Raw genomic sequence first — 72,089 nt, 5'->3', positions numbered from 1 at the left:
TTTCTCTTATTAAAACTCGAAATTTTATTGCCTCTTATTCAAAAGATCTAATATTTTATTCATGTTTGCTGATGATGAGAAAAATAAACTATAGATTAATTGGAGATAAAATCAAAATAGATGCTAATTACTACTATATGACTCCTAAGGTAGACTTCTATAAGGACACTATCACAGAATTAAGGTAGAAATTGGAAATTAATAACCTTTATTCTGGGAGAACGGGGGTTCCTCTGATCTTTGGGGTGCTTGGTCCTGCAAGAGATAACTTCTGGCGCTTCAAGTCCCTTAAGTCACGCCCTTGCTCCTCTTGTTCTTTAAACATATAGGTAAGAATTTGACTGTGTTCCTTTTGTTCTTTTGTGATTTGTTCCATAGCTTCCCGTATCTTGATAACAGACGTCTCAAGATACTCCCAATATTCAGATTGAGGGATTTCTGGGAGGAATTCCTGCGTTTTCTTTTTGATGGGATCATCCTGTGCTTGTTGTTTTTCCATTGATGCCTTGGTAATTGGCTTCTCAACTGAGATGTACTCAGTTATTCCCATCCTTACTCCAGCATCCTTGCAGAGCAGCGATATCACGCTTGGATAAGCCAACCTGGCCTCTTTAGAATTTTTGTTAGTAATTTTGTAGAGTTCAGCTGAGATCAGCTGATGGACTTCCACTTCTTTTCCCATCATGATGCAATGGATCATCACTGCCCTTTTAATAGTGACTTCAGAACGGTTGCTAGTAGGCAACAGAGAATGCCCAATGAAGTCCAGCCATCCTCTGGCGACTGGTTTGAGATCTTCTCTCTTGAGTTGATTTGGGACACCCTTTGTGTTGGTGGTCCACCTGGCTCCAGGGATACATATGTCCTCTAGAATCTTATCCAGACCCTTGTCTGTTCTCATCATTCTCCTGTTGAAGGAATCTGGATCATCTTTCAGCTGAGGTAGCTTTAAGATCTCTCTGATCTTGTCAGGGGTGGTATGAACAATCTTTCCTCTGACCATGGTCCGATATTCATAGAAAGCAGTTCCAGATAGTTTTTGCTTGTCAGTCTGCCACATATTAGCATAGAACTCCTGGATCATATTCCTTCCCACCTTCGTTTCAGGATTAGCTAGGACTTCCCAGTTCCTGATTCGAATTTGCTCCTGGATCTCTGGATATTCATCTTCTTTCAGATCGAATCTAACTTCCGGGATCACTGATCTCAGACCCATTATTTTGTTATAATGGTCTGAATGTTCTTTAGATAAGAACTTCCCTTGATTCCAAAGTGGTTTTGGAACGCTCTCTTTCTTGCCTCTTGGAGTGGGTTGTTTTCCTTTAGGAGTCATGATCTTAGTGATCTCGGATAAACACACCAAACTTAGAGGTTTGCTTGTCCTCAAGCAAAAGAAAAGAAAGGAGAGGGATGGAAGGAGAGCTAGGTGCAATTGTTGATGGAGGAGGAGGGAGGCCGAACCCAAATTTAAAGGGAGGGAGGGTGGGTTTTCGAAAAAAGAGATAAAGATATGATAAAAAGATTGATTTGGAAAAGATAAGATAGAAGATATGATAAGAGAGGATATAGTTTAAAATTGAAAAGATATGAAAAATTTTTGAAAAAGATAAATCTAGATTTTGAAAAAGATAATGTGGAGATTTGAAAAAGATATTAGTTGGAAAAAATTAGATTTGTTTTGAAAATAGGATTTGAAAAGAGTTGGATTGAATTTGCAAAGAGGCTTGGTGCTTATGGATTAAGATACATTTGATATTTTTAAAGTAGGATTTTTAGAAATTAGGGATTTTAGAAATCAGGGTTCTTAACATGTTTATGCAAGAAATCATGAATTGAGGTATGAAAATCAAGATTAGAATGAAAAAATATGAAGAAAAATGAGTTTGCCTCCTCCCTGCCATCCTGGCGTTTGAACGCCCAAACACTGCCTGTTTTGGGCATTCAACGCCCAAATGCTGCTCTCCTGGGTGTTCAACGCCCAACTACTGCCATTACTGGCGTTCAATGCCCAGTGGGTGCCCATTTCTGGCGTTGAACGCCCAGATTGCTACTATTACTGGCGTTTTCTTGCCAGTTAGCTCTTTTTCTCTGTTTTGTGCGCCGAGTCCTTCTGTAACTCTGTGGACATATACAAATGATTCCTCATCTTAGTGTCAGTGAACTTTATATAAACAAATAAAAATAAAAATAGGGCAAAATGCTTAGAGGATTGATGCCCCATGGCTGGGTTGCCTCCCAGCAAGCACTTCTTTATTGTCTTTAGATGGACCTTGCTGAGCTTTTAGTCTAGCTTCAGCCTTGAGCACTCTTGCTCAACGTTGCCTTCAAGATAGTGCTTGATTCTCTGTCCATTGACAATGAACCTCTTATCAGAATCAATATCTTGAAGCTCCACATAACCATATGGTGATACACTTATAATCACGTATGGTCCCCTCCACCGGGATTTCAATTTCCCGGGGAATAGCCTGAGTCTAGAGTTGAACAGCAGAACTTTCTGTCCTGGCTCAAAGATTCTAGATGACAGCTTTTTATCATGCTATTTTTTTTATTTCTCTTTATAAAGCTTGGCATTTTTGAAAGCTGTGAATCTGAATTCCTCTAGCTCATTTAGCTGGAGCAATCTTTTTTCTCCTGCTAATTTGGCATCAAAGTTTAGGAATCTGGTTGCCCAGTAGGCTTTATGTTCCAGTTCCACAGGCAGGTGACATGCCTTACCATACACAAGTTGGTATGGAGAGGTCCCTATAGGGGTCTTGAATGCTGTTCTGTAAGCCCAGAGAACATCATCCAAGCTCCGTGCCCAATCCTTTCTACGGGTACTTATTGTCCATTCTAGGATTCTCTTTAATTCTCTGTTAGAGACTTCAGCTTGCCCATTAGTTTGTGGATGATATGGAGTAGCCACCTTATGGCGAATTCCATACCGAACCATGGCAGAGTAAAGCTGTTTATTGCAGAAGTGAGTGCCCCCATCACTGATGAGTACTCTAGGGACACCAAACCTGCTAAAGATATGTTTTTGGAGGAACTTCAGCACTGTTTTAGTATCATTGGTGGGTGTGGCAATGGCCTCAACCCATTTTGATACATAGTCAACTGCCACCAGAATATAAGTGTTTGAGTATGATGGTGGGAAAGGTCCCATGAAGTCAATTCCCCATACGTCAAACAACTCAATCTCCAAGATTCCTTGTTGAGGCATGGCGTAACCATGAGGCAGATTGCCAGCTCTTTGGCAGCTGTCACAGTTACGTACAAACTCTCGGGAATCCTTATAGAGTGTGGGCCAATAGAAGCCACATTGGAGGACCTTGGTGGCTGTTCGCTCACCTCCGAAATGGCCTCCATATTGTGATCCATGGCAGTGCCATAGGATCCTATGTGCTTCTTCTCTAGGCACACACCTACGGATTATTCCGTCTGCACATCTCTTAAAGAGATAGGGTTCATCCCACAAATAGTACTTTGCATCAGTAATTAATTTCTTCTTTTGTATCCTGTTGTACTCCTTGGCTATGAATCTTGCAGCTTTATAGTTTGCAATATCGGCAAACCATGGTGTTTCCTGAATGGCAAATAAATGCTCATCCGGAAAAGTCTCGGAGATCTCAAGAGAGGGGAAGGGCGTCCCTTCTACTGGCTCTATCCGGGACAGATGATCAGCTACTTGGTTCTCTGTCCCTTTTCTGTCTCTTATTTCTATATCAAACTCTTGCAGAAGCAACACCCATCTGATGAGCCTGGGTTTTGAATCCTGCTTTGTGAGTGAATATTTAAGAGCAGCATGATCAGTATACACAATCACTTTTAATCCTACTAAGTATGATCTGAACTTGTCAATGGCGTAAACCACTGCAAGTAATTCTTTTTCTGTGGTTGTGTAATTTTTCTGGGCATCATTTAAAACGCGACTAGCATAATAAATGACATGCAGAAGCTTGTCATGCCTCTGTCCTAATACTGCACCAATGGCGTGATCACTGGCATCACACATTAGCTCAAATGGTAACGTCTAGTCTGGTGCAGAAATGACTGGTGCTGTGCCCAGCTTAGCTTTCAGCGTTTCGAACGCCTGTAGGCACTCTGTGTCAAACACAAATGGCGTGTCCGCAGCTAACAGATTGCTTAGAGGTTTTGCGATTTTTGAAAAATCCTTTATAAACCTCCTATAGAATCCTGTGTGCCCCAGAAAGCTTCTGATTGCCTTAACGTTGGCAGGTGGTGGTAATTTTTCAATTACCTCTATTTTTACTTGATCCACCTCTATTCCCTTGTTTGAAATTTTATGCCCAAGAACAATCCCTTCAGTCACCATGAAGTGACATTTTTCCCAGTTTAAAACTAGGTTGGTTTCTTGGCATCTTTTCAGAACAAGTTTCAGGTGATCAAGACAGGAGCTGAATGAGTCTCCATATACTGAGAAGTCATCCATGAAGACTTCCAGAAATTTTTCCACCATATCAGAGAAAATAGAGAGCATGCATCTCTGGAAGGTTGCAGGCGCATTACATAGCCCAAATGGCATCCTTCTATAAGCAAACACTCCAGATGGACATGTGAATGCTGTTTTCTCTTGATCCTGGGGATCTACTGCAATCTGGTTATAGCCTGAGTAGCCATCCAAAAAGCAGTAATACTCATGACCTGCCAGTTTTTCTAGCATCTGGTCTATGAATGGTAAAGGAAAATGATCCTTTCTGGTGGCTGTATTGAGCCTTCTGTAGTCAATACACATGCGCCCCCCTGTAACTGTTCTTGTAGGAACCAGTTCATTTTTTTCATTATGAATCACTGTCATGCCTCCCTTTTTTGGGACGACTTGGACAGGGCTCACCCAGGGGCTATCAGAAATAGGATAAATAATCCCAGCCTCTAGTAATTTGGTGACCTCTCTCTGCACCACTTCTTTCATGGCTGGATTTAGCCGCCTTTGTGGTTGAACCACTGGTTTAGCATTATCCTCCAATAAGATTTTGTGCATGCATCTAGCTGGGCTTATGCCCTTAAGGTCACCTATGGACCACCCAAGAGCTGTCTTGTGTGTCCTTAGCACTTGAATAAGTGCTTCCTCTTCCTGTGAATTTAAAGCAGAGCTTATGATCACTGGAAAAGTGTCACCTTCTCCCAGAAATGCATATTTCAAGGATGGTGGTAATGGCTTGAGCTCGGGTTTAGGAGGTTTTTCCTCTTTCAGAAGAAATTTCAGAGGCTCTTTCATGTCCTCTGAATCCTCCGAATCAGGCTGAACATCTTTAAAGATATTTTCCAACTCTGATTCGAGACTCTCAGCCATGTTGATCTCTTCTACCAACGAGTCAATAAGATCAACTTTCATGCAGTCTATTGATGTATCTGGATGCTGCATGGCTTTGACAGCGTTCAACTTAAACTCATCATCATTGACTCTCAGGGTTATTTCCCCCTGTTGGACGTCAATGAGGGATCGTCCAGCTGCTAGGAAGGGTCTTTCTAGAATGAGAGTAGCACTCTTGTGCTCCTCCATTTCCAGCACAACAAAGTCAGTGGGAAAGGCGAATGGCCCAACTCTGACAATCATGTCTTCAATCACGCCTGATGGGTATTTAGTGGAGCCATCAGCAAGTTGGAGACATATCCGGGTCGGTTTAACTTCGTCAGTTAAGCCAAGCTTTCTGATAGTGGATGCAGGTATTAGGTTGATGCTTGCCCCAAGATCGCATAAAGCTGTCTTGGTGCAATTACCTTCTAATATGCATGGTATCAGAAAACTCCCATGGTCTTTAAGCTTTTCCAGAAAGCTCTACAGAATGACTGCACTGCATTCTTCAGTGAGGAGAACTCTTTCTGTTTCTCTCCAATCCTTTTTATGACTCAAGATCTCTTTCATGAACTTGGCATAAGAAGGTATTTGCTCAAGTGCTTCTGCAAATGGAATCTTTATTTCAAGAGTCCTGAGATAATCTGCAAAGCGAGCAAATTGCTTATCCTGCTCCTCTTTCCGGAGTTTTTGAGGATAAGGTATCTTGGCTTTATATTCTTCAACCTTAGTTGTTGCAGGTTTAATGCCTACAGAAGTGGTTGAAGAAGCCTTTTTAGAGGGGTTGTTATCAGCATTTGTATGTGTCTGATCCCACACTGGCAATTGAGTTTCAGAGTTAGAAGCTGGAGTGACGTTAGACGCCAGCTCCTTGTCTATTCCTGGCGTCTGAACGCCAGAAATGTGCCCATTTTGGGCGTTCAGCGCCGGATCCTGCTCATTTTGGGCGTTCAACGCCAGATCCTTGCCCATTTCTGGCGTTGAACGCCAATCCTGCCTTGTTTCTGGTGTTGAACGCCAGTTTTGGGCATGGTCTGGGCGTTCAGCGCCAGCCTTCCACCAATTTTCTGGCGTTTTAGTGCCAGAATTATTTTTCCCTGGGCTCTTACTGTCCTCAGGTGAATTTTGGGTAGTTTGCTCATTCCTTAGCTTTTTGCTCCCTTGAGGTGGGGTATTTAATGTTTTCCCACTTCTTAATTGAACTGCTTGGCATTCTTCTGTTATTTGTCTTGATAGCTGCTGCTTTGTTTGCCTAAACTGTTCTTCCATATGTATGTTAGCCATTCTTGTCTCTTGTAGCCTATTTTTAAATTCGGCTAGCTGCCTTGTTAGAAAGTCCAATTGCTGATTGAATTCAGCAGCTTGTTTTACAGGACTGAGTTCAGCAGTTACTGTTTTAACCTCTTCTTTCATGGAAGGGTCACTGCTTAGATACAGATGCTGATTCCTGGCAACTGTATCAATGAGCTCTTGAGCCTCTTCAATTGTCTTTCTCATGTGGATAGATCCACCAGCTGAGTAATCTAAAGACATCTGAGCTCCTTCTGCAAGCCCATAGTAGAAGATGTCTAACTGAACCCACTCTGAAAACATTTCAGAGGGCCATTTTTGTAGCATCTCTCTGTATCTCTCCCAGGCATCATAAAGAGATTCATTATCTCCTTGTTTAAAGCCTTGGATGTCCAACCTAAGCTGTGTCATCCGTTTTGGGGGAAAGTATTGATTCAGAAATTTTTCTGTCAGCTGTTTCTATGTCCTTATGCTAGCTTTAGGTTGGTTATTTAACCACCTCTTAGCTTGATCTTTTACAGCAAATGGAAACAGTAATAGTCTGTAGACATCCTGATCTATTTCCTTATCATGTACTGTGTCAGCAATCTGTAGAAACTGTGCCAGAAACTCTGTAGGTTCTTCCTGTGAAAGACCGGAATACTGGCAACTTTACTACACCATGATAATGAGCTGAGGATTCAACTCAAAGCTACTGACTCCAATGGAAGGTATGCAGATGCTACTCCCATATGAAGCAGTAGAGGGGTTAGAATATGACCCCAAAGTCCTCCTGGACTGTTCATTTCCGCTTAGGTCCATGATGGAGAAAGGAAAATGATGTAAAATAGAAAAAATATTTTTATTTATTTAATTATTTATTTATTCGGAAATAAAATAATAATAAATAAAAATGAGTGAGAATTTTCGAAAAATTGAGGAGAGAGAAGTTGGTTAGGAAGTTTTGAAAAAAAATCTGAATTTTTAAAATTGATTTTCGAAAAAGATGCTTTAAAAATAGAGGGAAAATATATTTTTGGATGTTTAAGGGAAAAGGGAGAAACAAAAAGATAGCACAGGATTTAAAATTTTTAGATCTAATGCTCCTTATTTTCCAAAATTTTTGGAGGGAAAACACCAAGGAACACCAAACTTAAAAATTTTAAGACCAAGACACAAGAAAAACTCAAGAACACTTTGAAGACTCACAAGAACACAAGAACATGAAGGAAGAACACCAAACTTAAAATTTTTAGAAAATCAAACTAAAATTTTCAAAAAACACAGAAAAATCAACAAGAAGACACCAAACTTAAAGTTTGGCACAGGATTTAATAGAAAAATTATTTATTATTTTTTTTAAAAGATTTTAATAAGAAAATAAGGAGTCTAAAGTTTTAACACGACAAAAATACGAGACTCTAAACAAAAAGAGAAATTTTTCCTAATCTAAGCAACAAAATAAACCGTTAGTTGTCCAAACACGAACAATCCCCGGCAACGACGTCAAAAACTTGGTGCACGAATTGTGAGTCCCACTTTTCACAACTCGTACCACTAACCAGCAAGTGCACTGGGTCGTCCAAGTAATACCTTACGTGAGTAAGGGTCGAATCCCACGGAGATTGTTGGTTTGAAGCAATCTATGGTTATCTTGCAATTCTTAGTCAGGAAGTCAATTATATTTATCAGTTGAATTGTGAATGAACAAGAGAGCATGGGTTAAAAGTTACTTGTTATGCAGTAATGGAGAATATGTTAGAGTTTTGGAGATGCTTTGTCTTCTGAATCTCTGCTTTCCTCTGTTCTCTGATTCACGCACGCACGTCCTTCTATGGCAAGCTGTGTGTTGGGGCATCACCGTTGTCAATGGTTACATCCCCTCCTCTTGTGAAAATGGTCCAAATGCTCTGTCACAGCACGGCTAATCATCTGAGGTTCCCGATCATGCTGGAATAGGATTCACCCTCCTTTTGCGTCTGTCACTACGCCCAGCACTCGCGAGTTTGAAGCTCGTCACAGTCATTCAATCCCTGAATCCTACTCGGAATATCACAGACAAGGTTTAGACTTTCCGGATTCTCATGAATGCCGCCATCAATCTAGCTTATACCACGGAGATTCTGATTAAGGAATCTAAGAGTTATTCATTCAATCTGATGTAGAACGGAAGTGATTGTCAGACACACATTCATGGATTGAGGAAGGTGATGAGTGTCACTGATCATCACCTTCTCCACAGTTAGGCGCGAATGGATATCTTAGATAGGAGCACGCATGTTTGAATGGAAAACAGAAATACTTGCATTAATTCATTGAGACACAGCAGAGCTCCTCACCCCCAACAATGGAGTTTAGAGACTCATGCCGTCAAAGAGTACAAAGTTCAGATCTAAAAATGTCATGAGATACAAAATAAGTCTCTAAAAGTTGTTTAAATACTAAACTAGTAGCCTAGGTTTACAGAAATTGAGTAAACTATAACAGATGGTATAGAGATCCACTTCTGGGGCCCACTTGGTGTGTGCTGGGGCTGAGACTTAACCAATTCACGTGCATAAGGCCATTTTGGGCGTTCAACGCCAGGTTTGGATCCATTTCTGGCATTGAACTCCAACTTTTAATCCTTTTCTGGCGCTGGACGCCAGAATTGGGCAGAAAACTGGCGTTGAACGCCAGTTTACGTCATCTATCCTTGAGCAAAGTATAAACTATTATATATTTCTGGAAAGCCCTGGATGTCTACTTTCCAACGCAATTAAAAGCACGCCATTTTGAGTTCTATAGCTCCATAAAATCCACTTTGAGTGCAGGGAGGTCAGAATCCAACAGCATCAGCAGTCCTTTTTCAGCCAGAATCAGATTTTTGCTCAACTCCCTCAATTTCAGCCAGAAAAATACCTGAAATTATATAAAAACACACAACTCATAGTAAAGTCCAGAAATATGAATTTTTCCTAGAAACTAATGAAAATAAACTAAAAACTAACTAAAACATACTAAAAACTATATGAAATTAACCCCAAAAAGCGTATAAAATATCCGCTCATCACTAACCACGATGCAAGAGTAGAAGATCATCCCCAACAAGAGCCAGAAGGAGACCTAGAGAAGGTACAAGTAGGTGACATGAAGGAAAAGTGTACTTCCCTAGACCAAAACCTACCTTATAAGCTCAAAGGACCACTTTTGACCCTCCTAAGAGAAAATGAAGACTTATTTGCGTGGACCCCTACTGACATGCCGAGGCTGGACCCAAAATTCATGCCCCACAGACTATCCATAAAGTCAGGAGCCAAACCAGTGGCTTAAAAGAGGCAGAGGATGTCCCCTGACTGAGAAGTCCGAGGTCAAGAGACAGAACACCAACTTACTGCAAGTTGAGTTCATTCGAGAGCTCACCTACTTGACCTAGTTGTCAAATGTTGTCCTCGTCAAGAAACCCAATGAAAAATGCAGGATGTACGTAAACTATTTAGACCTCAACAAAGCTTGTCTAAAAGACTCTTTGCCCGCTACCTAGCATCATCAACTTAGACGAATCAGCTTCCGAATAAAAATACTTAAGCTTCATGGACGCCTATTCCGGGTACAACCAGATTCCGATGCATTATCCTGATAAGGAAAAAATGGCATTTATCATCCCTGACAACATCTATTGCTATATGCTCATGCCATTTAGCCTGAAAAATGCCAGAGCCACTTACCAATGGCACATGATGAAGATCTTCCGAGATTAAATCGGCAAGACGATAGAAGTATACATTGATGATATGCACATCAAAACCACCAGGGCATCTCTGTTAGCCGATTTGCAGCTAGCATTTAAATCCCTCCATGAGCATGAGATACAACTGAACCCAGCTAAATGCGCTTTTGTCCTGGAGGCCGGAAAATTTCTTGGTTTCATGATAACCCAGCGATGAGTCGAAGCAAACCCGAATAAGTGTGATGCGGTCATTTGGATGATCAGTCCTGGTTCTGTCAAAGACGTCCAAGGATTGACGGAGAGCCTCACTACCTTCTCTTGATTTTTAGGAACCCATCTCAAAAGGCTTTGCCTTTTTTTCAACTTGATGAAGAAGGAAATTAGTTCCAATGGACAGAAGAATGCGAGGAAGCTTTCCTCCACTTTAAAAAACTCATGTCGGAACTTCCGGTCTTGGCCAAGCTGGTAGAAAGAGAACCTTTGTTTTTTTTATCTGACCATTACTGATGAAGCCATGGGAGTGACCCTCATTAGAGAGGAAGATAAGCAGTAGTTTCCGATATACTTCATCAGCAAGGTCTTCCAAAATGAAGAGGTATGATATTCATGGCTCAAAAAAATGGCATTTGCTTTATTCATCTCCTCAAGATAACTAATGCAGTACTTTCAGAGCCACCAAATCGTGGTCTGCACAGAGCAACCCATCAAGCAAGTTCTCTAAAAGCCTGACCTGGAGGGAAGAATGATGACATGGGGCCCGTGGAACTCTCACGGTTTGACATTTCATACTAGCCAAGGCACACCATCAAGGCCCAACCCATGGAAGACTTCCTGGCTAAAATAGCCCATCAAGACCCCGTTTTCTCAATCCAATGGTGGAAGCTCTATTTAGACAGAGCATCAAACCAAACGTCTGGGGTACGGTAGTGATCCTAGAAAACTTGGAAGGCCTTCTATATGAGCAATCCATCAAATATGCTCCAACAACTAGGCAGAATATGAGGCTAATCATAGATGGGCTCTCTCTAGCGAGAGAACTCGGGGTCCGAAGTCTGGAAGACAATAGCGATTCATAAGTTAATGAATCAGCTAGGGTGGTCCTATAGCATAAGTCTTTGAAAAGATATAATGGCTCGGATTTTAAAAACTTTAGTTGAATTAAACAAAGGAAAGAATAGTTCAATAATAGTAAGAAGTAATGATAATGAAGCCTCCAGTTCATCATCAGAACTACAAGTAGTAAAGTTAGAAGAAAAATTTTATAATTGGTATGTACCCCTTATAAATGAAAACGAAGTCTATAAAAGACAAATATTTTAGAAACAAAAAGATAATAAATACATATGTTAGAATATAGCTAACCAAGAACTAGTAATAACCATATTATAAACATTCTAGAAGAAGAAAAACTAAAAAAACACTAAAAAAATGTTATAATTTTATTCATATAGGACCTATCCAAGTAGCCACCAAGCCTAACTTTAGGTTAGGAATCAATATCCCTATTTTAATGGTTTTACGAGATACAAGATTCAAAAAAATTTAGAGATTCACTAATTACTACACTAGAAAGTAATTGTCATGATGGTCCAGTATTTTTTAAATGTTATCCAAATTTTTTTATAAGTCTTAAAAATGAATATACCTCTGAAACTCTTAAATTATATATTAAGACACCCAAAGATATTATAGATGAAAAATATTATCTTTTTGAAGTGATTTATAGAATATATTATAAAATTACAAGAGTAAATTATAATTTTAGAGTTAGAAGAGAATCATCAAAAGATGAAACTATTATTATTCATGTTAATTTAAGAAGATCTTTTGTTTAAACACCTAAAAAATTTCAACATGAAAAACTGATGCAGAATATTCCTAAAGAATGAATTCTTGAGGATGTAGTAGAAGAAGAAAAAAAGAGAATACTAAAATCAGAGAAATCATTAGAGAAGGCTAGAACATTAGGTTAAAAATGAATAGATTACAATATGTTAGAATAATAGATTACCCAAACAACGAAGAAATCACTTCTAGGCACTCCATAAATAATTTTATAGCTAAAAAAGTCATAGGAATAAACAACGTTAGACCAAATATAGCAACAGTTGTATACGGGACAGAAATTAACTACTCTCCAGCTGTCTCTCAAATCTTAGGAGTTATAATAAAAAAGTCCTTTTAAAATTGATAAGAGTTGGATCAGTAAAGATTTTTATGTAGAATATAATAAGAAATTAAGAAATTGGTATTTTACTAGATACTTTGAAAAAGAAACTATAGAAATAAAAAAAGAATTTTATGATTATTTAATAAAAGTTAAAATTAATTTATATTTCTTTACCTTGTTCAATAATTAATTTCAAGATTCTAAAAAAGAGTTTTGTCCTTTAACAAAAACAACCAATATTTAAAAAACTAGTACATGATAACTGGTAAAGTCTCAATATCCACCTAAAGAAACCATAAAATTACAAGTGATCCAAAATTTAGAACAAGAAGCCACCCCTTATAAAGACAACGGAATAGAAAGAAATATAAACAAAAGATATTAGAAAAGTTCATCAGCAGCTTAACTATACTAATACAGTCTTAAATGTTATGAAGAATTAGTTAAAAAGAATTGAACATAAACAAGAACAAAACAAACCTATAAAAAATACCTATATATAAGTTCCGCAGCCTAAAGATAATTAAACTAAGAACAAATGTGGAAGCCGATATAGATGAACTAAAAGAAAAACTTAAATCTATAAGTCAAGGAAAGACAGTCGTTAATACCATAGAAGTTAACAAGATGACACATAAGAATCAATACTATTCAAAACTGATAAATTACTGTCCAAGACCAACCCTAGCCAATGTAAGTCTTGAAGAAATAACCCAGTTAGTACAAAACAATTTTATGGGGTCCGATTTGGTAGAATAGAATCTAGACAGATTAAGTGAGTAAGCTATCTTAGACCTAATTTGTAGTATGACTATGAGCGCAATAGCATATAAGGCAAAACGAGCTAGTGATAGAGAAGTCGCAGTAATGATCACCCAAGGATTTACAGGACAATTAAAAGGATGGTGGGATAACTTTCTTATCATGCCAAAAAAAAGGCTTAATCCTAAATAGTGTGAAATTCGAAGACCAAACACAGGATGTTATGATAACCTTAATTTTTACAATCATAAAAAATTTTTTAGGAGACCCAAATATTTTTAAAGATAAGATAAGAACTCGACTAATGATTTTAAGATGTCCTACCAGGTCTGACTATAGATGGTATAAAAATATTTTTTCCTCTAAAGTAATGATGAGAGATGATGCATTAGCTTCTTTTTGGAAAGAAAGATTTATAGCAACTTTACCCAAACTTTTTTTAGAAAAAATTTTACAAAAACTACAATTCCTATTTGGGGCACAAATATCACATGAGGGACTAACTTTTGGTCAAATACATAATATAGTAGTACAAATTGGAGTAAAAATATGTACTGATACTATACTACAAAAGAAATTAAAAAGAAACAATATTAGTAGTAAGCAAGAATTAGAAAATTTTTATCACTAAAACGGAATTATTAAGAAAAGAAATACAAAGAAATATGGAAATAGGTACCAATATAGAGAATCTTATATCATAGGAATTAAGTCAAAGTAAAACTACAGAAAAAAATAAAAATAGAGCAATAATAAGAAGAAAGACAACAAAACATATATAGTTCGTTGAAAATGCAAGAAACCAGGTTATTACACTAACAACTACAAAATAGAAGAAAAGATAAACAAAATTAGTAATAAGGAAGTAAGGCAAGCATTAGCCGCTATATTAACTGATGGTGAATTAGAAGTAGAATAAGAAAAAGAATACTCTTCTGATGAATCGAAAAACTTTATACAACTAGACATAGCATCTTCTTTAAGTTCTTTAAAATTAGAAGAAGACTCTTGTATAGGACTAGAAATATGTAATTGTGATAGTGGTGTAAAATTCCTAAATATAATCACAAGAACTCAATAAAAGTCAGTAAACACATTAACTAGAAAACAAATGAGTATTTTAATATCTATAATAGATAAATTATAAGATTTTCTTTTAAAAGACGAATTTATATTCCAATTTAATGATTTTATTAGAAAAGAAGAACAAGTTAAAAAAAAGATAAGGCCAATAGAAATTAAAGAGATATATAATAGATTTAGAACTCCTAAAAAAATTTCTTTAAAACATCTACAAGAAAAAATAAAAATATTAAAAAATTAAAATTTTTAAGTTAAAACAACAAAATATTTTTCTTGACTACAGAATACTAAAATTAAAAGGAAAAACATAGTAAATTTACAGAAGAGAAAGGAACGACTAGAATTAATAGGAGAAGAAGAAGAAGTTTTAACTCCTCATAACTATATCAATGAGCTAACAGCACCAGTTAATAAAAAATGGGATACTCCTATAGTGATAATAATCGGAAAAAAAAGTTTGAGTTTATAGTTATGGTAGACTCAGGAGTAGATGTAAATTGTATACAAGAAGGATTAATACCTATCAAATATTATGAGAAAATGACTAAAACCATTGTTAAAGCAGAAAATGATAAAATGACTATAAACTACAAGATTTCTAGAGCAAAGATTTATAAAGGCAAAGTATATTTTTAACTACATTTTTTCTAATAAAAAGAATATCTCAAGAAGTTATATTAGGTAACCCTTTTACTCTGCTACTATATCTTTTATGGTAAATATAGATGAAGTAACCACTTATTGCATACCAAACTAACCTATTCTTTTTGAGTTCATACAAAAACTCAAAAAAAGAGAACATAACCTACTACAATAAATAGTTATTTCTCAACTTAATATAATAGAAAAAAATAAATTAATTTTCTAAATCAAGAAATTATATATAAAAGAATTGAACAATAACTTAAATCTCAAAAAATTCAAGCTCTAATAAAAGGATTAGAAAAAAAAATTAAAAAATATATATATAGTCTAAATCTAACAGTTTTTTATTATAAAAAATTACATGAAGTATCCTTATCATATGAGGGTAATTTTTAAGAAAAAGATATTTCCGCTCAAACAAAACCTATTCAAATGAATAAAAAATTTTTTGACTACTGCAAGAAAATAATCCAAGAATAATTAGACAAAGGCTTAAATAGGCCATCAAAGTCTCCTTAAAGCTATATAGAATTTTATGTAATGAAGGCTTTCGAAATAGAAAAAAGAGCTCCAAGTTAATAATTAATTACAAGTCTCTAAATAAAGCCTTAAAATTGATAAGATATCTCTTGCCAAATAAGAATGACTTGATTAAAAGATTAAGTAATATTACTATTTTTCCTAAACTTTATTTAAAATATGGATATTATCAAATATCCGTAAAAGAGGAGGATAGATATAAAACAGCCGTTATAGTACCTTTTGGACATTATGAATGAAATGTAATGTCTCAAAAGATTAAAAAATGCACCGTGAGTTTTAAAAAATTATGAATAATATTTTTTACTCATATGTAGACTTTACCATAGTTAACTTAGACGATGTACTTGTGTACTCTAAAGGAATTAACCAGCACATTCAACACTTAGAAAAATTCATCAATATTATAAAAGAGAACGATCTTGTCTTATCTGAAAAGAAAATGAAAATATTCATAACAAAAATGAGATTTTTAGGATATAAAATTTTTCAAGAAACAATCACCCCAATTAAAAAATCTGTCAAATTTGCAGGTAAATTCTCAGATGAAATTATCGCAAAAAATAGCTACAAAGATTTTTAGAATGTCTTAATTATATAGCAAAATTTTTACTAGGAATAAGAACCTTATGCGAACCTTTATATAGGAGGTTAAGAAAACAACCTCCTCCATGGACAAAAGACATATCCAAAATAATTCGAAAAGTTAAAATCATAGTTAAAGAAATCCCTTGTTTAAGCATACCAGACCCGAAAGTAAACTTAATAGTTGAGACAGATGCCACAGAATTAGAGTATGGAGGAATACTTAAATAGGTTCTCTCAAACTCATCAAATGAACAAATAGTTAAATATCATTCTGAAGTATGGAATTCGGGTCAGAAAAATTATGCAACTATTAAAAAACAAATATTAGCTATTATCTTATATGTTTCACTATTTTAAGAAGATATTTTAACAAGTCGTTCTTAATTAAAATTGATTGCAAAAATGCACCTAGTATGCTAAAAAATATGTTAAAAATCTAGTCTTCAGACAAATATTTTTCAGGTGGCAAGCTATATTATCATGTTTTGATTTTATTATTAAACACATTAAAGGTGAATTAATGCATTGCCTAATTTTCTAACAAGAGAATTTTTGTAAGGTAGAAATGAGAACGCAGCAAGTAAGTAGTGAAAATTATGGTCAATCACTTGAACAACAAATGACTTCATTACCAGCTAAATAATTAACCATTAAACTTTTGACAATATCACAGATTAATTGTTAAAAACAAAAAATCATCTGCATCAAATAAAAATTTATATGAAGTATCTACAGTTAACAGATATGCATTATTATAACCATCTGATTTTTTTAAAACCAAATCACTATCCAAAGAGCATCCTTATTATGAAAAACCTATGCCCATAAAAATAATGGCCTTAGAAAAAGAATGGTTCAAAATAGACCGAAGAACTCTTTATAAAACAGTATTTTTAAATACCTTCCATTACCCACAAGTAAATATCCAAAAAATTTGAACCTTCTATAAGTTCATTCTAGTTGATACAATATCAATTGAGCTAACCCACAATAAAGACCCAACCACCAAAAAAAAATAATATACTTCAAAATTAAAATCACCAAAGTAATAACTCTATCAGAATGAAAAAAATCTTCCTTCCACTATAAAAGTTTCACTAGAAAATTTGAGCCCTAGAATTATTCTTACTATGATTATATAGATGCATGGTGGTTTACCATGTACCTATCTCTAAACCTCCATTCATGGTTCATATGGTTCTACAAGAAAATTTTTTTACAGTTTTCTAAGTGGTTCTAAATATGATTCCAAGAATTCGGACCGATAGAAATTATTTTTTTAAAGGAGACTAGCATGGCCTATTAATATTTTAAAAATAAGACATCATTTTTAGACGACTACAAGCTGATTTCTTTCATTCTTACTATGGAAATTCTATGGATAATGATATGAGAATATGACACAGTAGGATATGAAGACACTATGAGTGTACAATATTTAATCCAAAACATAAAAGTAAAATAGTGGAATAAATTCACCTTAACTTAATCAGTAAAAGAGCCATTGATAAATAGATGACCATATCTCAAAAAAGATCAGAACCCCAAGTTATAGTTTAGGGTTTGACAAAATATCATACAAAAAAGAGACTTATTTATTAGCACACAAAAATCATATGATGGCTGCGACTACCTTAGAAAAAGAAATATATAATTCTTTAAAAGCAATAAAAGAAGTCCCAGCAGATGAAGATGAAGAAATTGAGTCCAGTCCATGAGTGTAAATATTAGATACCCAAGACCCATTAAAAAACTAAAAAAAATCCTGAATCAAAAAATCAAATACATGTTTGACAATAAAACAAGAGGTGTCAAAAAAACTCTAAAATCAATGAAGACATCATATGCAGAACACAACAAATGCAACTAGCGGAATAGTAAAAGAATGCCAGGAAAATTATAAAATCAGCTACCAGATTTTCAAAAACTACGACAAAAAACATTAAATCCAGGACAGAGTCCCTGAATCAACCGACAGCAAGAGCAAGAAGATTTGTAAAAGCCAAAGATAAATTTGTAAAATAATAAAGGAGATAGTCCGCTATAAATAGGGAGGAGGAGTTGTTAAGAAATGTGCTTTTACACACAATCTCTCATATTATGTAATATCTATAATTCTCTCGTTGTAAATTTTATGTTTTCAACAATCATCTTTATATTTTCTCCAAAATGCTGGATTACAATACAAGTCTATATATATATATATATATATATATATATATATATATATATATATATATATATATATATATATATATATATATATATATATATATATATATATATATATCGGGGCAGGTATTATTTAAACCAATTCCATTCTATTCTGCTAAAACCTCAGGTCATATCGAAATAGAGTCAAGATGGATTTTCGTGAGTTCAGATAGCGTTGACATCCTTACTAGTGCAGGATTAAGGGTGTGTTTGAGAATTACGTTGGGGAAGCGAGAAGCCCGTTTGAGTGTCTTGAACGTTCTATTTTTATGTCTGGCAACTTTATGAAACTCTGAACCAAGAATTATTTTCACCTATAAATGTACGTTCATGTGAAGCAAAAAATTCTAACTTATGGGTTTACGTTGAGAAAGGTTGATTACAGTTGAGAAACTAAATAAGAAATTCATTCCTTTTCTACCAACTCTACCTTTCATTTTCTTATATAAAAAAGGATGCAAATAACCATATAACTTCCACAATAACCCTTTGTGTATGTTCTTCGTTCCAATTTTTTTTTTCATCAAAATCTTTGAGATTTATTTCAATCACACTAAGGTAAATATTTTATTTTTTTATTATTTTTAATACTCTCTTTTATATTTGATTTTTATGTTTTTTATTGTATTTTTTATTTATATGATAAATATGTTTATATTTTTTTTTAGTGTTCTAATGTTATATTTTTATTACATTTTTTTATTCATATGACAACCATTGTTGATATAAATTCTTATTTTTATTAATTTTGATGATATTTTTATTATTTTTTGTTTATATAAAAAATTTTTATCCTTTATTGTACTATATTTAGGGGTGGCAAACAGGCCTAAACCTGTTGGGCAGGCCCGCATAACCCGCCAAAAAAGGCGGGTCAGGCTGAAAAATTAGGACCGCCAAAGAACAAAAGCTTGCCTAACCCGCACTGCTTAAACTGTGGGTTTTGGCGGGGCATGGCGGGCTTAGTTTTTTTTTTTTTTGTAAGGGGATAATTTTACAATTTTTTTGGGCAAAACACAACTTCTCCCAACCAAACTTACAAGAGTATGAAGATGAAAATTGAGTGTTTTAGATTATGTTTATGTTGCTTTGGAGACAATATTTATAATTATGTTTTGGATTATGTTTGTTTTGCTTTGGAGACAATATTTATAATTATGTTTTGGATGAAAACTTAATTTATAATTATGTTTATTAGATATTTATAATTACAAATACTTTAATATTCGTGAATATAAAAATATAATTTTTTTATGCCTTTAGAAATTATAAATTTATTGATATAGTTGTAAGATTATATATATTATTTAGTAGTTAATAGTAAAAAAAAAAAGAGCTTTGGCAGGCTTAGCCCGCCAGCCCGCAGTTAGGCAGGGTGATAAATCCCAATTTTGTGGTTTATCTTGTGTTGATTTTAGGGGATTTTATCAATTTTTCTCACATTTATTCAGTTAAATAGTATGGTTTTGTAATTCTCCCTTAATTTGTGCTTAAGTGTAAAAATATACTTTTTAGGCCTTTAATTTGCTCATTTTAATTCTCCTTTGATTCCACTAGATGCCTTGATGTGTTTGTTAGTGAATTCAGGTTGAAAAGATCCAGGAATGGATCAAAGGAGTGAAGAGAAAAGCATGCAAAGTGGAGAATTCATGGAAAATCAAGGATTTGGAATGCATACATCGACACGAACGCGTGACAGACGCGTATGCGTGGAGATGAAGTCGCATGGTGACGCGTATGCGTGAGAAGCAAAACGCCAAGCGACGCGTACGCGTGACCTATGCGTACACATCGTATCTCACACGTCACCTCATTAAAGTGAAAACGCTAGGGGCGATTTCTGAGCTTCCCAAGCCCAAATTCAACTGATTCCAAAGACTATTTCATGCAGAATGGAAGATGGGTCAAGAGGGCAACTCTTAGATTAGTCATGATGAGCCTTTAGTTAGTTTTCTAGAGAGAGAAGCTCCCTCTTCTCTCTAGAATTAGGTTAGGTTTAGGTTAAATTCTCATAGATTTAGAGTTTAATTCTTGCTTTCATCTTGTTTCCTTTATAATTTCTTGTTCCTATACTTTCATTCTCTTAGTTTGTAGTGTTAATTTTTCTTTTATGCCTCTCTTTAGTTTTATGAATGCTCATATTGAATTTGGCTTTCTTTTAATGCAATAGATGTTTCTTTTACATTCTTATGGTTAATTGCTTTGTTTATTGTTGATTGCTTGCATTGGGTAGTTGTTAGATTTTATACTTCTTGCAATTTAATATGCTTTCCTTTTATGCCTTCCAAGTGTTTGATAAATGTTTGGTTGGATGTTAGAGTAGATTTTTGAGCATTCTTGGCTTGGAAAGAGACTTTGGGCAATCTTGAGTCATTAATACCCAATTTAGATTGGTGATCTAGAGTTGTAAGTTAATATTATTTCCATTGACTATAATCTCTTGCTAATAATTCAATTAGTGAGTTGATTAGGATTTTTGGATTGAGATTAACTAGTCTTATTTGACTTTCTCTCGCGTGAAGATAACATTGTACTTTCTTCTATTGTTGGAGTTGAGTAAATAAGATAAATTCTTGTTAATCATTGTTATGATTAGTGACTAGGATAGAAGACATATATTCTCAATCTTTGCCATGAATGTTTCTCTTTATTAATTGATTTCTTTAGTTGCTTCCTTTACTTTTGTTGCCATTTATTTTCTTGCCAATTACAAATCAAACCCCCTTGTTCTTCATAGCCAATAAATGATCACTTTATTGCAATTTCTTGTGAGATGACCCGAGGTTTGAATACTTCAGTTAATTTTCATTTGGGGTTTGTACTTGTGACAACCAACATATTTAAATTTGATTTGAGGATTGACTATCGGTTTGGGCTATGCTCACAACGAAATTATTTTACTAAAATTCCTAACCGGTATAAATCTAACCATCAAATTTATGGTGCCGATGCCAGGGAATTGCAATGGTGTTATATTATTGGCTATTGTGAATATGTGAATATGTTTGTCTTTTGCTTGTTTGTTAGTTTTTGTTAGGTTTAGGACTTTGTTTATTATTTTTATTAGCTTTTATTTTTATTTGCTACTATGAATTCTCATCCCTTTGGCTATGAGTTTAGCTCAAATTATGTTGTAGGAAATGGAAACTACAATGACAACATGCATCAAGGATGGAACAATCAAGGATGGGAAGAGCCTCAAGAAATTGATCACTCTTTGTGGCAACAACCTCCGGTTTCTTATAGGTATAATTCCACTCCTAATACATATTTATCTAATAATGGATGTGGTGATCCTCATTGTGGTTGTCAACAACCACCACCATATGCCTATGAACCACCTCTTCAACCTAGTTTTGAACCACCATACTCACAAGCCCCTTTCCACCAAACGCCTCCACATGACCATAATTCTTATCCACCATACCAACCACCTTTTGAGCCATATGAACCATACATAGAACCACCACCATTCCAACACAATTACTTACAAGAACCATCTCAATATACACCACCTCTCAACTATGAACCCTTTATCCCAAACAATGAACCCTCTCTTCCACCCACACCTTCATTTGACCAATCTCTCCAACCCCTAGTACGAGAACAACAAGAACTTCTAACTCGTTGCCAAAAGCAAGGCGAAGCCGTGGCTAGCTAAATCGAAGTGATGAGCCAATTGGCATCAATGTGCTCAACTATCCAAGACACCCTTATCGCTAAATGTGGAGGATTAGTTGAAGAGCACAATGAGAATGATCAAGGAGAGGATTCCATCATTAGTTGAAGAGCACAATGAAATTGATCAAGGAGAGGATTCCATCATTAGTGATTTTTGGTACACATTGATCAATCCCCTTGATGATCTTGGTGAGCCCTCTTCCATTGGACTAGAAAGTGATGTTGAGGAGGATGTGCAACCTCCAAGTCCTTTGTTAAGTAATGAAAGATTGAAAGAGGTTGAGCAAGAAGCAAATGCCATCATTGAAGACAACTCTACACCAAGTGATATTGGAGACCTTCCAATGGATGTGAAGTTGATGTTGAAGTGGACTTTACACAACCTCTAAAATTTGATTTGATTGATGACGATGAGGAGTTGGAAGAAGTCGACAAGCAAGGAGAAGTTGAAGGAAGTTGTCAAGAGGTGGAGGAAATTAAAGAAGAGCATAAGGGAGAGGACCTTGCATTGTCAAAGTGTGGGGAGGTTCCCCCTCCTAAGTCACCATCATCCTTTACACTGTTCAAGTGGGTCAATCTCTTATCTCTAAGCTTCATTATCCCACTTGAATATGGTTTGCTTAAGACGGATGGTCAACTTAGATCTCTTTGTGGCTTTAAGAGAAAAGAGGATATAATTAGTGGTTGGAAACATCACTCTAGGTTCATGATGGTTGCGTGCTCAAGGTTTGATTGCAAGGGTTGGTGTAGAGCTAGATTGTTTGGGTCTAGGAGAATGTTAGGGTACTCTAGGGAGAATTCTATATGCTTACCATCCGGATGGAACAATGATGACCAATTAGAAGACGGGTGTGAAAATAAGATATGGGATCCCGGATCACAACATGAAGACCAACTTTGGGAGCTCATATCTTGGGAAGAATTTCACCCAAGTTTGGTGAAGACGGTTGAAAATTCTGACAACCGTTTAAGGAGCAAGTATCCTTGGAGGTTCAAGGATGAATACAAGTATAAGCCGCCATGAAAAGGAGCTTCCTAATAGTCCAACTTAAGAACTTAAACTAGAAGTGCTAGGTGGGAGACACCCCACCATGGTAACCTCTTTCCATTCTCTTGTAGATATAATCAATGAGTGATTTGAGTTGCCACTGTAGGTAGTTTCCTTCTTCAAATATTCTTGTTTTAATGCTTTGGTTATTAGTTTGTTTGAATTGCATCTTGCTTGAAGTGCAAGTTTTGTATTTGAAAACTTTTCAAAAACTAAAAGATTTGTTGTTAATTTTCATTTTTGTTGGTTTGAGTTCTAGACAGTGTTAGGAGAATTGTAAGCTCTATTTTGGTGTTTCTGAAAAAAAAAAAGAGTATGGGCGGTCACGCGTACGGGTGACCGACGCGTACGCGTCGATGCATCAACGCAACCCCCATACATTTTTCCGAGAGTTATGCGAAACTGGCGTCAGAACTGTGCGTTTAGCACAATTTCGCCCCACGCGTACGCGTACTTCACACATACACGTCACCATGCACTCCCCCCTTTCATGCATTTGCGTCGACGACGCATACGCGTCGATGCTTGTTTGGTTCCACCCACGCTTACGCGTGAGTGACGCTTCCGCATATATTCGCTCCTTGTCCACCCACCAGCACGCATCAGCGATGCGTACGCGTGGATTTGAAGATACCAATACCCCAGACGCGTGAGCCCTAGCCATTTCGCATCGATCACCTTCCACCCCAACGTCTCTTTCTCTTATTCTCCCTCCAAATCCACCATTACCACCTCATCAAGCTTCTGCTTCTCACCACCACCGGTCATCCGCCCAGCGACCTGTCCGCCGCCGACCACCTTCTCTCATCCTTCTTTCTCCTTTTTCTCCCCTTTCCTTCCCTCTCGCCTGTTTCACACCCCTGTCACCGTACGAACACCACTGCAGTCTCCCATTGCCGCCGCTGGACCACAATCCACCCACACTAACTCCTTCCTTCTCTCTCAGCTGTTTCCTTTCCCGTCACCTCGCCAAAGCAGAAGCTGGTGCTTCTCTGCTCTGCACCGTCACCCTGCTCTCTGAATTATGTGCTCTCCTCCGCCACCACTAGACCACTGTGGCAGCACCGCTTCTACACCAATAGCCGCCGTCTCTGGGTCAGCACTGTTCTTATTTTCCTTCCTCTTCCATTTCCGCTTTTGCTTCTCCCAGGTTCCCCTGTCTCCCCTTTCTGCATTTCTTTTCTTATTTTATTATTTTGTTTAAGTAATTTAGTTAGTAATGTTTAATTTCTGTTTAGTTTAGTTAGATTAGAATGCATGTGGTTAGAGAATCTGGCGTGGATAGTGGATTTAGCTTTGTTCTGATTAATAATGTTGTCTGAAAAGTTGCTGTTTCATCCTTGTTTCTGGTTGTTGTGTTTTTGTTTGTGGCTGTTTGGAGTGAACTAGCTGCTAAATATTGCTGATGGTTGCTTATGCCGTGTTGATTTTTGCTAAATGTATGAATTTAAGTTATTATTGCTGCTGAGTTCTTGTTTCCATCTGGCCTTCATTATTTGATTCAGCTGGGTGTAATGGGTTGAATTCTTATTGCTTGCTTAAATTCAAAGAAGAGAATGCTGCCTGAATCTATTCCTCTTGTTTATTGTGTTGTCTTGGTGTTGTGGTTTAGGCCATTACTTTGTTTCATTGTTCAAAGAAAGAATGCTGCTATGCTGAATTGAGTTGTTTTATTTTGCTTAATGATGCCTGATTCATATGATTTTCTTGTTCTTCATGCTGATTGACACATATTGGATTCATATGAGTTGTTTTGCTTTTGTTCATTTATCCGGAAACATCCAATTTACCGCTGGAATGCTGCCAAAATTTTTGGAAAATTGCCCTATTGTTAACTTACAACTTATGAAGTGAACTTGGTACTCTTTGATTTGAGACTCATTTTGGCTTATACCAAATTCAATTCATAAGTTGATTGGTCAACATTTCAGCATCTCTTTGGTTCCCTTTCATGTGTATTGGTGATTGACAGAATCAAGGAACTACTTGACGGATTTCTGTGTCAAATAGAACCTTGATTAGCTATGTCAATACGAACCTTCTTTCTGTTTTCAACATTTCGGGTTTAAATCAAAATTTTTACAACTTCTTGGTTCAAGTTCAATTTTCACCCTATTTAATCAATGAAGCTATTACTATAATTTACCATTTTATTTAAACCTGTTTCCTTCTGATTGAGGTTCATACATTTGTAATAATTGGTGCTTTCCACTGGTGTAAACCTTTTAAATTGAAATTGTTTTCAACCTTCTTTTGGTTACTCCAAGTGCATGTTTCACCTCTTTTATGCCAATCTTTACAAATTTAGTGACCAACCACATTAATGATGACTTGCATTCCTCTTTTATGCTTTTATGCATTTCATATTTCAACATCAATGACTTGCATCATTCTCATGAATGTGAGTATGCTTGTGTCCTATACTTTTTGAATCTCTCTTGGTTTAGTTAATAACTGTCATGCCACTAATCTTTAACCTGGTTTTCTGACGTTTGACTTGATTGACCTTCTGACTTTTCTTTTCATTTTCAAACTAACTCTTTTAGTTTCTTTTTGGGGCATGATAATTATTGTTGCTTAACAAACAAGCACCTTTACTATTATTGCATGAATTCTTGGTTTGTGTTCTGATTGATGTTTGAATTCTGCTTTCTTACATTCTAAGAGTTCATTTCTTTAACTCACTTTATGAATGTGTCTCAATATCCTTCTGTTTCCTGTTTTCTGTCTATTGCTTATATCCTTATTTTTTTCACTCTTCTGCTTTGCTTAATATTCTGTTTCCTGTGATTTCTATTTTTTTAGGATGTCTGACAGTGGCAAAGGAAAAGCAAAGGCCACCTCCAGGAAAAAGAAGAGATCTCAGTCTTCCACTGATTCTGTGACCTCCGATTATACTCAGATGCACCTCTCTGACAAGGATAAGGTAGATCAGCTTCTGCCTCCTGCCGACTCAGAGAGGTTTGCTAATCTATAATGTGAGCTCCACTTTTCGCTCTTTCAGCAACAGAAGCTCAACTTGGAGAAGAAGCTAGCTATCCCCTACGATTTGAGGTGGTTTATTGAGCCTCAAATTGAGGAGAGGGACTGGTCTTTCTTGGATAGGGAGCTAGCCAAAGTGAACAAGTCCTGGGTCCGTGAGTTTTACCGCAACTTCTTCAGAGCGACCCTTGACACGGTTCACTTGAGAGGCAGACAGATTATGGTGACAGAGGCTGATATTGAGGAAGCACTCCATTGTCAACCCAAGGTCAGTGACAAGGACGCTTTTCAAAGGGCTGAGGCAGAGATACATAGCCTGACCTTTGACTATGATGCACTGAGGAGTGTGGTTGCCCAACCGGACGCCCCTTGGGAGATGGATGCCAACAATCTAAAACCCAAGGGGATGAGATTTGACTATTTGACGAAGGAGGCTAAGGTATGGCAGCCGATTCTTGCTCACTACGTCATGCCTAGTACTCACTTCACTGAGATCCCGGTTGACATGCTAGTCCTGATTGGGTGCATTATTAAGGTGAAGGAGCTGTACTTTTCCTGGCTTATCAGAAGGTTTATGTGGCAAGCCCATATCAGAAGCACACTCCCTTTTCCTAGTCTGGTCACAAAGATGGCTCACTGGGATGGAGTACCATGGCTTTCAGATGATGAGTCGCCACCCACAATCTACGGAAAGGAGAAGGTTATTCCGTGGGGGACTTGGGTGAGTGACAGACCACCAGCCCCGCGTAGAGCTCGAGCTTCTACAACAGCGACACCTGGGCCATCCTCTCTTTCAGCTGCAGCCGGACCATCCACAGCACCAGCTACATCTACCAGGCCAGCATCACCACCATCAGCACCCAGCCGACTTACCGACTCGTCTAGCACCTCATAGAGCGCATGGATCGGAGTAAGCGTCGCCACAAGCAACGTTATGAGCGCTTGAGTCGGATGCTCACATCACTAGGCGCCAAGATGCCCTCTGATTCCGACACTCCTTCCGACCAGTCTAAGGCGGAGGAGGAGGCTCAGCAGGCAGAGGCACCTACACAAACTCAGGCTTCCATAGAGACACTGCAAACTCCTGTGGAGCCACAGCCACAGCCACAGCCTCAGCCAAATGCAGACATTGACCCTCTCACCCAGTCTTAGTCGTAGCATCAAGGACGATGCTTTCATCTAAGTGTGGGGAGTTCGCCGTCGTCGACGGGATTCCTATTTTGGTGACCATTTCAGATATTCTTTCCTTATTTTGTCTTCTTTTTAGTATTTGCACTTTATTCTATTGCATTTTTGGATTATTGTATATATTAGTTATTTTGGATACTTTTTAGCTTGTTGCATTTTGCACTTTAGTTTGGATGTATTTTTAGATTTTTAGTTTGATTGGCATTTTAGTTGATAGTATATATATAGTTATTTTAGTCTATTAGTTGATAGTATATATAGTGTGATTGGAATTCTAGGACCATCTCACTAGGCAGGGCGGGCTTCCCCACTTGCCACCCTTAACTATATTTATATTGTGTATAATTTTTTTTTATTTTTTTATTTAATTTTATTCATATAAATCTTATTTATTTATTATAATTTTTTTATTCATGTGATATATATTGTTGGTTGTAATTATTATATATTATGTTTGTATGAATTTTTTTTTTATTGTACTTCTTACTATACTTTTTTTGTTTTTATTATATACTAATTATAAGTAACAAAAGAGTCATGAATGATAAAAATTTATAGCCCAAAATGATACTAAATTAAAGAGTACTAACGGTACTAAAAAATATAGAATATTTTCTTTTTGTTTGATATTATAAAATGTATAGTACTCTTTTTTATATTTTTATTTTTTATTGTATTTATTTTATTTATATGATAAATATTTTTTATATATTTTTTTAGTGTTTTAATTTTTCATGTATATTATTATTTCTTATTGTTTTTTAGTTTATCTAAATTTTTTTATTATATGAAATTTTTTTATGATATTTCTTATTTGTTTATGTATTTTATTAGTATTTTATTTTTTAATTTGATATTTATTAATATTTTTATGTATTAAAATATATTCTGTCAATTTTTATATGTTATTTTAATTTAATAAGTAAATATTAATTTTATTATAAAATAATATTTTTTAATAAGATCTATTCAAATATAACGAAAATGATAGGTAATATAAAATATTATTTATATTGATGTCTCCTTTAGTAATTTTTTATCTAGCTAAAAGTAATTTTGAGTTGTATAATTCAAATAATTTTTATTTTATTATAATTCATTTTAATATAAAGATTGCCAAACATAAATCACATTAATATAAACTTACTTTTCTTCAAAATTAAGTTTATAAAATCAATTTTATACAAACTCTCATTTACAAACTGAAATCCAAATACACACTAAATTAGTTGTAAGTAGGATTAAGTTAGGTAACGGTTAGTTAATCTCCGGTCTAACAAGTTGTATGTAAGATAATTACTTGTAAGAACTTGAGATTAAGCATAATCAAAATTTTATTTTTGCATCTCTCTCAAGATCACTTTGCTCCTTCACAGTGTCCACCATCGTCCCTAGTCCAAATTTTATTTCATCATTGCCTGAATTTGTCACTACCCTAAAATCATTGAATGTCACAAATTCCTATTCAAAAGTCATGATTGGAATTCTCGCATCCAATAGGTTTATTTTTTCAATTTTTTTAGAAAAAGAAAAGACCAAGACTTTTTGTTTTGGACTCAGACGATGACTTAAAACTTGAAATTGAAGATGGCGGGCCCAATATTAGAAATTGCCACTAAAATTCTGAAATCGTACCTGTTGTATTCGTACATGTTTGTTACTTTTTATTTTTCCCTTTTTTTTTTTTGTCTTCCAGTGTTATTGATTGTGGGTCTAGTACTCTAGTTGAAATGACAAATCGAAAGTGCAATACAGATTCAATGGATGGACATACATAGCGCGACTCTTAAACATGTAAGAACAAATTAATTTGTTGAAAGTTAAATTGCTTAATTTATTAGTTCACTTATTCCTTTAAATAAATATTTAGAATTTGAATTTTTTTTATATTAAATAATTTATTAGCCAATAATAAATAATTAAATATAATTTAGATCTACAACAAATTAGTCATTAACTTGTAAGATTAAAAGATACTGTAAGCAACTAAAAATATAATAAATAATCATTTCTAACGATGAAAGATTCGATTATTGACAAAATTAATCATAAAAATTTAAAATTAACGTTATACTTATATAAGATAAGTTTTGTTTAACAAAAATTACCAATTGTTAAATTTTTTTTAAAATTCTGTAAATACCCTCTCCTTTACTCTTCCTTTCCCATTTTCCTTCCATGACCACCACCACAAAATTTATCATCTCACTAAATCTACTTCTCTACTTAGGGATGGCAACACCACCCGAACCCGCGGTACCCACTCCGCACTGGGGCGGGTTTTGAGTGAGGCGGATTTTTAGGAGGGGCGGGGCGGGATTGGGTTTAGGTAATACCCGCCCCTACCTGCCCTGACATATATATAATATATGTAAAATAATTAGTAAATAATTAATAATATTGTATCATATTTAAATTTTTACTTTAATTTATGTTATATATGTGATGATGGTTATATAAATTTTGAAATTTTATTTTATTTATTGGATTTTAATAATTATAGGGACGGGTAGGAGTGGGGCGGGTACCCACAGGGGCGGGTTAGGGTTCAACGTTTTGCTACTCGCAGGTAGAAGTGGGGTGGGTTCTAGGCGAATTGTTGTACGGCGGGGCGGGGTTGGATAGAGCGAAAACCCGCCCCTACCCGCCCCGTTGCCACCCCTATCTCTAATCCCACCTCTTCCTGCATCAGAAACGCGTCAAAAAATCAAGAGACTCAAAAAAACAAAAAGAGAAAATCCTAGCCCTCTCTAAAAGCAGAGAAACCTATATTCCATCGAAAAATTCGTTCAAAAATCAGCAACAATGGACATAAACGTGGACCACTACCATGTACTGGAACTTCCATCGAGTGAAGAAGGTCCTAAACTCACCGAAAAGGACATCACAAAAGCTATTTAAGAATATTTGGCTCGATTATATGTTGGAAAAATTGAGGTTCAAAACAAGAACCTGTCTACCTGTGGAAGCACCAAAAATAATTTTTTTCACAATCTGTGCGGTTAAATAGGCAATACCAAAGATACTCCAAATAGCAAATATAATGGCAGAAATTAAATAATCAGATACCAAAATTTTAATGTGGAAAAACCCCCCCAAAAGAGGGACAAAAAATCCACGGGACCTAATCTAGTAAAATCTTTCACTATCAGAATAATGGGTACACAAACAGTCTTCTTAGTGACACTAGGATATCTCAACAATCAACAAAATACATCATCAAAACTGATGGAATCAACATAAACCCTCCACAAAGTAGGTATCTCAAATCAGACAAAAGAGAAGGCAATAAAACTAGCAAGTTATATCCTAATGTTCATCTCTACACCAAGAATAACATACTAAAATTTCATGAGAAATGGAGCGAGTTTACCGGTTTAATCGGATAAAAAATGGCATGCCCTTTTCTCCCAAATTTCTTTTTTCTCCTTCGACGTCGAACACTCTTCTCACTCTCTGTTTTCTTTTGTTTTCAAAAGTGAGGGCTTTTTCAAAAAACTCTCTCTCCTTTCTTACCGTGGCTTATTAGCCACTTTTCTTTTATTTATTTATTTTTTTGTTTTTAATTTGTGGACCCCACTTATTTGGGGACCCACCAACAAATCTCTCTCTCACCAACTCAAGTGAGGATAGGCTGCTCCACCAAATCTGCCTTCTCTTTGCAGGAATCAAACTTCACTGGAGGTAAACTCTTAGGCATCATATCTAAACCATTATCATCAGTATGGATCTTCTCAAGTGCATATGACTTCATCTCAAGCGCTTGACGTATCCAATGATACCTTACCTCTATGTGCTTCGATCTAGAATGAAACGTAGGATTCTTGCTGAGATAGATAGCACTATGACTGTCACATAATAACACAAAATTTTCTTGATTGATGCCTAACTTTTATAGAAATTTCTTCATCCACAAGAGTTCTTTAGAAGCTTTAACAACAGCAATGTATTCTGTCTCTGTAGTAGACAAAGCAACATATTTCTAAAGTCGAGATTGCCACAACACAGCCCCCCTTGCAAAAGTCATCATATAACCAGAAGTAGACTTCCTTGAATCAAGATCCCAGCCATATCTACATTTGTGTAACCATCCAACACAGGTTGGCCACTTCCAAAGAATAAACAAACTCTGAAAGTGCTATTAAGATATCTGAGAATCCACTTCACTGCTTGCCAGTGTTTCTTGCCAGGATTAGAGAGAAATCGACTAACAACTCCAACGGTATGAGCAATATCCGGCCTGGTGCAAATCATAGCATACATCAAACTGTCAACTGCAGATGCATATGGAATCTTCTTCATTTCTGCTTTCTCTTTCTCACTTGTAGGACATTGTCGCGAACTTAGCTTGAAATGACTAACAAGTGGAGTACTAACAAGTTTGGAATTACTCATGCTAAACCTCTCTAGAACCTTCTCAATATACTTCTGTTGTGACAACCACCGTTTTTCATTCTTCCTATCACGAGTGATACTCATGCCAAGGATTTTCTTTGCAGGACCCAAATCCTTCATAGCAAAGGATCTGTTCAAGTCTTTCTTAAGACTTTCAATCTTCTTAGTGTCATGACCAACAATCAATATGTCATCAACATAAAGCAAGAGAATTATAAAATCACCATCAGAGAATTTCTCAACATACACACAATGGTCAGAACAAGTCTTACTATACCCATGACCTTCCATGAAGGAATCAAACTTTATGTACCACTGCCTTGGCACTTACTTCAATCTATATAAGCTCTTCTTCAACTTGCATACAAGATGCTCCTTTTCTTTAACCTCGAAACCCTCTAGTTACTCCATATAAATTTTTTTTATCTATGTCACCATGCATGAAGGAATGCAGTCTTCACATCAAGCTGCTCAACCTCTAAATTCAAGCTAGTCGCCAATCTAAACACAACTCGAATAGAGGACATCTTCACAATTGGAGAAAAAAATATCCTCAAAATCAATAGCTTTCTTTTGCTCAAAGCCTTTCATAACCAATCGAGCTTTGTACCTTGATCGTGAGATATTTTCATCCGCTTTCAATTTGAACACCCATTTATTCTTGAATGATCTCTTACCCTTCGACAACTTTACCAATTCAAACGTATGATTCTCATGCAAGGATTTCATTTCTTCTTGCATGGCCTTCAACCAATCTTCCTTATGCTCATCACACATATTTTCCTGGTATCTCTCTGGCTCCCCAGTCTCAGTGTTCATCACATACTCATAAGGAGAGTATTTCTGAAAAGAATGATGCTCTCTAGTAGATCTTCTCAATTCAGGCTCAACTGGTGGTTCAGGTAAAACTTCAACATCTGGTGGAACTTCTGTATCTGGCACCTCAAGTTGAGGTGTAGGTTCATCATGCAAATCGTCACCAAAATTATCAACTTGTACATCTCTTCCATCAATAGGAGGTATAGTAAAAGGACCAGGTTCATCATTAGCAAAATGTCTAACAATTATTGTTGGCTTATCTGTCTTCTCAAGGTCTTTAATAATTTGGTTTTCAAGAAAAATCACATCTCGCCTTCTAATTATCTTCTTGCTCATCAGATCCCGTAATCTGTAACCAAGTCTTCATGACCATAACCTATGAAGATACACTGCTTTGACTTTCTATCAAGTTTGGACCTTTCATCTCTTGGAATGTGAACAAAAGCCTTGCATCCAAACACTTGCAAGTGACTATAGGAGATATCTTTCTCTCTTTAAACTTTTTTGGAACATCACCATTTAATGGAACTGAAGGAAAAAGGTTGATCAGATCTACTGCAGTCCTCATCACTTCACCCCAAAAGGATTTAGACAACTTTGCATGAGAGAGTATACACCTGACTCTATCATTGATAGTGTGATTCATTCTCTCTGCAACTCCATTATGTTGAGAAGTCTTAGGAACTGTCTTCTCAAGTTTGATCCCATGTCCTTTACAATAATCTTCAAGTAGACCCCTGTATTCACCACCATTACCTGTTTGAACACATTTTAATTTTCTACCTGTTTCTCTTTCAACACTTGCATGAAAGTGTTTGAAGATACCGAGCATCTGGTCTGTAGATTTCAAAACAAAAGCCCCCACTTTTCGAGAATAATAGTCAATAAAAGTAACAAAGTATGATGCACCACCAAGTGTCTTAGCATCTATAGTACAAATATCAGTGTGAACTAAATCTAGAATATTTGATCTCCTATGAGGTCCAGAACTATAAAATGATACTCTAGCATGCTTTTCAACAAACCAATGAGTACAAGTATTTAAAGTTGTGCCTTTCACGGAAAGTGAGTGCTTCTTAAGACGCTTAGTCCTTTCTCGCTCAAGTGACCAAGACGTATATGCCACAAATCAGAAGAGGAATCATCAGCTACATTCACCTCTTCTTTGCACAACTTTGCTTGCAACCGGTAGAGAGTAGTGAGCTATTGTCTTCTTTAGCAAAAATGAGAGCCCCTCTGGTAATCTTGCATTTTTCACTACCAAAGGAAGTGCAATACCCCTATTGATCCACTTCACTGAAATAAGATTGAACCGCATATCTGGTGCATGCCTAACATTCTTCAACTGTAACTTGCATCCCATGTTGGTTTCAAGCCACATATCACCCATACCAATGATATCACACACTCTTTTATCTCCCAGTTTAATCTTGCCAAAATTTCTAGCAGTATAGGAAGTGAAAAATTGTGGAATCATCACTGATAAGATTCACATAATTTTTATTATATGTGATAAGAACATCTTCATAAATAATAGCAGCAGTTTCTTTATCACTATCTTTACCTTTGTCTTCATTTTTTTTCCTTGATTGTTCTCTTTTCAAGAACCTACAATACCTCTTGATATGCCCCGACTTGCCACAATGGTGACAAATGAACTCTTTTCTTGGCTTGTACTTTTCTTTGACTTGTTTCGACTCTCTGATTTGTCTGAACTGTGAGGTTTTCTACTTTGACTTCTCCCCCGTGACTCTGAAACAAGTGCTTCTGACTGGGAGGAGGCATTAGTCAAACCTCACTCTCTTCTTCTGGCTTCTTCATTCAACATGCTCTCTTTAACCATTACTAACATCAACTTTTCTTTTGGAGATGAGTTAGTCAGTGTCACAATCAGAACTTTCCAACTGTCAGGCAAAGAGCTCAACAACAACAAGGCTTGCAATTCATCATCATTCAAAGTGATTTCATTCTTTGTCAGTTGGTTCATCGTCTCCTGAAAAATGCTCAAGTGCTCCGGCATTGATTTACCTTCAATATACTACATATTGACAAGTTTCTTAATCAAGAATGCTTCATTTTGCAAATTCTTTCTCTCGTATAACTCTTTCAATTTCTTCTACATCTTTTCGGCATTTGTTTCGGTGTCAACATGTGGATACACGCTAAGATCAAGCCATTGCCTAATCAATGCAAATGTGTTCCGATTCAGCTTCTTCCGTTCATCATCGAATTTAGTACCTTTGGATTTATCCTCCTCTATAGGATTATACAAGTCCTTGCTATACAACATATCTTTCATGAGGGTCTTCCAAATTGAATAATTTTGGGAATTCAATTTGACCATATTTGGCACATGAGTATTTTTCTCTATTTAATCAGCACAGAGATAAACAACCAATACTCTAGATACCACTTTGTTGAAAAAATTGAGGTTCAAAACCAGACCTGCCTAATAGCTTAAGCATAAAAAATAATTCTCCCACCACTTGTGCGATTAAATAGGCAATACTAAAGATACTACAAGCAGCAAATATAATGGCAGAAATTAAATAAACAGGCACCAGAATTTTAACATGAGAAAATCCCAAAAGAGGGACAAAAATCTCACAGGTCCTAATCCAGTAAAATCTTCCACTATCAGAATAATGGGTACACAAACAAACTTTCTAGTGATACTAGGGCATCTCAACAATCAACAAAATACACTATCAAAACTGATAGAATCAACATAAATACTCCACAAAGTGGGTATCTCAAATCAGACAAAAGAGAAGGCAATACAACTAGCAAGTTATATCCTAATGTTCATCTTTACACCAGGAATAACATACTAAAATTTCATGAGAAGTGGAGCGAGTTTATCTTTACACCTACACCCTTGCTGCCAACCACATGACAGCTGGGAAAGGAAGCTTCCTGGGAGGAGACATTTCTTGTGGGGTCTGTCCTACTGACAGGGTATATATGGGGAGGGTCCTACCTCTCCCCCAAGGTACGTACGTCACTACCACCCTTACTCTCATAGCTGCCTACGTACTTCCTGACTTGGGCGTCGAAGTGTCATTACAGGTGGCTTCCCCTATACTTCACGAAGAGCCTGGGAGATCGTCTACCACACGGCTTGCGCAAAGGCCCTGATCCAAGTTGGTTCTCACCTCCTCACCTGGAGTACCTCTCCAACCCGTCCGGAATCCCGAGTGTCTGGACATTGGCGCCGTCTGTGGGGACTGGGCTGAATGGACTTTCTGATGGGCCTTGTGGAGGTGGACGATGGAGCCGAACCACGCGGAGGAGAAATGGCACCCCGAGGCGGTAGGAGGGCCCCCATGGCCTCCTCCCGCGAGCGTACCAGATCCCCCACGGCGATCTGAGCCACCCTCGCGCTCTCAAGAGAGGCGTCCCTTTGGAGGGACAGGTAGGCAGTGAAATTGCCAGAATAATGCAGGAGCTGTGCCACAGGGTGCAAAACCTGGAACGCTGGCCAGTCGGGAGCGCTACAGACCAGCTGATGGATAAGATCACTCCCCGTCTCCCCAGAGGAGAGGGAGTAGTCCCCATAGAAGTCGTTCGGAAAGTCCCCGAAGAAGTCGTTCCAGATGCACCCCAAACCGCCGACCAGAGTCGCAAAGCCAAGGAAAAAGCAGAGAGGCACCGAGAAGACGGCGAGACCCCATGATATACACCCGACCTCCGACGGGACAATCCAAGGATAACCGAGAAGACAGTAGAGAAAGACCGAGGAGAACGAGACGTCCCATAATCATGGGGGCAACACCATTCCATCACTCTATCCTCGAGGTCCGGCTACCGAAGCACTTCGATAAGCCAACGGATATGAGGTATGATGGGACCCAAGACCCGCAAGAGCATCTGACAGCCTTCGAGGCCAGGATGAATCTGGAAGGGGCGAGCGACGAAGTGAGATGTCGTGTCTTCCCCATCACCTTAGCAGGCGCGACAATACGTTGGTTCAATGCCCTCCCCCAAGGCTCGGTGACGACCTTCGGGGACATCACCCGTGCCTTCCTAGCTCAGTTCACCACACGTATCGCTAAAACGAAGCACCCGGTTAACTTGCTCGGGGTAACACAAAGGACCGGCGAACCGACCAGGAAATACCTAGATAGGTTCAATGACGAGTGCTTAGAGATCGACGGCCTAACTGACTCGGTGGCCAGCTTGTGCTTGACAAACGGGTTGCTGAACGAGGATTTCAGGAAATACCTTACCACTAAGCCCGTGTGGACAATGCAAGAGATTCAAAACGTGGCCAGGGAGTATATCAATGATGAAGAAGTTAGCTAGGTTGTGGCAGCCAACAAGCGGCAGCCCGCCTACAAGCAAGCTCGATAGCCTGGTAGCAGGGAAAGGCCAAAGGAGCACCCCAAGGACGGAGCTCCAGCTAAGACCTTCAAGTCGTTCCCCCGAGTAAGGAAGTTTACTAACTACACCCCTGGTAGCACAAATTGCGAATCACACTTTTCACAACGCGTACCACTGACCAGCAAGTGCACTGGGTCGTCCAAGTAATACCTTACGTGAGTAAGGGTCGAATCCCACGGAGATTGTTGGTTTGAAGCAATCTATGGTTATCTTGTAAATCTTAGTCAGGAAGTCAATTATGTTTATCAATTGAATTGTGAGTAACCAGTAGAGCATAAATTAAAAGTTACTTGTTGTGCAATAATGGAGAATATGTTGGAGTTTTGGAGATGCTTTGTCTTCTGAATCTCTGCTTTCCTCTGTCTTCTTGTTCACGCACGCACGTTCCCCTACGGCAAGCTGTGTGTTGGTGGATCACCGTTGTCAATGGCTACCTTCCATCCTTCCAGTGAAAACTACGCTCACGCGCTCTGTCACAGCACGGCTAATCACCGGTTGGTTCTCGATCCGGTTGGAATAGGATTTACTATCCTTTTGCATCTGTCACTAACGCCCAGCCTTCAGGAGTTTGAAGCTCGTCACAGTCATTCAATCCTTGAATCCTACTCGGAATACCACAGACAAGGTTTAGACTTTCCGGATTCTCATGAATGCCGCCATCAGTTCTAGCTTATACCACGGAGATTCTGATTAAGGAATCTAAGAGATACTCATTCAATCGGATATAGAACGGAGGTGGTTGTCAGGCACACGTTCGTGGTTTGAGGAAGGTGATGAATGTCACAGATCATCACCTTCATCACAGTTAAGCGCGAATGAACATCTTAGATAGGAACAAGCGTGTTTGAATGGAAAACAGAAATACTTGCATTAATTCATCGAGACACAGCAGAGCTCCTCACCCCCAACAATGGGGTTTAGAGACTCATGCCGTCAGAGAATACAAAGTTTAGATCTGAAATGTCATGAGGTACAAAATAAGTCTCTAAAAGTTGTTTAAATACTAAACCAGTAGCCTAGGGTTACAAAATATGAGTGGACTATGATGGATGATGCAGAGATCCACTTCTGGGGCCCACTTGGTGTGCTGGGGCCCACTTGGTGTGTGCTGGGGCTGAGACTTTAAGCAATTCACGTGCAGAGGCCATTTGTGGAGTTGAACGCCAGTTTTTGTGCCAGTTTGGGCGTTCAACTCCAGTTTTTGATCCTTTTCTGGCGCTGGACGCCAGATTTGGGCAGAAGGCTGGCGTTGAACGCCAGTTTACGTCGTCAATTCTTGTGCAAAGTATGGACTATTATATATTTCTGGAAAGCCCTGGATGTCTACTTTCCAACGCAATTGGAAGCACGCCATTTCGAGTTCTGTAGCTCCAGAAAATCTATTTTGAGTGCAGGGAGATCAGAATCCAACAGCATCAGCAGTCCTTTTTCAGCCTGAATCAGATTTTTGCTCAGCTCCTTCAATTTCAGCCAGAAAAATACCTGAAATTACAGAAAAACACACAACTCATAGTAAAGTCTAGAAACATGAATTTTTCCTAAAAACTACTGGAAATAAACTAAAAACTAACTAAAACATACTCAAAACTATATGAAATTATCCCCAAAAAGCGTATAAAATATCCGCTCATCACAACACCAAACTTAAACTGTTGCTTGTCCTCAAGCAACTAGACAAATAAAATAGAAGACTAATAGGTTGAGAAGCAATAATATCTCAGAGTTTTTGATTGAAGCTCAGATCCTAATTAGATGAGCGGGACTAGTAGCTTTTTTGCTTCTGAACAGTTTCGGCATCTCACTTTATCCATTGAAGCTCAGAGTGATTGGCATCTATAGGAACTCAGAATTCAGATAGTGTTATTGATTCTCTTAGTTCAGTGTGATGATTCTTGAACACAGCTTCTTTATGAGTCTTGGCCGTGGCCCTAAGCACCTTGTTTTCCAGTATTACTACCGGATACATAAATGCCACAGACACATAACTGGGTGAACCTTTTCAGATTGTGACTCAGCTTTGCTAAAGTCCCCAATTAGTGGTGTCCAGAGTTCTTAAGCACACTCTTCTTTTTGCTTTGGACCTTGACTTTAACCACTCAGTCTCAAGTTTTCACTTGACACCTTCACGCCACAAGCACATGGTTAGGGACAGCTTGGTTTAGCCGCTTAGACCAGGATTTTAGTCCTTTAGGCCCTCCTATCCACTGATGCTCAAAACCTTGGGATCCTTTTTATTTGCCCTTGCCTTTTGGTTTTAAGAGCTTTTGGCTTTTTCTGCTTGCTTTTTTTTTTTTTTTTTGCAAGCTTTGTTCTTTGCTGCTTTTTCTTGCTTCAAGAATCATTTTTATGATTTTCAGATTATCAATAACATGTCTCATGTTCATCATTCTTTCAAGAGCCAACATATTTAACAGTCTTAAACAACAAATTCAAAAGACATATGCACTGTTCAAGCATTCATTCAGAAGACAGAAAGCATTGCCACCACATGTAACTAATTAGAATTTCTCTTTATTAAAAACTCGTAATTTTATTGCCTCTTATTCAAAAGATCTACTATTTTATTCATGTTTAATGATGATGAAAAAAATAGACTATAACTTAATTGGAGATAAAATCGAAATAGATACTAATTACTACTATATGACTCCTAAGGTAAAACTACAATAAGAACAATTATCACAGAGTTAAGGCTAAGATTAGAACTCAACAACCTTGAGGTTTGGAAGTGGATGTTCCTCTAGTCTGTGAGGTGCTTGGTCCTTGCCTCTTGGAGCGGGTTGTTTTCCTTTAGAGGCCATGATCTTAGTGATCACGGATAAGCACACCAAACTTAGAGCTTTGCTTGTCCTCAAGCAAAAGAAAAGAAAGGAGATGGGTAGAAGGAGAGCTCCTCCTCACCATCCTGGCGTTTGAACGCCCAAACACTGTCTGTTTTGGGCGTTTAACGCCCAAATGCTGCTCTCCTAGGCGTTCAACGCCCAGTTGTTGCCCTTTTCTGGCGTTGAACGCCAGATAGCTATCCTTACTGGCGTTCAGCGCCCACTGGATGCCCATTTTGGGCGCTGAACGCCCAAAAATGGCCTTCACTGGCGTTTTCTTGCCAGTGAGCTCCCTATCTCTGTTTTGTGTGCAGATTCCTTCTGTAACCCTGTAAACTTATGCAAATGATTCTTTACCTTAGTGTCAGTGAACTTTATATAAACAAATGAAAATAAAAATAGGGCAAAATGCTTAGAGGATTGATGCCCCATGGCTGGGTTGCCTCCCAGCAAGCGCTTCTTTATTGTCTTTAGCTGGACCTTGCTGAGCTTTTAATCTAGCTTCAGCCTTGAGCATTCTTGCTCAGTGTTGCCTTCAAGATAATGCTTGATTCTCTGTCCATTGACAATGAACTTCTTATCAGAATCAATATCTTGAAGCTCCACATAACCATATGGTGACACACTTGTAATCACGTATGGTCCCCTCCACCGGGATTTCAGTTTCCCGGGGAATAGCCTGAGTCTAGAGTTAAACAACAGGACCTTCTGTCCTGGTTCAAAGATTCTAGATGACAGCTTTCTGTCATGCCATTTTTTTTATTTTTCTTTATAAAGCTTGGCATTTTCGAAAGCTGTGAATCTGAATTCCTCTAGCTTATTTAGCTGGAGCAATCGTTTTTCTCCTGCTAATTTGGCATCTAAGTTTAGGAATCTGGTTGCCCAGTAGGCCTTATGTTCCAGTTCCACGGGCAAGTGGCATGCCTTACCATACACGAGTTGGTATGGAGAGGTCCCTATAGGGGTCTTGAATGCTGTTCTGTAAGCCTACAGAGCATCATCCAAGCTCCTTGCCCAATCCTTTCTACGGGTATTTACTGTCCGTTCCAGGATTCTCTTTAATTCTCTGTTAGAGACTTCAGCTTGCCCATTGGTTTGTGGATGATATGGTGTGGCCACTTTGTGGCGAATTCCATACCGAACCAAGGCAGAGTAAAGCTGTTTATTGCAGAAGTGAGTGCCCCCATCACTGATTAACACTCTAGGGACACCAAACCTGCTAAAGATATGTTTCTGGAGGAACTTCAGCACTGTTTTAGTATCATTGGTGGGTGTGGCAATAGCCTCAAACCATTTTGATACATAGTCAACTGCCACCAGAATATAAGTGTTTGAGTATGATGGTGGGAAAGGTCCCATGAAGTCAATTCCCCATACATCAAACAACTCTATTTCCAAGATTTCTTGTTGAGGCATGGCGTAACCATGAGGCAGATTACCAGCTCTTTGGCAACTGTCACAATTACGTACAAACTCTCGGGAATCTTTATAGAGTGTGGGCCAATAGAAGCCACATTGGAGGACCTTGGTGGCTGTTCGCTCACCTCCGAAATGGCCTCCATATTGAGATCCGTGGCAATGCCATAGGATTCTCTGTGCTTCCTCTCTGGGGACACACCTACGGATAATTCCGTCTGCACATCTCTCAAAGAGATAAGGTTCATCCCACAAGTAGTACTTTGCATCAGTAACTAATTTCTTCTTTTGTATTCTATTGTACTCCTTGGGTATGAACCTTGCAGCTTTATAGTTTGCAATATCGGCAAACCATGGTGCTTCCTGAATGGCAAATAGATGCTCATCAGGGAACGTCTCAGAGATCTCAAGAAAGGGGAGGGACGTCCCTTTCACTGGCTCTATCCAGGACAGATGATCAGCCACTTGGTTCTCTGTCCCTTTTCTGTCTCTTATTTCTATATCAAACTCTTGCAGAAGCAATACCCATCTGATGAGCCTGGGTTTTGAATCCTGCTTTATGAGTAGATATTTAAGAGCAGCATGGTCAGTATACACAATCACTTTTGATCCTACTAAGTATGATCTGAACTTGTCAATGGCGTAAACCACTGCAAGTAGTTCTTTTTCTGTGGTTGTGTAATTTTTCTGGGCATCATTTAGAATGCGACTGGCATAATAAATGACATGCAGAAGCTTGTCATGCCTTTGTCCCAATACTGCACCAATGGCATGATCACTGGCATCACACATTAACTCAAATGGCAATGTCCAGTCTGGTGCAGAAATGACTGGTGCTGTGACCAGCTTAGCTTTCAGCGTTTCAAACGCCTGCAGGCATGCTGTGTCAAACACAAATGGCGTGTCAGCAGCTAGCAGATTGCTTAGAGGTTTTGCGATTTTTGAAAAATCCTTTATAAACCTCCTATAGAATCCTGCATGCCCCAGAAAGCTTCTGATTGCCTTAACATTGGCAGGTGGTGGTAATTTTTCAATTACCTCTATTTTTGCTTGATCCACCTCTATTCCCTTGTTTGAGATTTTATGCCCAAGAACAATTCCTTCAGTCACCATGAAGTGACACTTTTCCCAGTTTAAGACTAGGTTGGTTTCTTGGCATCTTTTCAGAACAAGTTTCAGGTGATCAAGACAGGAGCTGAATGAGTCTCCATATACTGAGAAGTCATCCATGAAGACTTCCAGAAATTTTTCCACCATGTTAGAGAAAATAGAGAGCATGCATCTCTGGAAGGTTGCAGGTGCATTGCATAGCCCAAAGGGCATCCTTCTATAAGCAAACACTCCGGATGGACATGTGAATGCTGTTTTCTCTTGATCCTGGGGATCTACTGCAATCTGGTTATAGCCTGAGTAGCCATCCAAAAAGCAGTAATAATCATGACCTGCTAGTCTCTCTAGCATCTGGTCTATGAATGGTAAAGGAAAATGATCCTTTCTGGTGGCTGTATTGAGCCTTCTGTAGTCAATACACATGCGCCACCCTGTAACTGTTCTTGTAGGAATCAGTTCATTTTTTTCATTATGAATCACTGTCATGCCTCCCTTTTTTGGGATGACTTGAACAGGGCTCACCCAGGGGCTATCAGAAATGGGATAAATAATCCCAGCCTCCAGTAATTTGGTGACCTCTTTCTGCACCACTTCCTTCATGGTTGGATTTAACCGCCTCTGTGGTTGAACCACTGGTTTGGCATTATCCTCCAATAGGATTTTGTGCATGCATCTAGCTGGGCTTATGCCCTTAAGATCACCTATGGACCACCCAAGAGCTGTCTTGTGTGTCCTTAGCACTTGAATAAGTGCTTCCTCTTCCTGTGAATTTAAAGCAGAGCTTATGATCACTGGAAAAGTGTCACCTTCTCCTAGAAATGCATATTTCAAGGATGGTGGCAGTGGCTTGAGCTCTGGTTTAGGAGGTTTTTCCTCTTTCAGAAGAAAGTTCAGAGGCTCTTTCATGTCCCCTGAATCCTCCAAATCAGGCTGAACATCTTTAAAGATGTTTTCCAACTCTGATTCGAGACTCTCAGCCATGTTGATCTCTTCTACCAAAGAGTCAATAAGGTCAACTTTCATGCAGTCTGTTGATGTGTCTGGATGTTGCATGGCTTTGACAGCGTTCAATTTGAACTCGTCATCGTTGACTCTCAGGGTTATTTCCCCCTGCTGGACGTCAATGAGGGATCGTCCAGTTGCTAGGAAGGGTCTTCCTAGAATGAGAGTAGCACTCTTGTGCTCCTCCATTTTCAGCACAACAAAGTCAGTGGGAAAGGCGAATGGCCCAACTCTGACAATCATGTCCTCAATCACGCCTGATGGGTATTTAGTGGAACCATCAGCAAGTTGGAGACATATCCGGGTTGGTTTAACTTCTTCAGTTAAGCCAAGCTTCCTGATAGTGGATGCAGGTATTAGGTTGATGCTTGCCCCAAGATCGCATAAAGCTGTCTTGGCGCAATCACCTTCTAATATGCATGGTATCAGAAAACTCCCAGGGTCTTTAAGCTTTTCAGGAAAGCTTTTCAGAATGACTGCACTGCATTCTTCAGTGAGGAGAACTCTTTCTGTTTCTCTCCACTCCTTTTTATGACTCAAGATCTCTTTCATGAACTTGGCATAAGAAGGTATTTGCTCAAGTGCCTCTGCAAATGGAATCTTTATTTCAAGAGTCCTTAGATAATCTGCAAAGCGAGCAAATTGCTTATCCTGCTCCTCTTTCCGGAGTTTTTGAGGATAAGGTATCTTGGCTTTATATTCCTCAACCTTAGTGGTTAAAGAAGCCTTTTTAGAGGGGTTGTTATCAGCACTTATGTGTGTCTGATCCCTCACTGGCAATTGCGTACCAGAGTTAGAAGCTGGAGTGACGTTAGATGCCAACTCACTGTCTGTTCCTGGCGCCTGAACGCCAGAAATGTGCCCCTGTTGGGCGTTCAACGCCAGATTCTTGCCCATTTCTGGCGTTGAACGCCAATCCTGCCTTGTTTCTAGCGCTGAACGCCAGTTTTGGGCATGGTCTGGGCGTTCAGCGCCAGCCTTCCACCCATTTTCTGGCGTTTTAGTGCCAGAATTATTTTTCCCCGGGCTCTTACTGTCCTCAGGGGAATCTTTGGTGGGTTGCTCATTTCTTGAATTTTTGATGCCTTGAGGTGGGGTATTTAATGTTTTCCCACTTCTTAATTGAACTGCTTGGCATTCTTCTGCTATTTGCTTTGATAGCTGCTGCTTTGTTTGCTTAAACTGTTCTTCCATATGTATATTAGCTATCCTTGTCTCCTGTAACCTGTCTTTGAATTCAGCTAGCTGCTTTGTTAGAAAATCTAATTGCTGATTGAATTCAGCAGCTTGTTTTACAGTACTGAATTCAGCAGTTACTGTTTTAACCTCTTCATTCATGGAAGGGTTGCTGCTTAGATACAGATGCTGATTCCTGGCAACTGTATCAATGAGCTCTTGAGCCTCTTCAATTGTCTTTCTCATATGGATAGATCCACCAGCTGAGTAATCTAAAGACATCTGAGCTCCTTCTGCAAGCCCATAGTAGAAGATGTCTAACTGAACCCACTCTGAAAACATTTCAGAGGGGCATTTTCGTAGCATCTCTCTGTATCTCTCCCAGGCATCATAAAGAGATTCATTATCTCCTTGTTTAAAGCCTTGGATGTCCAGTCTTAGCTGTGTCATCCTTTTTGGAGGGAAATATTGATTCAGGAATTTTTCTGTCAGCTGTTTCCATGTTCTTATGCTGGCCTTAGGTTGGTTATTTAACCACCTCTTGGCTTGATCTTTTACAGCAAATGGAAACAGTAATAGTCTGTAGACATCCTGATCTATTTCCTTATCATGTACTGTGTCAGCAATTTGTAAAAATTGTGCCAGAAACTCTGTAGGTTCTTCCTGTGGAAGACCGGAATACTGGCAACTTTGCTGCACCATGATAATGAGCTGAGGATTCAACTCAAAGCTACTAACTCCAATGGAGGGTATGCATATGCTACTCCCATACGAAGCAGTAGAGGGGTTAGAATATGACCCCAAAGTCCTCCTGGACTGTCCATCTCCCCTTATGTCCATGATGGATATATGGATATAACTTGGACTGATTTATCTTTTTATTTATTTTATTTTATAAGAAGTGAATACTTGAATAAAATAAAATAACTAAAAAGAATTTGAATTTTGAAATAAATTTTTTTTTTAAAAAAATAGAAATAATTAGTTGAATAAAAACGAAATTTTGGAAAAAGGGGGAGGATATTTTCGAAAATTAGAGAGAGAGTGTGTTAGTTAGGTAGTTTTGAAAAAGTTAAGAAACAAACAAAAAGTTAGTTAGTTAGTTAAAACAAATTTTGAAAAGATAAGAAGTTAGGAAGTTAGAAAAGATATTTTTGAAAAGATATTTTTGAATTTAGTGAGGAGAGAGAAAAACAATAAGATAGTACAAGATTTAAAATTTTTTAGATCTAATGCTCCTTGTTTTTGAAAATTTTGGAGGGAAAACACCAAGGAACACCAAACTTAAAAATTTTAAGATCAAGACACAAGGAAACTCAAGAACACTTTGAAGACTCACAAGAACACAAGAACATGAAGGAAGAACACCAAACTTAAAATTTTTAGAAAACCAAACCAAAATTTTCGAAAATCAAAGGGGAATCAACAAGAAAACACCAAACTTAAAGTTTGGCACAAGATTTAATAGAAAAAATATTTTTGAAAAAGAAGGTTTTGAAAAGAGTATAAAAGATTCTAACCCAATCAAATTAATGCTCTAGCCAAATGAGTTATGGGACCTTAGGATGAAATTTTAAGAAAGATTATTTTTGAAAACATCAAACTTAAAGTTTGGCACAGGATTTAATAGAAAAATTATTTTTGAAAAAGGTTTTTTTTTTTTTAAAAATATGATAGCCAATTATCATGAACATAAACACCACGTTCTAAATAACTGAGCTATAAGTTTAAAGTATTTTAACAAGGGATAAATAATAAAAGATTCTAAACCAAAAAAGAAAGATTTTTCCTAATCTAAGCAACAAAATAAAAGGGTCGTCCAAGTAATACCTTACGTGAGTAAGGGTCGAATCCCACGGAGATTGTTGGTTTGAAGCAATCTATGGTTATCTTGTAAATCTTAGTCAGGAAGTCAATTATGTTTATCAATTGAATTGTGAGTAACCAGTAGAGCATAAATTAAAAGTTACTTGTTGTGCAATAATGGAGAATATGTTGGAGTTTTGGAGATGCTTTGTCTTCTGAATCTCTGCTTTCCTCTGTCTTCTTGTTCACGCACGCACGTTCCCCTACGGCAAGCTGTGTGTTGGTGGATCACCGTTGTCAATGGCTACCTTCCATCCTTCCAGTGAAAACTACGCTCACGCGCTCTGTCACAGCACGGCTAATCACCGGTTGGTTCTCGATCCGGATGGAATAGGATTTACTATCCTTTTGCATCTGTCACTAATGCCCAGCCTTCAGGAGTTTGAAGCTCGTCACAGTCATTCAATCCTTGAATCCTACTCGGAATACCACAGACAAGGTTTAGACTTTCCGGATTCTCATGAATGCCGCCATCAGTTCTAGCTTATACCACGGAGATTCTAATTAAGGAATCTAAGAGATACTCATTCAATCGGATATAGAACGGAGGTGGTTGTCAGGCACACGTTCGTGGTTTGAGGAAGGTGATGAATGTCACAGATCATCACCTTCATCACAGTTAAGCGCGAATGAACATCTTAGATAGGAACAAGCGTGTTTGAATGGAAAACAGAAATACTTGCATTAATTCATCGAGACACAGCAGAGCTCCTCACCCCCAACAATGGGGTTTAGAGACTCATGCCGTCAGAGAATACAAAGTTTAGATATGAAATGTCATGAGGTACAAAATAAGTCTCTAAAAGTTGTTTAAATACTAAACCAGTAGCCTAGGGTTACAAAATATGAGTGGACTATGATGGATGATGCAGAGATCCACTTCTGGGGCCCACTTGGTGTGCTGGGGCCCACTTGGTGTGTGCTGGGGCTGAGACTTTAAGCAATTCACGTGCAGAAGCCATTTGTGGAGTTGAACGCCAGTTTTTGTGCCAGTTTGGGCGTTCAACTCCAGTTTTTGATCCTTTTCTGGCGCTGGACGCCAGATTTGGGCAGAAGGCTGGCGTTGAACGCCAGTTTACGTCGTCAATTCTTGTGCAAAGTATGGACTATTATATATTTATGGAAAGCCCTGGATGTCTACTTTCCAACGCAATTGGAAGCATGCCATTTCGAGTTCTGTAGCTCCAGAAAATCCATTTTGAGTGCAGGGAGGTCAGAATCCAACAGCATCAGCAGTCCTTTTTCAGCCTGAATCAGATTTTTGCTCAGCTCCTTCAATTTCAGCCAGAAAGATACCTGAAATTACAGAAAAACACACAACTCATAGTAAAGTCCAGAAACATGAATTTTTCCTAAAAACTACTGGAAATAAACTAAAAACTAACTAAAACATACTCAAAACTATATGAAATTATCCCCAAAAAGCGTATAAAATATCCGCTCATCAACCCCCTGACAGCCCCGATTATGAAAGTCTATCAGCAAATTGCCGACAAAGGCATCTTGTCGAAGCCCCGACAACTCAAGGACAGAACAGGAGGGAACAAAAACCTCTATTGTGACTACCATAAGGGGTACGGCCACACGACCCAAGATTGTTTTGACCTGAAAGATGCTCTAGAGCAGACGATCCAGGAAGGCAAACTGGCAGAGTTCTCTCACCTCATAAGGGAACCTAGGAGACAAGATCGTGATCGAACTGGCAACGACAAGGGCCGCACTGTGAGGCAGCGACAAGAGCCCAAGGAGGATGGAGAGCGTGGCCTCACTATCGTGAATGTCGGGGTCGGTAGAGACGTGGCTCCAAGGTCCAAGTCGGCAAGCAGAAAAGACGCCAAAGTATTAGCCGTGTCATCGTCCAGTTCCAAGCTTCCCTCTAGGAGGATACCGTCAATATCATTCGGCCCCGAGGACCAATGGTTTGACGAGCTACCGGAGAACCCTCCCAGGGTGACCACAGTTAGAGTCAGAACCGGCTTAGTAAAGAAAATCCTAGTAGATACTGGAGCGGATTCGAACATCATGTTTCGCAATATGTTTGATACTTTAGGCCTCTAAAACACCGATCTGAAGACCCACCAGCACGGTATGGTCGGCTTAGGGGATAACTTCATCAAACCTAATGGGATAGTCTCCTTGCCAGTATCCATAGGAGGGGGTCGAGGGAAGAGGTCGGTAATGGCGGAGTTCGTGGTCTTAAGAGACTCCACGGCCTATAACCTCATCTTGGGAAGAAAAACTATCAATGAATTTGGAGCAGTGATTTCTACAAAGCTATTAATGATGAAGTTTGTCACTGATGATGGGTCGTGGGATCCATCAAGGGAGATTTGGAAACGGTGGTCGCTTGCGACAATGCCAGTCTCTCCCTAAGGAAGAAGTCCAAAGAAGCATCCGGGGTCTTCCTAGCTGACCTAGACGCGCGAGTCGATGACAAACCGAAGCCGGAACCCAAGGGAGACCTCAAAATTTTCAGGGTCAGCGACTCAGAAGGAAAGTTTGTCTTCGTGAACAAAAACCTCCCACACGATTTGAAGGGACCGTTAGTGGAGATGATCCGGGCAAACGACGACCTGTTTGCCTGGACACTATCCGACATGCCAAGGATTAACCCCCAGACCATGTCACACCACCTAGCGGTAAAGACGGAAGCTAAGCCAGTGGCATAAAGGAGGAGGAAAATGTTCAAAGAGAGAGCTGAAGAGGTGGCCAAACAAACGGCCGGCCTACTAGAAGCAGGTTTCATCCAGGAACTGGACTACTCGACTTGGATGTCGAACGTGGTCCTAGTTAAGAAGCCCAATAGGAAATGGAGAATGTGCGTGGATTATTTTGACCTCAACAAAGCGTGCCCCAAGGATTCGTTCCCTCTTCCCAATATTGATGCTCTTGTCGACGTGGCAACGGGATACCAGTATCTGTGTTTTATGGACGTATACTCAGGCTATAACTAGATACCGATGCACTGGCCCGATAAAGAGAAGACGGCATTCATAATGCCAGGGGGAACGTACTACTACAAGGTGATGCCATTTGGGTTGAAGAACGCAAGCGCTACATACCAAAGGCTAATGAACAAGATATTTAAGGATCTTATCAGCAAGACGGTGGAAGTCTATGTAGACGACATTCTAGTAAAGACCACCAAGGCTGAAGACCTCATTAGTGATCTGGACGCTGTGTTCGCATCTCTTCGGCGGCACGGCATGAGGCTCAACCCGCTCAAGTGCGCCTTCGCCGTGGAAGCCGGGAAGTTCTTAGGCATCATGATAACCCAGAAAGGGGTGGAGGCCAACCCCGAGAAATGCGAAGCGATCTTACAAATGAAGAGTCCGGGATGCGTGAAAGACGTCCAGAGATTGGTGGGAAGGCTCACCGCACTATCTCGTTTCCTCGGGGGCTCGGCTGCCAAGGCTCTGCCATTCTTCAACTTAATGAAAAAGGGGATAGCGTTCGAATGGACCCCGGCATGCGAAGAAGCCTTCAAGCACTTCAAAGAGATAATTTCGGCACCGCCTGTCCTCAGAAAACCTAAGAATGGAGAGGCGTTGTACCTATACTTGGCAATAACTAACGAGGCTTTGCCGACAGTGTTGGTACGAGAAGAAGGAAAGATCCAACAACCAATCTAATTTGTAAGTAAGGCGCTGCAAGGGGCGGAACTGAGGTACAGTAAGCTAGAGAAGCTAGCATATGCACTCCTGACCTCCTCCCACAGACTGCGACAGTACTTTCAGGGACACCAGATAATCGTTAGGACGGACCAAGCAATCCGCCACGTACTCCAAACACCCGACCTGGCGGGCAGGATGATGACCTGGGCAGTCGAGCTATCCCAGTACAACTTGCAGTAAGAATCCAGGCATGCAATCAAGGCCCAAGCCATGGCTGACTTCCTGGTCGAAGTAACGGGAAACCCTCCCGAGACACCGAGCACACGGTGGAAGCTCCATGTAGACGGGGCCTCCAACCAGACATTCGGGGGAGCGGGGATCATCCTGGAAAGTCCGACCGGAGTCGTATTTGAGCAATCGGTGAAGTTTAAATTCCCGGTGTCCAACAATCAAGCAGAATATGAGGCCTTACTGGGCGGCTTAGTCCTGGAAAGAGAGGTCAGAGCCACCAGAATAAAGGTATGTAGCGACTCTCAGGTCGTCACATCACAGATTAATGGAACGTACCAAGCCAAAGACTCACTATTGCATAAATATTTGGAGAGGTCAAAAAGCTGAGCGAGGAGTTTGACAAGATCACGGTGCAGCACGTTCTGAGAGAGAGGAACACCTGGGCTGACCTCTTATCAAAGCTGGCAAGCACGAAGCCAGGAACAGGGAACAGATCTCTTATTCAAGGTTTAATGAAAGAGCCAACCGTGACCCTGCACGTAATACGGGCAACCGAATCCCCCTCCTGGGTGGACCCAATCATGGATTTCTTGGAAAAAGGTAAACTCCCCAACGACGACAAGACGGCAAAGGTGCTAAGCAGAGAAGCGGCCAAGTATACAATAATACAAGGCCAATTGTTTAAGAAAGGGCTTAGCCAACCCCTATTGAAGTGCCTGCGTCCCGACCAAACAGACTATGTGCTAAGGGAAGACCACGAGGGATGTTGCGGCCACCACATCGAGGGGAAGGCCTTAGCACAGAAGCTCGTCAAGGACGGTTACTACTAGCCCTCAATGATGGTGGATTCCAAGGAATTCGTGAAAAGGTGCAGAAGATGCCAGGAAAATGCCAACTTCCACAAAGCGCCAGCGGCCGAACTGAACCTACTAATGGCCTCCCAACCATTCTCACAATGGGTAATCGATCTGTTAGAACCTTTCCCAGTAGGACCAGGGTAGGTCAAGTACCTAATAGTCGATGCCAAGTGGATAGAAGCCGAGCCATTGGCCAGCATATCATCGGCTAAATGTCGAAAGTTTATGTGGAGGCAAGTAATAGCCAGGTTTGGAGTACCGGAGGTCATTATCTCGGATAACGGGACACAGTTTGCCGATAAAAAGTTCGAAGAGTTTCTTGACGGATTGGGCATAAGGCAGAAATTCTCATCAGTTGAACACCCCCAAACTAATGGCCAAGTCGAGGCTACGAATAAGGTCATCTTGCAAGGCCTCAAAAAGCGACTTGACCAGAAGAAGGGAGCGTCGGCAGACGAGTTAGCCTCGGTCTTTTGGTCCTATCGCACAACTCAGTAGTCGTCTACCAGGGAGACCCTCTTCCGGCTCACCTATGGGGTGGATGCAATAATACCCATGGAGATCGGTGAACCGAGCCCACGACTACTGCTGGGAGGAGTCGAAGAGGCTGTAGAAAAGGACTTGGTGGATGAAGCTAAGGAGATGGCCCACTTATCGGAGATGGCGTTGGAATAAAGAATGGCCCTGCGCTACAACGCCAAAGTGCTCAAGAGAGAGTTTGAACAGAACGACCTGGTCCTACGACACAATGATGCTGGACTCCCGACACCAGGGGAAGGAAAGCTAGCGGCGAATTGGGAGGGCCCATACAAGGTGAAAGAGGTGCTCGGTAACGATGCCTACAAACTGGAACAGCTGGATGGCAGGGAAGTCCCGAGAACTTGGAACGTGAGTAACCTAACGAGATTCTATTCCTAGCAGTCGAGGTACACTAGGCGAGCAAGCGTTCTACCGGTTCAACCGGTTTAGTAAGACATGTATTGCTTTATGTTAGATTATTTGAATTTTGTTTGTCATTACTTCATGATCATATTATTTGCGGTCAGTTGCTTTCAATTAGTTGTTTGTCTATAATTTGTCATCTCTTGGTTTCGTATTCAATATCTAAACTAATCAAATTACCTTCCCAAGTAATTAGCACCAGAACAACACGGTATTGATGATTGGACTTTTGTGTGGTCTAGAATTCACAATTGAAATCTCGTTACAAGTATAGTTTCTAAACCAACAATAGTCCTTTCATACAAAAATTTGGTTGTCACAAGTAACAAATCCCTAAAATTATAAACCGAAATATTCAAACCTCGGGTCGTTCTCCCTAGGAATTGCAAACAAATATTCTTGTTATTGGTTATGAGGTATTGTTTGGGGTTTTTGGAATAATAGGCAAGAAATATAAATGGCAAAGGAAATAAACTAACAACTAACAAAGCTCTTGGCAAGGTATGAGAGCTAGAAGTCCTATCCTAGTTATCCTCCTCAATTGTGACCACAAATTATCCATTGCTACCACTTCGTTAACCTCTAATCATGGAGGAAAGTCAAGTGGATGAATCAACTTGATTCCACAAGTCCTAGCCAACTCCCAAGGGAAAGACTAGCTTTAGTGGTATCCAAATCAATTAGCAACTTCTAATTATCAATCAACAAAGGAATTAGATAACTCAAGCGTCACTAATTACTCTACCAAAGCCAAGAGGAGAAAATTATATACTAAAATCCAACCAAGCATTTCATCAAACACTTGGAAGGCATAAAAGGAAAACATAGTAAAATAGCAAGGAAAGTAAATCTACACTACTCAATTGCAAGAAATTAAACAACAACAAATCAAATCAACAATAAAGGAACATGAATCATAAATTGCATTGAAAGAGAAATAGAAGAACAAAAGTGCATCAACATAAAAGTAGAGAATTACATGAATTAAATGCAAAACTAGAAAGAGGAAAGGTAGAAGAAAAAGAATTGTAAAGAGAAAAGTAAATCAGAGCATGAAATTAAACTAGATCTAAGAGTTCCTAATCTAGATCTAACCTACTCCTAATTCTAGAGAGAAGTGAGAGTTTCTCTCTCTAGAAACTAACTAAAAGCATGTGAAAACTAAAATAAAACTAAACTAATGACTAGGTGTCTCATCCCTCTTCAATCCTTGGGTCAAATAGCATCAGAAATGAGTTGGATTGGGCCCACAAGGCTTTAGAATTCGCTCGTCACGTATTGCTTTAAGTGGATCATATGGCAGCAACGATGCGTGCGTTTACAGTGTGCGTACGCATCACTATACGTGTAGCAACTATATCAAATCTTATATCGTTTCGAAGCCCCGGATGTTAGCTTTCCAACGCAACTGGAACTGCATCATTTGAATCTCTGTAGCTCAAGTTATGGTCGATTAAGTGCAAAGAGGTCGGCTTGATAGCTTTTGCGATTCCTTCACTTCTTCATGAGTTCTCCATTTTTACATGCTTTTCCTTCATTCCCTTGATCCAATCTTTCCTTCATTCCCTAAATCTTAAATTACTTAACAAACATATCAAGGCATCTAATGGAATCAAGGTAAATTAAATTTAGCTATTCTAAGACCTAAAAGCATGTTTTCACTCTTGAGCACAATTAAATGAGAAGTTATAAAACCATGCTATTTCATTGAATAAATGTGAGGAAAGGTTATCAAAATGCTCTAAATTCATCACAAGATAAATCCTACAAATGGGGTTATCAACCTCCTCACACTTAAACCAAGCATGTCCTCATGCTTTAACCAAGAGAAAGCAAAGGGTATCAACATTTATTCAATGTGAACTAATCTAAATGCAACCTAAACTATATGCATCTATCTATATGAATGCAACTAAATGCAAAATGATTCTACCTACTTGGTTAAAAATAAATCAATCTCCAAGACATACATGCACAAGTAGGGCCAAGATCATATGACGATTCATGAATCCTACCAATTTAAATATCAAAATGAAGTTCAAGTAGACTTGCAAGAAGAATGCTCATGAAAGCCGGGAATCAAGGAATTGATCATCGAACCCTCACCGGAAGTGTTTGCACTCTAGTCGCTCAAGTGTGTAGGGTCGATTCTCTTAATTCTCCCATAATCATGCTTTCTAAGATTTGTTTTTCTTCTAACAATCAACATATATTTCATGCATGCATACAAGTATCATGAGGTCCTTTCTTTTGGTTGTAATGGGGCTAGGGTCAAGGTAAGGATGCATATTTGGTCAAGTGAGTTTGAAATTTGAATCTTTGATAAGCTTAGACTTCCCACCTAACCTATGACATCCTATACAATTTCAAAGCTAACCTAACTACCCATTTTTCTCACTTTTTAACATACTCATGCATTCTTTTTTCATTTCACAACACTTATGCATTGACCCTTATTGAGCTTTGCCTTGGGGCATTTTGTCCCCTTTTATTTCTTTCTTTTTCTTTGTTTCTTTCTTTTTCTATTTTTTTTCTTTTCCATATTGTTTTTTTTTTCTTTTTCTCATTTTTTTTCTATATACAAGATCATCAATGCATACGATTTTACATTCATTACACATGAGCATGTACCTAATTCCTAATATTTACAACAAAAATACAAAACTACCCTTTTATTCACCCAATGTCCCAAGTTTTTCCACACTTAAATGACACACACACTAGCCTAAGCTAATCAAAGATCCAAATTAAGGACTTTTATTGTTTTTCACTTTAAGGCTTGTAATGTGCTAAAATTATAAACAAGTGGGTTAAGCGTAGGCTCAAATTGGCTAACAATGGATGATAAGAGGTAAGGCTATTTAGGTAAGTGAGCTAATAAAATGATGGACATAAAGAATCAAACAAATCAAAGATTACAATCATAGAAAGAGAAAAATTGCACACAAGAAGGAAAATAAGTGGTTATAAGATGTAACCACACAATTAGGCTCAAATATCACAAGCTTGTGTTCTTAGCTCAAAACCATGTTCCAAAATAGATTCTGTCAAGCAAGTTCAACAAAAAGTTTTCAAATTGGTCGGATGCTCTAAAACAATTTCTTGGAAAAGAAATCATCACCATAACCAAGTAGTCCTAATAAGGAAGGAGTGGTAAAATATGTACAAATTCTAACTAACATGCAACCTATTATGCAATGCAATGACTAATCTAACATTGGTGTTGAAAAAAGGAAATTGTTACCCATGGAGATCGGTCGGACGACCTCTCCACACTTGAAGATTGCACCGTCCTCGGTACATGCAAAGGAGAGCAAGGTGGATGGGTTGTTACAATTGATGAGCTCCTTTAAAAGGTTGTGCGGATGACTTGTTTGTTGCCCCATTTCAAAGCTTTTCCTTTTCCTCCTTTCTTGGTGGCCAACCTAAAGGGAGAGAAAAAGAAAGAAAATTTAGCCTATAACAAAGATATCAAAACAAATAAAATATAGGCGGGGGCTAATGCCAAATAAGAGTATGATTCTCTACTACATGATAGCTAAACATGTGAGTGAGAAAACAATGTAAGCTAAGGCATATCATTAAGCTTGATGCAGGAGTAAAGTCAAGGCATGAAGAGCATATTGAGCATCAAGTTCACATAAGAAAAAGTGGGTCATGAAAGGCAATATGAGGTCATATCAATGCACAAAGACACAATAGTCATACAAGATGAAGCATTGATTTAAAAGTTTCATCACCCATCAATATCAAACAAGTCAAGAGGCACCAAAATAACGCAAGAAATTCTCAACAATTGAGTAGGAAAATGCAACACCATTATTAAAATGAGAAACTTAGAAAATAAAATGAAAATAAACTATAGAAACAAAATTAAAATGCAAAGAATAAAAGTGTGCAAATGCAATAGACAAAAGAAAATGGAAGAAAGGGAAAAAATTATTTTTTTTTAGTATTTTATTTATTTATTTATTTTTATTTTTTATTTATTTTATTTTATTTTATATATATATATATATATTTCTTTTTTTTTTCAAGAGAGGAAGAAGAAAGGTAGAAAGAAAGAAGAAGAAAAGAAGAAAGAAGAAGAAAGGAGAAAGGAGAAAAACAGGGTGTGAATCCGCGCATAAGCGCCATGCGTGCTTACGCGCGCCTTGCGCATTTGGGATCATGGGCGCGTACGCGGCATGTGCGCGGGCGCGCATATTGCGGATTATGCCATCGGCGCGCGTGCGCGCAGTGCGCATACGCGCACATTAGGTTGTGCCAGGAGCTTAATGTTTGCGCAGAATTAGCACAACTCTCTGGAAAATGTACCAGGAGCCATGCACTTCAATCCGCGCGTACGCGCCATGCGTGCTTAAGCGCGGATTGATTTTTTTTTAGAAGCATAAACACATAATTTAACACTCTCCTAACCTATAAACATCCTAAAGCAACCAAAATTCAAATTTAACAAAAATCTTTAAGTTTTTAAAAAATTTTCAAAGACAAAACAAACAAAACTTGTACTTCAAGTAACCTACTTTAACAACACTCTAAACTAATCAAAACTCACTACAACAACCTATTAATCAAAACAAAATGTAGAAGAGTATGGAAAAGAAGAAAACTACCTATAATGGTAACTCAAATCACTTATTAAGTATATATACAAGAAAATGGAAAGAGTTTACCATGGTGGGGTGTCTCCCACCTAGAACTTTTATTTATTGTCCTTAAGTTGGACTTATGGGGTGCTCCATCAAGGTGGCTTGTGCTTAAACTCATCTTGGAACATCCACCAATGCTTGAGTCTCCAATAAGCTCCATTCTTCAATTCTAATATCTTCAAGCCTTGATGAAGTTCTTTACAAACCATGAGCTCCCAAATTTAATTTTTCTTGTGAGATCCGGGATCCCACACTTTATTTTGACACCCGTCCATGAATTGGTCATCATTATTCCATCCGGGTGGCATGGCCTTGGAATTCTCAAAGAAGCTTCCAAACAACTTTCTAGACCGATGCAATTTAGTTCCACACCAACCATTGCTCTTGAATTTTGAGCTTGTAACTATCATGAGCTTAGAATGATGTTTCCAACCACTACACAACTCTTTCCTACTCTTAACTCCACAAAGAGCTCTAAGTTGACCATCATTTTCAATCAAACCATATTCAAGTGAGAAAGTAAAGCTTAGGGATAAGAATTTTACCCACTTGAATGTTGTGTAGGATGGTGACTTGGGGAGGGAGACCTCCCCATACTTAGACAATGCGAGGTCTACTTCTTTAGGCTCTTCTTTAATTGTTTCCACCTCTTCGCAATCTTCTTCAATTTCAACCTTTTCTCCTTTATCACTTGGCTTGGTGTTGCCTTTAAGAGCTTCAATTTCTCGCCCAATGAGAGGTGATTCAATTTTGGATAGGAATTCATTGATGAATAAATTCATCTCTTGATCAACCTCTTCATATTCTTCAATTTTGATATACACCATGCCGACTTTTTCCTCTTGTTGGCTCTCTTCCAATTCACTCTCTTCTTCATTGCTCACCAAAGGTATGGGAGGTTGTGCACATTCTTCTACAATTTCAACATTATGTCCAGTGGGAGAGGATTCCATTGTAGATAGGAATTCATCCATGATTGAATCCATCTCTTGATAAGCCTCTTCCAAGTCTCCAACTATGATATGCCTTGGAGGTTGTGCACCTTCCTCAACATCAATATCAAGCTTCTTGGAAGAGTGCTCCATGATGCTATATTCCCATGGACTTTCAACATCTCCTAAATCTTCAACCACTTCTTCCTTTTCTTCAATGATCATAGGCTCCTCCAATTGTTCTAACACAAAGTGACATCCCTCATTTTCCACCGGAGTTTTCAATCTCTCCTTCATGCTATGATCTTCAATTGATTCTTCACATATAGCCATGGGAGCACCTTGAGTGTTCAAGCATTGGTAGGCTAAAGTATGCACTACCTTGGTCAAGTTAGTTACAAACTCTAAGGTGTTCCTTTGCATATCCACTTGTCCTTGAAGTAGCAGGGTGAGAGAATCATCTATTGGGGCTTGGGGTGGATAAGAGGGTTCATTATTTTGGAGAAAGGGTTCATAGTAGGAAGATGGTTCTTCTTGGTAAGGGTGTGGAGATGGTGTGCATTGAGGTGGTTCTTGATAGTAATCATGATAAGGTTGTGGTGGTTCCAAAGGTTCTTGCTCATAATGGTCATAAGAGTATGGTATGGTGATTGGTCATGTGATGGATGTGGATCATAGGAAGGTGTTTGGTAATGAGAGACTTGTGAGAATGGTTGAGGTTCATGTTGAGGATAAGAGTCATAGGCATATGATGGTGGTAGTTGATTTTCATATAAAGTTTCACCATAGCCATTGAATTGACATGCATTAGGATGGTGATTATACCTATAAGTATCCAGAGGTTGTTGCCAATAGGAGTGATCAATTCCTTGAGGCTCCTCCCATCTTTGTTGGTTCCAACCTTGGTGCATGTTGTCATTGAAGCCCTCATTTCCTACAACATAGTTAGAACCAAACTCATAGCCAAAGTGAGATTCATAGTGAAAAGAGAAAATAAAATTCAAAAACTAATAAAAAAATAATGAAACAAAATCCTAAATTAGCAAAAACTAACAAGAAATCCAAAAATCAAGCTATTCACAATATTCACATATATACAATAACCAATAACATAACACCATTGCAATTCCCCGGCAATAGCGCCATTTTGATGATTGGACTTTTGTGTGGTCTAGAATTCACAATTGAAATCTCGTTGCAAGTATAGTTTCTAAACCAACAATATTCCTTTCATACAAAAATTTGGTTATCACAAGTAACAAATCCCTAAAATTATAAACCGAAGTATTCAAACCTCGGGTCGTTCTCCCTAGGAATTGCAAACAAATGTTCTTGTTATTGGTTATGAGGTATTGTTTGGGGTTTTTGGAATAATAGGCAAGAAATATAAATGGCAAAGGAAATAAACTAACAATTAACAAAGCTCTTGGCAAGGTATGAGAGCTAGAAGTCCTATCCTAGTTATCCTCCTCAATTGTGACCACAAATTATCCATTGCTACCACTTCGTTAACCTCTAATCATGGAGGAAAGTCAAGTGGATGAATCAACTTGATTCCACAAGTCCTAGCCAACTCCCAAGGGAAAGACTAGCTTTAGTGGTATCCAAATCAATTAGCAACTTCTAATTATCAATCAGCAAAGAAATTAGATAACTCAAGCGTCACTAATTACTCTACCAAAGCCAAGAGGAGAAAATTCTATACTAAAATCCAACCAAGCATTTCATCAAACACTTGGAAGGCATAAAAGGAAAACATAGTAAAATAGCAAGGAAAGTAAATCTACACTACTCAATTGCAAGGAATTAAACAACAACAAATCAAATCAACAATAAAGGAACATGAATCATAAATTGCATTGAAAGAGAAATAGAAGAACAAAAGTGCATCAACATAAAAGTAGAGAATTACATGAATTAAATGCAAAACTAGAAAGAGGAAAGATAGAAGAAGAAGAATTTCAAAGAGAAAAGTAAATCAGAGCATGAAATTAAACTAGATCTAAGAGTTCCTAATCTAGATCTAACCTACTCCTAATTCTAGAGAGAAGTGAGAGCTTCTCTCTCTAGAAACTAACTAAAAGCATGTGAAAACTAAAATAAAACTAAACTAATGACTAGGTGTCTCATCCCTCTTCAATCCTTGGATCAAATAGCATCAAAAATGAGTTGGATTGGGCCCACAAGGCTTTAGAATTCGCTGGCCACGTATTGCTTTAAGTGGATCATATGGCAGCAACGACGCGTGCACGTATAGTGTGCGTACGCATTACCATACGTGTAGCAACTATAGCAAATCTTATATCGTTTCGAAGCCCCAAATGTTAGCTTTCCAACGCAACTGAAACCGCATCATTTGGACCTCTGTAGCTCAAGTTATGGTCGATTAAGTGCAAAGAGGTCGGCTTGATAGCTTTTGCGATTCCTTCATTTCTTCATGAGTTCTCCATTTTTACATGCTTTTCCTTCATTCCCTTGATCCAATCTTTGCCTCCTAAATCTGAAATCACTTAACAAACATATCAAGGCATCTAATGGAATCAAGGTAAATTAAATTTAGCTATTCTAAGACCTAAAAGCATGTTTTCACTCTTGAGCACAATTAAAGGAGAAGTTATAAAACCATGCTATTTCATTGAATAAATGTGAGGAAAGGTTATCAAAATGCTCTAAATTCATCACAAGATAAACCCTACAAATGGGGTTTATCAGGTATCCCAGGGCTGATCACCCCGGGAACCACTAAGCAGCAAAATGCAATAAACAGCTATGGTCTAGCTTAGCTAGTCCCCAACGAAGCGGTAAACAAGTATAAGCGAATAGCTAATTACCAACAAGACGGTAAGAAAACAGCAAGCAAATTGATTACCGACAAAGCAAGAAACAAGCATCTCGTTTTATACCGACAAAACGGCAATCAAGTTTACTAAAGCAGCATTCAAAGATCTACATATTACAAAAAGCCAAAATACAAAAGACCACATCACTTCTTCAGCATATCAACAATTTTACCATCTTTGATGGTCTTGAAGACGCTAACTGCGGAGGTGTCGAAGTCGGGAGCCAGCAATTTTACTTGAGCTTTGAGAGCCTCCTTAGTCATCAATATGGCATTCTTACCTTGCCTCACGGTTTCTTTGTACTTCTTTTTTAAATCAGCTGCTTCATTCTTGGCCGCGGTTGCCGACGAAAGAGCTTCGTCGCGTTCTTTCTCGAGCTCCTTCACCCGGTCTTGAACAGTGTTGAGCTGACCCTCCAAAGTGAGCTCCCGCTCGGTAAGCCGCGCCACAGCAGCATCGGAGGTCTTGACCTTCTCCTCAGCATCAGCTAGCTGCTCCCGAAGTGATTTGACTTCAACCTTGTACGTACGGTACATCCATCTGGCTTGCAAAGCGAGATCCCCGCCATAGAAGAATTCCTCCGTGCCGGGGAGCAGTTGGGAATCAATGAAGTTCCCGGCGTCGAAGTTCTTTTCCATCACTGTAAGAACTCCTTTAGGAGTGGACGATGGTTTCCTCTTTTTCAGGTTGTCAACGACAACCACTTCCGGCCCCTCAACCTCCACCTCGATCTCTGGCCGGGGACCCTAACCAGCACTGGTCCCAATCACCTCTCCCTGGGTAGGTTGGGACTGAACCCCCGCCTCGACGGTGTCATGGGGATACGCCTCGTTGTCGGGGGTAGCGGTGTCATCATCCCTACCACTGGCGAGAAAGGTGTTGAACAAGGCATCAAGTCCAACCTGTGTGCCAGCCATGGATACTGCAACAACAAAAGAGGTCGTTAGTCGGTAAACCGGTCGAACAAGTATACAAACAATAAACACGAGGAAACCAGGCGACCACTCACTTATATAACTCCTAGCCATGTCCCGATCACCCATAAGGAGATGGGGATTAACGTGATTCTTCCCAAAGACAGCCAACAACGCGTCGGCAACCCTCTTGTTCTCGGGAGATAACCCTTTGTACGTCATCTTAGTAAAGGCGTTAGCTCTCGCCCCGAAACTCCAGTAAGTCGGGATGCGACGTTCCCCCTCCAACGTCAACCAAAAGGGATGTAGACCCTCAACTGGGTAGACCTTAAAATACTTATCCATGAAACCATGGTACGAATCCTCAAACAGGCCGAAGATCCTCCGACCCTGGGCTGACCGGAAAGACATGAAGCCCCTTTTGGCCCTCCCCTCCTTAGAGGGGTTCGTCAACGTAAAGAGAAATAAAAACACCTCGACGGAGGTCGGCAGTTCTAGGTACTCGCATACCATCTCGAAACAGCGGATAGAGGGCCAGCTGTTCGGATGCAACTGAGATGATGCCACATCGCAGCGATTAAGCAGCGCCATTTGAAAGGGGGAGAATGGGAGGCAAACTCCCAGGCGAGTAAACATAGTTTGTACAACCAGATCCAATCAGGGATCCGGGGAGAGTGTAGGTTTAGTTGGTATATCCGTTCGTTATCGGCAGGAACAAAATCCGCATAATTGGCCTCCTCGTCGCGCCCTCCGCAAAGATACTCGGCTTGTCAGAACTCGGTAAGTTCCTCTAGGGTCATTTGGTTAGGGGATTCCTTCACATCCGAAGTCACCCAAGCATATCGATCGTAGGGCTGCGCTCTCGCGGCGGGGACCCTCATGACGGGACGCTGGGCCATACCTACAATGGGGAACCACTCAAAGTCAGTCTAAGAGATCGAGAAGCCGGCACTACTACCAGAAAGCTACAGTTTGCCTACAGTTAAACAAAGCCTATATCTATGGTTAAAAACAGAGCTTAAGCATTAAAATCCTAAAATGGTTACCCCCTTAATACCTATGAACTAAAACTATTCAAGCACTCAGTTAAGTGCACATGCAGAATCGAAGCAAAAAGAAAAGCAAGACGTACAACAACAGGAAAGCATATCCAGATTAAGGAGGAAAAAGGGAACTTACCAGGATGAGGGTAATGACATGAAGAAGCCAAAAAACTAGGGGAGACTTGAACGAGGTAGAGAGTTGCAGCAAGGAATTTGGAATAAAGAAGGAGAATGCGAAAGAAGTGTGATGATAGTAAGGAAGTGAAAGTTGAAACTGAATGGAAAACAAAAAGGGAAACTGCCCCCAAGAAGCGCGAAAGGCAAGGGTAGAGCAGTCATTTCACACAGGGTTTTGAATCACCCATTATGAGCATTAAATACTCAACACGAAAAACGAGGCGAGAAACGGCGCACTCCTGCAATGAAGAAGCTCACACGCGCGCAGAAGACGCGTCCCGATCACGAGCGACCGACAAAGTGACAGCACACATGAAGAGGAGCAAAACGCACCAACAATGGTGCTCACGGCCATAGCTGGCGCGTTGGGGGCACTGTTACGGCCTGACCCAGCCTGTACGGCATGACCCGGTACTAAGCACGGGACGACCCGACTCGATAGGGCGCCCCGCATCCGTCCATGACCTGGACACCTGCACCCTTGCTGCCAACCACATGACAGCTGGGAGAGGAAGCTTCCTAGGAGGAGACCTCTCCTATAGAGCCTGCCCTACTAACAGGGTATATATGGGGAGGGTCCTACCCCTCCCCAATGTACGTCACTACCACGCTTACTCTCATAGCTGCCTGCGTACTTCCTGACTTGGGTGTCGGAGTATCATTGCAGGTAGGGGTGGCAAAACGGGTCGAGTCCGCCGGGCCGATCCGCTAAACCCGCTAAAAAAGGCGGGTCGGACTATGATTTGGAGCCCGCCAAATTACAAAAACCCGCCAAACCCGCACCGCCAAATTGACGAGTTTTGGCGGGGTGGGGCGGGCCGGTCCGCCGAGCCGAAGATTTTTATTTTTTTATTTTTATTAAATAAAAGAGTGATTACTATTATAAAATTAATAATTATAGAATTTTTAAACACTTTTTTTTTCATTTTTTGTTTTTATTCTTCTTTTAGTTATTAATTTTATTTATTTTATTTTACAATTTCATATATATGCTCAAATTATGTGACTTATTTTTTAAAATAAAGATGATTCTATTGACAAATATTATTTTGAACAATTTTATTGAAATTAAAAATAAAAAAACAGTAAAAAAATTATATTATAATTTGACTATTTTTTATTTGTATTTAATTTTTTAATTATTATTTTTTGGTTAATTTTAATGAATTTTATTTAAAAAAAAAAAAAAGAAGCGGGCTAGCCCGCCAACCCGCCAATCCGCCATAAAGTGGGGCGGGCTAGCATTTTGAACCCATTTTAGTTGGCGGGGCGGGCCGGTCCGTCCCGTTTATAGGGCGGGCTTAGACGGGGCGGGACGGGTTGGGGCGGGCCGGCCCGCTTTGCCACCCCTAATTGCAAGTGGCTCCCCCCATACTTCACGAAGAGCTTGGGAGATCGTTTACCCACACGTCTCGCACACAGGTCCTGATCCAAGCTGGTTCCCACCTCCTCACCTGGAACACCTCTCCAACCCGTCTGAAACCCCGAGTAACCGAACATAAAATTTGCCTAATTTATCGGTGAACTTTATTAATTGTTTTAAAATTGGCTTAATTTTTTGACAAATTTCCAAAAATTACACAAAGTCCGCTTAAGAAAGCCGCAAATTTGGCTGTGCTTCCTGAAATTTACCTAAGCTAGAGGCAAATTTTCCTGCACCGTTCCTTCATTATTTTTTTATTAGATTTATCTTTATTTTTTTATTTTACACCACGATTAAATATTACTAAGTACAATAAAATAATTATTTATTAATATTTTTTATAATGTTCACTAATATTTTTATTGTACTCATTGATACTTTTATAGTATAACGAATATTTTTTAGTAGTGTATCAATATTTGTTAACATACTTATGGATTAAATCTTTTTATACAAATTTAATAAATACACATGTAAGTTCATATTGGTTAGGAATGTTTGCACTGCGGTTTGATTTAATTTTAACTAAAAAATTATTCAATTCGAACGTTTAATTTATATGCGGTGCGGCTTGGATTGGGTAAATTTTTTTAAAAATTCGATCCGATCCGATCCGATTATAAACGGTTTGGATTGGTTTAGATTTGTGATTTTTTAAATAAAAAAATTAAATACATATAACAAGTCTCAACATCAAATTTTAAATAATCAATAATGACATAACAAATCTTAACAATATTTAAAAAACCAACAATAACATAACAATAGAAATAAAATTATAGGTTAATCAAAATAAATAAATAAATAAATAATATTTGAACATAAAATATTTATTAAATAATAATAATATATGAATAATAGAAAAATGTATAACAAATTGAACATGCTATAAGTATAATTGTAAATATAATAATAAAATAATAATATTATAGCACATTGCGCGGTTTGGATTGGATTGGATCGGTTATGAAAAATAGATCCGAAATCCGATCCAATCCAGCCGTTTGCAAAATATAGAATCCAATCAAATCTAAATTAGTGCGATTTTAATCGATTTTCGGTTTGAATTAAATTAGATAAACAGTTTAATTTGAATCGATTTGAATTTGAACACTCTTAATATTGGTACACATAGTGAGACCTCCATAAAGGGAATTTGAACCTCACATCTAGACCCATAAACAACTCAATTTCAGCTAATCCTTGGAATAATAATAATAGCTAATTACTCAAAGACAAGTTTATTTAACTTATCAAATATGAATAAAGTTATTAATATTTTGTAGTTTTTATTAAAAATTAATTGAGATAATATATAAAGTATTAAATAATTTTTTTAAATTAATTAAGATAATATATTTATATATCATTTATTTATTTTCATTTTTTTATGTAATATTATTATCCACAACAAAATGGTATAAAGTGGTTTAGTAGATAATTTTTAAAAATAATTTTAATTATTTTTCTCAATATAAATACATGCACATTAAAATATTTAATTAGATATTTTCGCTAGAAATTATATTACTTTTAAGAGTGATTTCATTATTTTTTCAAAAAAAATATTTATGTTTTTACCAAGTGAATCTTGCTTAGAGGAATGCTTTTAATGACAATAAAAAAACATAAATAAAATTTAAAAACATTTATTTTTTTTATTAAGAGTAAAGTATATTTTTTGTTCTTAAAGTTTTTAAAAAATTTTAAAAATATCTTTAAATTTTAATTTGTTTCCATTTTATCTTTTTGATATTTTAAATATGCTTCAATTATATCCTTTTTGTTAATTTTTTGATAGTCAACCAATAATCAACTTTTTATTCCAATTTTATCCTCTAATCCTAACAGTATTTGGCACACTGCATAATCTATTCCAACGCCTCTCCCCTGTTCTTTCCAAATTCATTCTATTCTTACACCTCTACTTTTCTTCCCAACTATCGCTCATCCTTTCATCCATCTCTCTTGTTGCAACCACCGGTGCTACCACCAACTACCACCACTAATTTCTATCTCCGTCTCCTATTGTCTTTTCTCTTATGCTAACTCTCATTCTCCCTTACTTCTCATTGTCTCACCAACCACCGTGCACAGCCTCTACCACTCATCCCTTCTTCTCTTCAATGTGCCGCTGCACTTGCCAGGTTATAATTTTTAAATTTATCTATATTCTACAAGGCAATAGTTTAAAAAATTCAGCATAAACTTTTATTTTAGACAATAAAACATTGACTATATATTCATATTGCTAATCACAGCCACATATATTAACTATTTTAGTATCCCAACTGTGGACAAATTTTATCAATTCACACATTTGACTCAATTGTAAAATGAAGTGTCAAAGCTACAACAACAGCAACGAGTTGAATATAAAAGAGTGATATTGACAAACTAATAAAAAATCATTTAGACAATTGAACCCTAATTGTATATCTGAACAAGAAATTAAATTTCGTCGTTTCCATTGGACTGTTTCTGAAACCAATTAATGTTCAAGATCTGGACATAGGCAGAGAGGGAGGGAGAGTTGAGGCTGTCGAAAAGGGAAGCCATATCGCACATAACGGTGGACCTTAAGGCACAGTAAAACGCGGACAGTGTATCTCTAAACGTGGTGAATCGTGAGAGGCGGAGCTCTAGGCGCAGTTAATCGTGGACCGTGGAGCACAAACTTGAGGCACCGTAAATGGTGATGCTGTATGAGACTTGAGTGTGTTGGACTAGGAGAAGAGAAACGTGATTAGTGATCGGTATTCGAACTCTGTCTTTTGCTGCTTTATGATCATGAAAATGGAGATAGATGAGTGGTGAAGAAGATAGATGAATGATGTTGGAGACAAAAATGGAGATTAGGGGTGGTAGTTGGTGATGGCGCCAGCAGTTGCAACGAGAGAGATGAAGAGAGGATAGGTGATGATTGAAAAAAAAGATAAAGGTGTAGCCATATATAAGAATGGAATGAGGTTGAGAAGAAAAATGGAGGCATTGAAATGGGTTAGGAAATGAACTAAACATAGTTAGAATTAGAAGATAAAATTAAAAATAAAAAGTTGATTATTAGTTGACTGTCAAAAAATTAACAAAAAGAATATAATTAAAACATATTTAAAATATCAAAAATAAAATTAAAATAAATTAAAATTTAAAAATATTTTAAAATTTTTTCAAAAATTTCAAAAATGAAAAATATACTTTACCTTTCTATTAATCTTAGTGATTAATTGTCGTCAGCAGAAATATTAACAATAAGCAAAGTTAAATATGAGACAAACTAAAACAATTTTCTAAGAATGTGTGAGTGTGACTTTCGAGATGTACATCAACCACTGCATCTTTTATTATTGTAGCAGTTCATATGCCACAATGCTGTGAAGAAATGAAATTGTTCTACGTGCGTAGAGATATAGGTATCGAGATTTTAGAGTGTTATGTAGCAATTCACCTGTAGAAAAAATTAAATGTATTCAAAATATCAATATTTCATTAACTTTAACGGTTGGTTTTAATTAACATACATCATATATATTTTTTATTATTGAGATCAACTATTAAAACTATTAAAATACCGATATATTTAGTATATTTAAAATTCTTCTCACATGTAAAATAATCTTATTTCTATAGAGTGTTGTGGTATGTGAACAACTACAATGATAAAAGATGCAGTCGCTGATATACACCTCGAAAGTCACACACTCAAATTTTTTTCAGTACCCACGCATTCTTAGAAATTTATTCTTATTGGTCCGATATTTAACTTTGCTTATTATTAATCTATCTGCTAACAAAAATTAATCACTCAGATTCATAGAAAAAATAAATATTTTTAAATTTTATTTATATTTTTTATTGTTGTTATTTTTTATTTCTTTAGTAATTAATTAATAAAAGCATTTCTCTAAACAAAATTCACTTGTTAAAGGCACAAATATTTAAAAAAAAAAAACAATAAAATCATTCTTAAAAGTTATATAATTTCAAACGAAAATAGCTAATTAAACATTTTAATGTGTATGTATTTATATTGAGAAGAATAATTGAAATTGTGTCTGAAAATTATCTACTTAGCCACTTTTATACCATTTTAATGTGGATAATAATATTAGATAAAAAGATGAAAATAACTAAATGATATATAAATATATTATCTTAATTAATTTAAAAAAAACTATTTGATACTTTATATATTTTCTCAATTAATTTTTAATAAAAACTTCAAAATACTAATATCTTCATTCATATTTGACAAGTTAAATAAATTTGTCTTTTGAGTAGTTTGCTATTATTATTATTATTGCAGCCAAAAACCTAGGTTTTTTTTATTTAAATAAATAAAATAAATCTAATAATTATCAAAATAAATAATTTAAAAAATATTTACCAAAATAAGAGATGAGTATTTATTTCGGTAAATATTTTTTAAATTATTTATTTTGATAATTATTAGATTTATTTATTTATTTAAATAAAAAATCCCAAAAACCTAACATTAATATGGACATATTAACTTAATACTTAAAGAAAGAATAAAACATTAGATTCACCACATGATAATAAATCACAACATCAAAGAAGACACATAAAATTTTTTGAAAATAGATTTTTTTAATTATTAAAAAAATTTATAAAAAATAAAGTATGATTTTTAATTTTTTATTATTTTTTTAATCTTATTTATAAAATAAATGTTAAAAATTTACACTTTATTCCTTCTATTATTAAAAAAAAATTGTAAAGATCATAATCATCTAACTTATTTCTTACAAAAACAAATTTCAAAGCTTCTGTGGATAGTAGTGCTGTAAAAAGTGTTGTCTTTGATTTTCGTGTATGGTAACAAACTGTATTATAAATTTGACGCCTGCTATTTATATGTGTAGAAAAAATTTAACCTTTATACACTAGTATTTGCCAATAATAATTGGATGTTTGTATTACAAAAACTTGTGATGGAGATCAATGGAATAATGTAATTTATATTTATTCCCATTTCATTAAAGTCCTTTTACGCTTGAATGTATTTTTTTTAATAAAATAAAAAATCTTTATTTTTAAAAATAAATTAAACTAACATTATATTATAAAAGTCCATTTCTTTTTTGAGTTTTCATCAAGTTCGCTCAACCCTTCAGTAAACTTCGTAAAATTTTCCTAAATTTCGCCTAATCTTTCAACCAATTTTGTAAATGGGTTGAACTTTGCCTAATCTTTAAGCTAATTTTATTATATTCGTCTATCTAAAAATAATTAAATACATGCTATAAATAATAAAATAATATTTTTTGTAAATAAAACTATTATCTTCCTCAATTAGATATTTATAATAAATTTTTTTCATTATCTTTATGTGTTGTTGATCAATAGCATATGCTATAAAATTTTTTACACCGTACTCTCAAAACACAAGTATTATTCCTCTAAACAAGATTCACTTGGTAAAAGCACAAATATTTTTTTGAAAAAACATTGAAATCACTCTTAAAAGTAATATAATTTCTAGCGAAAATAACTAATTAAATATTTTAATGTGCATGTATTTATATTGAGAAAAATAATTAAAAATTATGTCTAAAAATTATTTACTAAACCACTTTATACCATTTTGTTGTGGATAATAATATTACATAAAAAGATGAAAATAAATAAATGATATATAAATATATTATCTTAATTAATTTAAAAATATTATTTAATACTTTATATATTATCTCAATTAATTTTTAATAAAAACTATAAAATACTAATAACTTCAATTAAATAAACTTGTTTTTGAATAATTAGCTATTATTATTATTATTATTCTAAAAGTTATCTGAAACTAAATTATTTATGGGGTTAAGATGTGAGATCCAAATTTCTTTTATGGCAGCGATCGACTTCCTTTAGCCCTAAGGTGCCGCTGTCAAGGACCTATGTGTACCAATATGAACATACATGTGTATTTATTAAATTATTTAATCCATAAATATGTTAACAAATATTGATACACTACTGTTAATTGAATTTAAAATAAAAAATATTCGTTATACTATAAAGGTATCAATGAGTACAATAAAAATATTAGTGAATATTATAAAAAATATTAATAAATAATTATTTTATTATACTTATTAATATTTAATTATGGTATAAAATAAAAAAATAAAGATAAATCTAATAAAAAAAATAATGGAGGTACAGTGCAAGAAAGTTCGCCTCTAGCTTAGGTAAATTTCAGGAATTACAGTCAAATTTACCTCTTTTTTAAGCGAACTTTGTGTAATTTTTAGAAGTTTGTCAAAGAGTTAAGCCAATTTTAAAACAATTAATAAAGTTCATCGACAAATTTGGCGAACTTCATAAAAACTCAAAAAAAAAAAAAAGAATCTAGAATATAAAAAAATTAGATTCGGAATATAATATTAGTTTAATTTATTTTTGGAAATATATTTTTATTTTAATAAAAAAATCCGTCACTTTGTAACCATATATGTTTTCAAAGCTTCGCAGATGTTATTTTATATGACATTTCGGAATATATATATATATATATTATTATGTTGTTTTTAATCAAAATTTGATTGGGATTTATATCTTAAAATCCTTCAGCCAAAAATTAATACCGAATGAACAAAAAAAATTCAACCCGTGTTTGTCGAAAGATAAAACACTATTGTCATAAGGTCCACACCCATAAACCCAACTTTTACGGACGAGCCAGTTTTAAGCAATAGTAGCTAAGTCCAAAAAAAAAAAAAAATACACACCAAGCCTCTTTTCATGTAACTTTGGCAAACACGAAATTTGAAACACTGCACAACGTTAAACTGGTTACACTCCCAGCGTGGATCTATGTACCTTCTTGTACAACCGTTGCAGCGAAAATCTAGCACAAATGACATATATATATGAGTGTATTATGTGGGTGTGAGGAGCATGGATGGAAGGTTTAAGATTAAGGCTATTCAATTTACTTGACCAAAAAAACAAAGTTTACAACTGTTCAAATTTTTTTAATTATATTTGACGTCTATGGCGGGCCTACCATTTTTGAAAAAAATGTTCTACATCCGTACAGCAGAGCACGTGAACAGCTTTTAATAAATTAATTATTTTTTGGAAAATTATAATGTACATAACCCCAATTTTTAAAGATTTACAGATTTTGGATGAGAAAAAGGCAATGACAACACGTGTCCATGAGCCATGCAAGTGGGTGCAGCGTGAAATTGTGTGGAGAATGATTTGTGCCCACTACAGAGCCGAGCTTCCCACGTTGAGGCAGGAGAAGGCTTCGTTTGGTTTTAATTTTTTTTTTGGACAAGCTTCATATGCATAAGTGGAGCAATGCAAGTCTTTGCAATGAATGGGTCCGGAGACAAAAAAAAAATGACCAAATGATGTTATATGAAGAACATATAATTGAAGGGTTTCTGACCCAAATAGAATAAATAAATAAATATATATATATATATATATATATATATATATATATATATATATATATATATAAAAGATAAAAAAAATTATTAATTTAATATAATAAATGTGAGTTAAACAATATTTAATATGTGGTTGGACATTATTATATTAAAAATAGATGTATGATATAGTCAATTTTGCCAAAAAATTGTAATGAAAATTTCTTTTAAAGGTAATATACTTTAGATTTTAGAATTTGAGTGTAGGGTTTGGATTTTGGAAATTAGTGTGAATAAAATTAGCGGTAGGATTGGGAGTTTAGGATTTAGGAACAAAAATTAATTTAATATTTTTATGTATTATTTTTTGTATCGTAGTATAAATTTGTCAGTATCTGTCATCAGTTTGTGATATAATTACTGAATGTAAAATCTTTAGTCCAGTGTGCAGTGTTACGATTACTTATTTTTTTTCTAAGTATTAATGTTAATTAAAAGAAGGCAAAAGAAGAAGTGAGCTTGGTTAGTATGGATGTGGCTATGCCTCCAATGTGAAAATAAAATTTTTGACGCGTAGAATGTAAAATAAGAAAACAATCGGTCTTCGGTGTATTCTAAGTGGAGGTGATGAAATAGTGGTATTTATGAAATAGTGAAAGAAGTAAGGACGAGACAAAATGAAGATGAGATTCATGATTAATGCAAATGAGTTGTTAATCCATTGTAGTGAAAATAAAATGTCACATTAAACCGCAAATAGGAGAGCGTAAACACTCAACCATAAACTTGAGTCCAGAAACTTCAACCATGAGCCCTGAACCCCAAACAGGAAAAACCGAAAGAACGGAACTCGTATCCCTACTCCACAAAACACGATTTGTATACCCGTGA

General features: G+C 37.4%; 2 protein-coding genes and 1 pseudogene across 2 annotated transcripts; all 3 read left to right on the top strand.

The window, feature by feature from the left end:
- Positions 1-25,814: 25,814 nt before the first annotated feature.
- Positions 25,815-27,142, top strand: LOC148546529 (uncharacterized; annotated as a pseudogene).
- Positions 27,143-36,154: 9,012 nt separating this feature from the next.
- LOC107616025 (uncharacterized) lies at positions 36,155-36,697 on the top strand. Its single transcript, XM_016318030.1, has one exon. The coding sequence runs from the start codon at positions 36,155-36,157 to the stop codon at positions 36,695-36,697; it is 543 nt and encodes a 180-aa protein (XP_016173516.1).
- Positions 36,698-51,094: 14,397 nt separating this feature from the next.
- Positions 51,095-51,544, top strand: LOC107616026 (uncharacterized). The gene is made up of 2 exons (XM_016318031.1): positions 51,095-51,327; positions 51,379-51,544. Exons 1-2 carry the CDS (start codon positions 51,095-51,097, stop codon positions 51,542-51,544), a joined length of 399 nt encoding a protein of 132 aa, XP_016173517.1.
- The last annotated feature ends 20,545 nt before the right edge of the window (positions 51,545-72,089 follow it).

The sequence above is a fragment of the Arachis ipaensis genome, chromosome B9 (assembly GCF_059453495.1).
Source record: "Arachis ipaensis isolate K30076 ecotype BB chromosome B9, ASM5945349v1, whole genome shotgun sequence".
In the NCBI taxonomy this organism is placed as follows: Eukaryota; Viridiplantae; Streptophyta; class Magnoliopsida; order Fabales; family Fabaceae; genus Arachis; species Arachis ipaensis.
The sequence above is the reverse complement of the archived record's forward strand: the minus strand, read 5'-3'. Positions and strand labels throughout refer to the sequence as shown.

Coding starts and splice junctions, on each gene's coding strand:
- LOC107616026 (XM_016318031.1), top strand. CDS start 51,095: ATGTGGAGGCAAGTAATAGCCAGGTTTGGAGTACCGGAGGTCATTATC. Junction 51,328..51,378: donor AAGGGAGCGTCGGCAGACGA/GTTAGCCTCGGT, acceptor GTCGTCTACCAG/GGAGACCCTCTTCCGGCTCA.
- LOC107616025 (XM_016318030.1), top strand. CDS start 36,155: ATGGGGGCAACACCATTCCATCACTCTATCCTCGAGGTCCGGCTACCG.